The sequence below is a fragment of the Lolium rigidum genome, chromosome 1, assembly GCF_022539505.1.
Source record: "Lolium rigidum isolate FL_2022 chromosome 1, APGP_CSIRO_Lrig_0.1, whole genome shotgun sequence".
Taxonomy (NCBI): Eukaryota; Viridiplantae; Streptophyta; class Magnoliopsida; order Poales; family Poaceae; genus Lolium; species Lolium rigidum.
The window spans coordinates 338,635,411-338,705,487 of record NC_061508.1 but is presented as its reverse complement, the minus strand read 5'-3'; the positions used below and the strand labels follow the sequence as shown (position 1 = coordinate 338,705,487).

Genomic DNA, 70,077 nt, shown 5'->3' with positions numbered 1-70,077 from the left:
TCTTCGGGGAGGGACTCCAAGATCATGATGATAAGGAGGTTGTCACCGAGCTCACACTTTAGGTGCTTCAGTTTATTTGAAGCATTTATCATTCTCGATATGTGTCCCCTAACATCACCATCATTTTTATACTTGCCAAGTAGCTTGTGAAAAAGCTCATGAGCATAAACCTTTTCGAGCCTTTGAATTGCTCCTCCAAGGCTTCCATAAATTCCTTAGCAGTATCTTTCTTGGGGAGAGCCCCAATAATCTCAGGTGAAATGGAAGAATTCATCACGAGCATTGCAACGTGATTGGATTTGTCCCACTTCTCCATCTTGGAGTCATAAGTTTTCTTTAGTTCATCATACCCCGTAGCACCAAGCAATCGGCGCCACGGGCTTATCCTCCCTTAAGGCATAATCAAACTCGTTGAAAGCCAAACATAGCTCAATGGAGTTCTTCCAACGAGGAAAGTTGCTGCCGGTCAACTGCTCGACAGCATCATAACGCATCGCAGCGGAAGCTGAAATTTGACATGGACATTCATTAGTAAAATTGCATGCATATAGAATAAACATGCCATAAAATTCTTATTCTATGTCAAACACCGTTGGGCAGAAATGACATGAATTAGAACAACATTAGGGGTTTGACTTGCAGAAATAACACAACGTTGGTCAGAATTATTTTTGCAGTCATGACATTCTCAAAATTAAACATCAACATTAAGCATTTAAGGAACAACATATTTAATGTTTAATTTGATTATTCAACATTAAAACATACTAAATACTCTAAACAAAAAATCCCGTTGGTTCATTTCTGTCCAGAATAAGTAGCATGTTTTCTGATCATATTTTAGGCAATTTTTTTTCAGTATAATAAGCAGTGCAAAAACATAAAATATAACATCAATTATGCACTGAAATATACTGAAAACGAAAACAGAAAATTCGAGCAGCCCAAAAAAGATCGGGCTGACGAAAACCTGGGCCGCAGCCCATCCTCAGATTTGGCCCAGTAATCCCGCCGGCCCGAGCACCCTCCCCGCAGCGAGCTGGACCGTCCGATCGATCGGACGGCAGAGATGCCCCGCGGCCAGAACAAAAACGCCCTAGGGCGACAGAAAACCCTAACCCTAAAAACAGTTCCCCCATTTTTCCTCTCCCCCGAAAATTTCGCGTCACGGCCCGGCGGCGCGGGCGCGCGAGGCGGCCACGGCCACGGCGGGCGGGAGCGCGCGAGGCGGCCACGGTCAGGGCCACGGCCCGGCGGCGCGCAGCCGCGGGAGGCGGCCACGGCCCCGGCGGGCGGGACCGCGCGAGGCGACCACGGCCCTGGCGGCCCGAGCGCGCGAGGCGCCCACGGCCTCGGCGGCGCGTTCCTGCCCTGCATCATGCCGGCGCGGTGGCGGCGCTCGCCGGAGCAGCGTGCTATGGACCATGTCCGGCGCGCTGCTTCGTCGAGCGTGGCTACTGGCGCCGTTTTTCTTGCGGGTCGGCGAGGGGGTGGTGCTCACCGGCGAGGCCGGCAGCCGTTAGGCGACGACAGAGGCCGGCGGCACGACGGCCACTGGCGGGTTCGTCCATTCCGCGCGTTACCGCGCGTCAACCCGCGCACTCCTCCGTCGGGAGAGAGTGGCGGCGCGGGATCTCTGCCCTCGCCGGAGCAGCAGCTGCTCCGACGGTCCCCGGAGGGTGAAGGCAGACACCCGGCGGCGTTAGGTGAGATTTTATTCTCCGAATCTTGCAATTTCTTTCTCAGAAATTGGGGAACAACAATTAGGGTTCGAGTTCATTGCATAATGTTGGGCAATTCGGCATCTGACTAACAGGAACATTAAATCTGAGGGGTAAACATTACCGTACTTGCCTAAGAACATGATCTAGATCAAAAATAGGGTTCTACTGCTAGCAGTACTAGGCCTCTGATACCATTGTTAGGTCTAAAACATAAGGGGTGGCACTAGGTCGTGATAAGCAGCATATAGAACACCTAATGGACATGAACAGAGAGGTTCGGGGATGCATTACGGGGCATTGAAGATCCCATCGTCGCCTGCTCGTTGCAGGCGTGAAGCAGAGATGTTGTGGGCGAGGTAGATGATCTGGGGATCCTCCTGATCCCCTCAGGCCTCCAGCGGCACTGCCCTGGCACCGCCGGGGTGTAGGCTGGTCTTCCCGTCGTTCTGCGCTTCCCTAGATCGGTAGGGCTTTAGGAGTTGTGGGGAAAGCAGCGAGCTGATCGTAAAACTAGATCATCGATAGCAGCCGGACTTCCCCCTTTATATGGCGCAGGCGACAGGGGACCAAACCATCGAGTTGGTTTTGGTGCCCCCGATCAGGGCGCGTGAGATGCGAACGAGGTGCTCACGAACGTTGGTTCGTGGGCCTCCTCCTTAACGTTATTTGACCAGAACGTTTTGTCAATGTTTATCTCTTAAACCTGACGTTTATTTGACTGAACGTTTTGTCAATGTTTATCTCTTAAACCTGACAGGTCAACCAACACCAGTCACTAAAACAGTTGAACTTTAGAAGCAAAAAACTTGCAATCTGTCTATCTGAGTCACAGCTTGTGTTTTGGTTCTCATAATTGGAGTTGCTCTGAAAATAGCATAAAAGGACGTTCAAAAAATGAAAGGCATACCCATCGTTCATCAAGGATTCTCCTTCAATAATTGTGCTGAGCTTTTTACTTGTCCCAAGCTCTTTTAGATGTGCAACCACGGCAACAGGATCGGTGGCACTAAGCAGGCCACCAAGCAACAATGATATTTCCCAGTTCCAATCATATGGAAAAGTAAACTGCGATAATGAATTAGCTAGTATGAGATAATCAAAGTATCAAAGGCCATGTTATCTATCCATCTTAAATTAAGGATACACACCTTGAGAGCAGTGCCAAGTAAGAATGTTGACATTAGCACGCCAGGGCCAGCAAGTAAGATCATTTGTACCATGCATTTCTACAAAAATAGACATTTTTCAACTTTAATACACATCACATAAAGAGCATACTTCTTAACTGCGACTCAACTTTTAATTAACCCAGTCAGATTTCATCAAATAGACAAACTTGAAAGCCTACCTTTATTTGGTGTGCATCCATCGAAAAGGCCCTTTCAAACAAAAGGGCTGGAAGGAAAGCAGCCAGGAGAAGATCAGGGTTTATGTTAGCCCCTGCAATTTTTGAATCACAATTAGCAAGTGATTAATCAGAAACATAATTAATTATCAAACGCAATGTTGAAATACATATATCCATGGTGAACTCACATATACGAATGCCAGCTCCAAGTTTTCCTAGACCTCCTTCTGTCCCGTATTCTGCATGGAAGAAAATAATATTCAAAGACTGACTCCATTGTGAGGCGAGGGAATCCCAAATTATTACCGTTTAAAGGAGAATCAGTGCTATCTTAGTATATTTTCTAGAGGAGGGAGTGACGCAGTAGGAGCGGAGGGGGGAGAAGGGGACAGGGGGACAGACCTAGCGATCCTAGGGCGACGCCGAGGATGAGGAGGGCGATGGTGTAGGGGACGCGGGTGCCGCGGAGGAGGTGGCGGCAGACGGCGCCCAGCACGAGGGACACGCCGGCGAAGAGCACGGCATCGTCGGGCTTGCCGGCGGTCGCCATCGTCGGAGAGAAAGAGACAGACTCAAGATCCGAATGGAGAAGAAGAAACAACTAGTAGTAGTGTAGTGTAGCTCAAGAGAGAATATACAGTCCAGATAAAATAAAGTAGGTTCAGCTATGAATAGTAGCCAAAAATATTATTCGAAACAGAAATTTAAATTTGGTGCTATTCATGCCTATATTGTATTTTCCCACGGAAAATGTATGGTAAATGTTTGTTTCTCACTGTATTAATTGGATTTAGAATTAAAATTCACGTGATTGTATACATGCCTTATCTTTTTTTTTTTTGAAACATATATATTATATATAACTGGCTAGCAAGCCGCCTCATTAAAAACCTTCCAGCCCCCTTAGGTACCCTGGAAGGAAAAGAGTGCGTCTGAAACTTGCCGCCCCAAATTACAGTATTGTTACATCGTCAAGCAAAAAAGGTAAAAGGAAACTAGGGGGCTCATCGTCCCAATTACAAGAATTTGCATTAGTAAAAGAGGCCCTAGCCAGTTCATGAGCAACCTTATTTGCTTATCTCGGGCAATAGTGGAAGCTAACATCTCCAATAGTTGTGACAAGGTCCACACAGTCTGCAAAAATGGCTGTAGCTTCACTCCACCATCTATCCCCTCCAGAACAAGCATCTATAATCTCCAATGAATCAGATTCAGCTTGAATTCTATTACATCCCATTCTAGTAGCTAATAAAAGTCCATTCTTCATGGCAATAGCCTCAGCCATCGCCGCTGATGCGACATGCGGTATGAGTGTATTTGATGTTGCAACAAATCTTCCTTCATAATCCCTCAGGACAGCTCCAGTAGCCCCAGCCCGCTGGTCATCATGATAAGCGGCGTCTACATTTAGTTTGATGTATCTAGGATCTGGCTTAAGCCACTTCATAGTTTCAGAATTACCTTGTATCTTCATAGCCCTAGCTGAATTGGCTACAATAGCTAGGATTGACATCTTGCATCTAAACATTGGTGGAACCGATTCATTGTGTGTGCGCCTTCTTCTTATCCACCATAAATACCAACAAGTAGCCATAATAGTTTCCTTCAACCCCACATTTTCAAAGCCTTGTAGTGAACTATCCTGTCTTCTTAGCAAAGTCTCAAGGACCACTGAGCCACTACATCAGTAATAATATCTTAAATTCCAAAGGCTTCCCAAAGCTGAGTAGCTGCTGGGCAAAGAAATAATAGGTGCAATACATCCTCCGGGCCAACTCCACAAATCGGACAGCTAGCCGATGTACCAATGTGGCGATTTGCAAGAATACACTTAAGGGGTATGATGCCGTGTAATGCTCTCCATATGAAGATTTTAATCTTGCTTGGCACCTTGATCTTCCAAAGGATTTTCCAAACCGGATTTGTAGCCGAGGATCCAGGTATACATGCCTTATCTTAAATCCACTATTTTCAACGAATATAGTAACAGTAAAATGCAACCATCAGGGCCTTTGCACAGCGATTTAACACATGTAGCCGTCCGATCGGACATCTAAGGGTCTAAAACACGGCTCCTGCCCTGACCTGGCATTGCTACCGATTTGTCCCGTTAAAAAGGCCCTTATAGGCCCGTTTCGTTCTAGGGCTACTCCTAGGATTGTGTTAGGCCACACCACGTTACTCGGGCCTTGAAATTGTTTAACCGGGCTATGTATTTTGGGCTGGAAACAAAAAGCCTCACGTACAGGTGGTAGAAAAAAAAATCCATCTTCTTCCTCCTGGTTCGTACGCTGTGCCGCCTATGGTCCTCCGCCCGTCAATCCTCCTCACCCGCGCCGCCACTCTTCCTCCGCCTTCGCTTCCTACTCCCACTCCCTGGTCAGCGGTGATGGTATGTTATGGATTCCCCCATCTTTTCGTTTTTTCGTTCTGTTTTAGCTGGATTTTAGAGTAACGTTGACCGATTTTGTATCTTCTCCGGCTACGGCGCCAGCCAAGTTTGATTTCCTTGCAGGCCGTCGAGTGGGTTCCCTCAACACGAGTCTATCATCGGAATCGGAAGGATGGTTACCAGGCCCATCATCGGAATCAGAAGAACGATTCTCCTTCCCGTTCGAGTACAGGCCCATGACCGGAATCGGAAGAACGGTTCTCCTTCAAGACGTGTTAACTGTCTCTGACGGCGTCGTAATGATGGCTTCATGGTGGTAATTTCGACCCATTCATCATTTCTCTAATTATTGTCCGTCCTGTGATTATGAAAATTAATCGGCGCGTTACTGTTAGTTCTCCCTTCTCGTTGATATAAATATGTGGACACAACACCTTGTCTTTCCTCACTACTGCCATCTCATTATTCATTGGAGATGCTCGTTGCTTAGGTTTATATTCTGCTTGGCTGCAATCTTGTTTTTCATCTCTGATTACATTGGTGAAAATTGGGTAGCCAAATGACATATTCTTGTTCCAGGGATTGTCATCTTCGTTTCTTCCAGATTATTATTCACGGATTTCTCAGAGCAACTGTGTGACCTTCATTATTTGACAATGGCTGTTGGACAGGTACACTTGTACCACTGTTTTTACATTATTTATTATTTATCAAAAAGTTCTTTTGGATCATGGGCACCAGTGATCTCAGTGTATTAAAAAATTCGAAAATTATATTTATATATTTCAAAAAATTATGTAGCAAAATTCTAGAAGTAGCCAATGATGTATTCCACTAACGTATAAAATCTCAATTACAAATGTTTTGTTTTCTGAGCTACACAAAATTGACAAATTCTGATTTTTTTTGGAGATTTGAATCACTATATTCAGATCCACATATTTTTATTTTTGTGCAGCCCAAAATACACATTATTTTCAGTTGAAAATTTACACGTTTGTGGGATACAATACTGACTACATCATGATTTATTTTCAGATTTTTCTAAAACTTAAAAATATGATTTTTAATTACTTTTCTAAAAAGGGATCACTGGAGCTCATGTGCACCAAATCTCTGTCCATTATTTATTTCTCAAATTAAATTAGCTTCATACTATTTAGTTTTTTAGTATTAGCAAATATTTACATCTACTGGATCTTTATATGTACCCGACCTACCTTTTCCTCTATGTGATTCATAACCATGTATATCATGTTTAAAAGAACATCAGCGATTTGTATTTAGAAACTGCTCAGAGGGATTGTATAACCTATTGACCTTCATCTGCAAACATGGTTAATGGACAGGTACATCCGTTTATGCAATTGTGGCCTTCTAACTCATATGTTGCTTAATCTGTTGTTTCCTTCAAATTTGTTCTGCAGTGGGTGGAACTTGTTCAATTTCTTATCATTTTCCCGCTGCCTTTCCTTTTCCCATGACATGTATTAATCTGCTGCCTTTCCTGTTCAGTATTTCATAACCATTGTATATCACGGGATATACGTCAGTAGTACTAATGTTTGTTGCACGTTCCATGCTGATATTACTAAAAATTAACACATGCTAATTACAGGCTGATTTTGTTTATCTGTCAGATCTGAATCCAAGCAAAAGGTGTGTGGCACAGTATGTAGACGCATGGCTCATGTATGGAAATTTAATAAAGACAGCTTGCTGCTCATCTGGACATTGTATTACTTGATGAACAGGTACTTTTTAGCTTAAGTTTCATAAAGTTTGTGATGGAGCCTATATTAACCTTTGTGTCAGCCTATTTTATGTTTTCCCACGGTTTATCTTTCAGTTATGTCAAGTATTTCTCAACTAATTGCTTATAGTGACACCCCATTAGTACAGAAGGTATCCTGATGTCTTTCCTGAATGAGCCACGTACACCTTCTGTAGAAAAGAACAATTTGGATTAATATCTCTCAAATTGAGAAAATCGTATGGTTGGAGGATTTCAATCATTACAGGTTTAGTACATGGGGCTGCATAGGGACAATCATCTTAGAAAATTGGATAACTGCAAACCCATCAGTCCAGTCCGTATAATGTATTTTATTTCACACTACAAATGATCTAAACCCCAAGTTAATAAAAAGAGTTCAATCATTCATCCAGTATATATCCTTGCCTTGAGCATTAAAGTAAGTTAATCCAGTGTTATCCTTGCCTTCAACACTAAAGTTAGTATATATAATTAAAGTAAATACGAACTGTCTTCTCTTACCTCTGGAATAATATGCACTATTGATTCTGATACTATGCAAAGTATGTGTGTTGCTGGTAAAGCCTGTCGTAAAACTGTGTGCACTTCACTTTTTTTGGCCAGACTTAAATTTTCTTCTAAAAGATATCTGTTATTCTTCACATACATCTATGCATGTGCTTACATACTCAAATCAATAGAGCTATGTGTTCATTACTAAAACTTTATGCAGGGGAACAAAATGTATGCAGAGGTATGAATGGATCATGCAGACAAGTTCAGATCCCAGCTTCAGGGAGGAAGGTTATGCCTTGTTCGAGATTTCTTTGTGCAATCAGCAAAAAACATATTTAGTGTTGTGTATGTAAGGTTTATGCTGATCAGGTCCAGCCTAAGGTACTGGAATATTTCCCAAGATATACTTATTCTTAACTGGATTTCAGCAGGAAGAGTGTTTGGTTGCGAGTCGCAGTACGAGTGAGATTCAAATTTACTTTCCTATGACTTTCTCAGCTATATTTGCAAAGAAGATAATTTTTTTAGTGTTAACGAAAAAGGAGTACATTATGATGGCCTATATTTCTAGGTGCAATTTCTTATACTGGTGTGATATTGATTTCATGAGTCTTAATCTCGTTAAATTTGACATCTCCATTCTCCAATAAGATTTCTTAGTCAAACTAAGCAGCTCATGTTAGAAGGACGTCCACCGGGTGTTACTAGCAACAACAATTTGGTCAGTATATGTCTATGCCTTAGTTCTCCCTTTAGTTTCTCATATTTCTTATCCTGAAATGTCTACTTCTGAAACAGACTGGATCTAACTAAAGAAATGAAATTGCACTCCCTTCCTACCACAGCAGAGGTGCCTCCTCCTCTATCCATGGTAAGTCAATTATATCGTAAGACCCTGTCGTTATGTACTTGATCTCCTTTGTCTCCTATAGTTAATGGTGCTGTTCTCTCGTGATGATTCACTCCTGCCACAGCAATGTCCCTGGTTGAACAGTCCCCAAAAGTCTGTGAAGACGTTGTGTCTCCAAAGAAAGAAGAATGGAACGACAAGTTCAATTGCTACCACCTTTTGAGTGGCATTATTCTGTTTAAGTTCGCATATGTTTTCATGTACCAATTTGGCAATTTACATTGTTACTATAGTGCAGCAACAGACCCCAAAAGACCATCTAGCCAAAAGAAACTGCTCATGAGTGCCTCAGGAGACATTGCTTCATGAAGTTCTTGTTTTACGAGGATGGGAAGAACATATCATGCGCCTTCATCTACCAATAATTACGTTTTCCCTAGATTAGCAAATTTATATTGTCATGTATCGTGCAGTTATGCATGCCTAATGCCTACATACACTGTACACAAACTGTATATTTGAGAGTTTGATTAAATATCACGATGCTTCCTCAGCATACATATTTTTTTTCCACTAAGATGGAAACGCCAATACTTTTATACACCATGTATATCATTTTCTTTAATCTGAACGGGCGCCGCAACGCGCGCTTTCATGGTCTAGTGTTCTCAACTACTCGAGCAGATGCTCCCGATCCCATGATCCCGGTATTCTAAAAAACTTAAAATGGTATTTTGAAGTTTCAATTTTTTTTAAAAAAATACATTATATATGCACAAGTTTTCTACATATGTGCGGAGCTTTACTAGTCAGTATGTTGTATTAGTGTAGTCTTCCAAAACTCACAAAATCATGGCTAAAAGGTATAAAATTAAAATAATGTATTTATCCTTACAACATTTGTCTTTGTGTGGAAATCACGTATGAAAAGATATTTCGATGCAGATTTAGTCGTGCATATAGACATGTATATATAGTTGTATGAGTTTATTAGAATTTTTTTAGACATAAAAGTTAATTTTTTCAAAAAAAAAGAAATAACTGGAGCTCGGAGCTACAAGTGTTTTTTCTAATATTATTAAGAACTAAAATTGTATCCCTACTAATCTTTCACAATTTGTTTTAATTCTATCTGCCAAACATTTCCCATTTCCAATTCAAAAACCACTAGGCATAGACGGAAATTGTAGTTTTAACAATCCGCGTCGTCGTCACCCTTCTCTATCCTCACTTCACCACTAAAAGATCAAGATATGAAGACTATAGCATGGTGAACATGAGGTTATGAATATTACTTCAAACTATAACATAGGAACATATTTTTCAAGTAAATTACGAAATAAAATCTAAGGCAGTAGCGCATGAATCAACCGACAAAAACTGAGATAGCTAATGCTTCAAACTAGATAAGCAAGAACAACAGGAAAATACAGCAAATGGATATATATGCAAGCATGCACCAAATCCTCGGACCCTCCATAGAACTTGGGCTCAATCTCTTGGGGTTGATATTGAGATGACCACCAAACCTCCAAAATTTTGTTGCGGCCAATTAAAAAATTGGATGCTCAACAACAATAACAAGTACATCTCTTCGCGTCTAGAATGTTCTCTTGGTTGATGCTCGACTACGATAAGCCTTTTCCTCTCAGACGACTGCTCAAAACACAAGAGAGAGGGTAATTTGCAAGACAATGAAAGTATACCTCAAATTTAGAATCACCTCTCAAGTCACCAACCCTACCCCATGGGTGCCGGGTCCTATTTATAGGCGAACCCATAATGTGTGGTTGGTGAAAATATGCCATTCACATGAAGCATCACAATGTGCGCTAGTGTGGTTCTTCACAAAGTTCCACATGTGGAAGCAAGTGACACCTAGAGCTTCGCTCAAGGACATGAAACTCTAATTCTTTAGGATATCAATTTCCACAAACCGAAGCACTAGGATCATCACTAGTTCTACTAAAGCCTTATCTAGTTCTAGCATGTGTTCAACCTAGTTCTTCATGTCTTTTTGCACGCTAATTTCTTTGAAATTTCCAAACAAATTGTTGTAGAAAGAATGAATCTTGCTAAGCATGCAATCAAGTTCCACTTTGTTCCTAAGAGACATCACTCCTTTTAGTATGACTTTTTCTACGCCTCTAAATAAATTAGAGGTATTGAAGAACTAGCCACGTCTTCAGTTTTCGCTCTATAGTCTACATGGACGCAATATGCACTTTCAACCACTCTGAATTCTCGTTCCTAGACCCCACAGCATGTGAATTCTAGTCTCACTTCATCTTCGATTGAAAAGATAGCAACTCCTTGTACCTCGTTCATTGTGTAACAACATTATTAACTCTCTAGCCATCTAGCAATGGCATACGAGATGTTTTTGTGCTTTGTCTTTGAGTTGTGATCATCATCAACAAATGACGCCACCACTGATCATGAAGTCCTAGGAAGCGCTATGAAGGTTCTAGGAAGATTATTTTTCCACCTTCTGTTGTATTGAACATGAAAGGGTGGAGATCTGAATGGAGAAGATTTATTTCTTACCTAGGGGTGAGATCGAAAATAAGTACGAAATGAGTGAAGTGGGGTTCTTAGGATTTTGTTGTAACTAGTGGTTAAGGGTAGCGTGGCATTACTCTATGATTCTACATGCGTCTTCTAAAAGCATCACTTCTTCTGGTGCCCTTGAGTTATAACTCTACTTGTCCACTTACTCGTACACATTATTCGCATGACCATGTGAAGTATTAAGGCCGTAAAGACCGAAACAATGCATTAAGTTGCACGGATATATGCACCCTAAGAAAAACCTCACGAAACATTGTTACATTTCAAATACATGCATGCAACATAAAAAGTCTACATATGCACTTAAGAAATAGTTGAGAATTGGTAGCAACATAATGAATGCAACATGTGGAACATCACACAATCACACTTTTAACATGTGCAAAATCCATGCGATATACACCTATAATGAGTGCAACATGTCACATGCATGTATGCAACAAAATTTATAATGTCCTGCAACATACTAAGACAACCAAGAACGTCAGAAAATCTCGAAATCAGTAACTTCACATCATGAGGACTTACGCGCCGATCTTAACACATCAGGTTCACCGCGCGATGAATCTGACCTACAGAAACCCTGTTGCCATCGATTTTCCGAGCCGAAAACCATTGAACTACTTGCCATCTTCCCTAAACTCAACAGCATGGTTACATGGAGAACGAACATTCCGAGCTGTACCATCATCTCGTGATGATGATGTCATTGGTTTTCTCATTCACTACTCCCTTCATACCGGTTTATTAGGCTGGCACGTAATTCAAGAAAAAAATCTCTATAAATTTGATCAATAAAATATAAAATACACATCAAAATACTACACTGTTAAAACCTGTAGTTAATTATTAAATGGTACAGTATAATTTTTACTACATATAACTCATATTTTGTTGACCAAATTTAGCCGGGCTGTATTCCTTCCAATCTCGCGTGGTTTGACAGCCCAGAAGGCCCAGGCCCGTTTCTCCCCTTTCCACCTTCCTCCAATCTCTTCCCTAACCTCCTCCGATCGCCATCAACCACCGTGCTTCCTCCTTTCACCCGGCCACGCCGCCGCGCGCTGCCCCCTCGATCCCGGCGTCCGGTCCAGTCGGGGCGCGTCCGCTACCCTCCTCGCCCTTCCTTCCTCTGCTCAGGTGAGCCCTTCGCAGTTCCCCGGCCCAAGGTTTCGCGCAGTAGACAGCGTTTCCTGTTAGCTCCCCGCTCCCCGCTCGCCCTCTTGCCCCCTTCGTGGCCAGACCCTAGTGGGCTAGTGGCTGAGGAGGGAGCAGACCGAGGGGAACCTGAAGTGCAGGATGCTAGACTCCGTTTTAGGCGTTCCAGTATACATTTCGACAGATTTCATGAACTGTGCTCTGGAACTTCACAATCAGCACATGTGGTTTCGTTTATAGTGGCAGTCTTTTTTTTTTCTTGCGGCCACTCACAGTAGCTTCTGAAGAGGCTGGCAAAATACTGAACCGTTTGCATCTACGAGTCAGTGTAATTTCACGTCAACGCGTTACCATTTTCATCTAGCTATGTTCATCTGTGGATCAAACTTAACATTGTTTAGTTGAAGATCAACCTTGCATGATGCACACATCTACCTGTCCATCACATGTTTCTAGCCACACTCGTAGTTGCAAACCAAGATGGTTGCGGTTAATCTAGTACACCGTTCTGTTACTGCCTGATACTGATTCTAAATGCATCTCTAGCAGAGGGAGCCTTCGTTGGAACAATGGAGGAAGGACCATCCGACGGTCACACTGTTTTGGGCCCTGGAGATGCTTACACCAACAGCTCAGCCGCACCTGCGGATACCACTAGCAGAGGCTCGCCGCATGTTTCAAAGCTCCAGAAGCTTCTTTATCGGAGAATGCTCGTTGGGGTGATCGACGGGCGCTATTTCCTCGGCTTGTTTCACTGCATCGACAAGCAAGGGAACATAATCCTTCAGGACGCGGTGGAGTACCGCAGCGCGCGCCATTCTTCTTCGTCCCCAATGGAACAGCGGTGCCTCGGGCTCATCCTGATTCCAGCGGCCTGCCGTTCGTCCTGCCATGTTGATTGCTTTATTGAAGAGCAGATGTCCCTGTTGTCCTTGGACAAGTGAATGATGCTTTTGTTTTTTTATTAGTGCTTTTTTTTCATGCTCTACAGCATAGATGAATCTGTGTCTGGAAGACTTCATGCTGCGACTTTATTTGTAATCAATTCTGTCAACTGGAGATCCCTGTTCATATTTTGTTATTTTAACTGGAATCATTTAGGTAACCTGGTAGTCACATTTCAGTTCCATATGAATCCTCTCTCGGAGTCACTTGCTGTGTGATCTTCAATCAACAAGACTTTGTACATTAATTTTGGTGTGTGATTGTAACTGATGCTTATCTATGGAACCGTAAGTGGATTCAATCATGGTCGAGGCATACATCATTGCAGTGTTAGTCTACAGTTTATGCAGAATTAGTTTTGGGTTGATTCTTCAGTCTTGCAAACTTCTACTGTGAAGGTTTCAGCCTTCGAGGTAACTGAAAATTTCTTTGGTTGAATCATAGTAGCAACTGAAGAGGTTCATGACATGTTTCTAGCCACGCTTGATTTTTTCCCTGTATGTCATCCATCAAGATGGCTGTGGTGACTCTAGTATAACTTCCTGTTTTAGTATTTGCAGTGAGTTGATGTATTAAGAGACTTCATATTGCTGTACCTCTTGTTTCCCGTTGGTGTAGACCACAACATATTGTTTTATTATCTGTTACCTGATGCTGATTCTGAATGCATCTCGAGAAGAGGGAGTCACTATTTGCATAATGGAAGGATCATCTGATGGTCAAATTCTTTTGGGTCCTGGAGATACTACATCAACAGCTCAAGTGCTCAACTGCACCGGCGGATACTACTAGCAGCAGCTCACAGCATGTTGCAAAGCTCCAGAAACTATTTTTTTTTTCTTTTCAGAATGCTCATCTGGGTGAACAACGACCGCTATTTTCTTGGGTTGTTTTCACTGCATCGACAAGAAGGGAACATAATCCTTCAGGACACGATGGAGTACCAGCCAGACTGAGCGCCATTCTTCTTCGTCTCTAAGGGCACGTACAATGGGCTGATGCCAGCCTTCCCTTAGAGATGCCACGTCAGATTTTTGTTTAGTTGGAGGAGAGAGAATGAAGAGAGAGAATGCTGTCTTCCCTTAGTTAAGGGATCATCTCTTACGAAATAAGGGAAGACTATTTTCTCCATTGTATCACATATGTCTTTCCTTAGCAACAAATTTCCTACCAAAATTTAATTATTAATATTAATTGCTAGAGATGGCAGTAAGAGATAACGCGTTGTATGACTTATACCTAATGTCTTCTCTAGCTGATGTGGCGGAGTAAGAGAAGGCATGTCTTCTCTACCATTGTACATGCCCTTATGGAACAGTGGTGCTTCGGCTCATCCTGATTCCAACGGCTTGCTATTCATCCTCAGCTGTCCTTGGACCAATGAATGAATGATGCTTCTGAGTTTTCTTCTGTTTTCTCAACCCATATAGATGAATCTTTGTTCAAACCTTCTTACTGTGAACTTTATATGCGATCATATTAGAGTTCCCTTCATTTGTTAGTTCAGGTGGAATCCTTTAGGTACGCTGGTAGTCATATTTCCGTTACATATAGTGCTGCCCTGCTACTTTTTACTGGCTGTGAGATTGTAGCTAACGTATTTATGAAATTATCAGCCGAATTTAAAACCCTGGTGGGAGGCATACATGATCACAGTGTTAGTTTACTTTGCTGATGTTTTTTTGGTTGATTTTTCATTACCGAACTTCTTGTGTGAAGGTTGAGGCCTTGAGGGTAACTGCGAAATGCCCCGCAACTGCAAGTCTAGAAGTAGTCATACAGTAGTACAGACTACAGAGGGGAGTAGTAGCAAAAAAAGAATCACTGCAAACAAACAAGAAATCTCTGCAATATCAGGTTCCGGTCTCAGATTTGCATAACAATGTACATATGAAACAAGTCGACAGCTGCTAGCCTGCTAGCTAAAAAAAAAAGCGTACAACGTTTGCTTTGACATCCTATTCAAGTAAGTATTTTCTCTGATGATAACCATTCAGCTAATGAACACATGTGCCATCGAGCCATTTCAGAGAAGGACTGAGTGTCGTCACGACAGTCCTGAAGTCATCCTTGTCGGCAACTGCATTTCCTTTGATGTCAAGCTGTACCAACTTAACGGATTTGAAGAACAGTATGGCGTCCCAGAATTCCTCCACGACAATGCTTTTCTTTCGGCACGCTTCAAAGGCTTCCTCACATGGTTCGCCTTTGTGTGAAAACGGGGAGGAGCAGATATACCGTGTCGTGTCAATAGGGTGAGCTCCAATTTGATTAAAAGACAGATCCAGTGCTTTCAGAGAAACTATCTTAGTGAGGGGTTCAAGTGATGTGAAGCTACTGATCTGGTTGTTGCTTATGTTCAGGCACGCAAGCTGCTGCAAAGCCTCCAAACCTGAAAACATAAAGAATTCAGTTTCCTGTAGGCATTGCACTGTGAGGCTAATCCATCAGGTAATAGAGCTTGAGAAATTTATCTATGAAGATAGCAATTATTTTGAATCAACTGGCAATTTAATTTCCTTAGCAAGTACCCAACTTCCATTACACTGATCAGTATCAAAATGCTTCTAAAGTAGAGACAAGAGTTGCAAGATTTTAAGATCTAACCTTCAACTGATCTGAGACTGTTATGGCTTAGGTCCAGCATTTGAACCCACAACATGCGTTCAGTAAATCCAATGCAGGTTAAGGACAATCTGCAGAGTTGCATGTGGTTTAATGGAGCTGAATTCGATTTCACTTGGACTGAACAGTACTTCATGAAAGTCCTCATATCGCATGTCAACTGCAGGAAAACGACAAGTTAGATAGCAGCACATACTATGCTACAAAATAAGACCCATTCAATGACGATCTAACATGAAAGAAACATCTTTTACATAAAATTTGCAAAATGCTAACAAATCATACTCCACCCTTTTCATTAACATCATTAACCTTCTAACTTGAGTGATCGTAGTTCCAGAAGGTGTTAAAATACCCACATCATTGGTCACATTCAGATAAGCTCAGTATCAAGCTGTCAAAGTATGAACACATTTACCTGGATTACTAGACAGTCCGAAGGATTATAAAGGTGGTTAGCATACACTGATTAATTGGCTTCAAAAAGTACAGTTACAACAGCAAGCATAGAGCTGTCAAACTTTCTAATGAACTAACCAAATCTACATAGGTCTAGTCCATGGGACAAAACAATGGGAAGTATACGGTGAAATTTGCACTTACTTCACCTTAGTAACATAAGTGGGGAAAAGGTAGGTGTTAACTATAGGGTTAATTGGATTCATGCCATTGCAACTTTCACAGGTTGGAAAAATGCCATTACAAAAACCAGATTTGGGAATATGCCACTCTTACTTCTTCATACCTCTATCTATGCCATTTTAGTTATTACAAAACCATATACGGGCAGTTATACTTTCATAGTACCCTTATACTCATGTACGGACGCGTCTAAAAGAATGAAGAAAAAAAGTGACGACCAATGCCTCGTTGACTCGGTAGCTTGAATCGCATCTAGAAAACGATGTGCGAGGTCTCGGTCTCGCCGCATGAACCCAGCGCGCCGGCCAGCCCCGCCTGCCTAGCCGCCGGCCAACCCCACCTCCCTCCAGCTCCCCTGAGTCATGCGCCTCTCACTAGGGCGCCGGCCGGGTGCCTCGCTGCTCTCCAGCCCGTCGGCCTGGTGCCCCGCCTCCGTTACGAGTTCCAGCCGCCTCTTTTGCCAGGAAGCGCGCGCGGGACTCCTTCCGCGCCGCCGTGCGCGTCCGGCCCGGATCCCCCGCCAAGCCTGAGTATCTCAGGCTGCAGACCCGGTTTCCGCCGCCGATGCACTGGTCCCGCGCGGCCTCCAGTTTCCTCTCATCGATTTGGTCCCCCACCGTCGGCGGACAGGTCCCATGCTGTCGTCGCCCTGCTTTAAGAACGCAGCAGGATGGCTTGCTATTGCTTCCTCCTCTGACGGAGCCGGCGGCCACGCCCCCAGCATCAACCTGCTTGCCTCCTCTGACGGAGCCGGCGGCCGGCCACAAGTACGCATGGCCGCCGCTTGGTCCTAGGATCGCTGCGATCCTCTGCAAACCACCCAACAGCGAGTCGGCGACGCTCGTGCCAGAACTATCGAAAGACCAAAGTGCTGCCGAAAGTTGGACATGTGGGTAGTATGGTAAATATCGTAGTACACACCCAAATACATGTATATTTTGAAAAGTTATTCTCTTAAGTGCAGGAAATGGCATAGATAGAAGTATGGTAAAGTTGGAGTGGCATATCTCCAAGTCTAACTTTTGTAATGGCATTTCTCCAAACTGTGAAAGTTGCAATGGAATGAATCCAATTAACCCTTAACTATATGTGGGATAGGAGAAATATCTTGTAAACAAATTTAAAATGCCAAAATGGTGGAATACATGTTCTTGGGTGGGCGGTTCTGCAACATTTTTCATAACAACCAAGTTGAACAATACTAAATTTTTTACGTCTTACATTGAACAAAGCGCTCAAACATTTTCCAAGTTACCTGATCCATTATGACTAAGCTTCGCTCGTCTTCATAATACCTTTTATGTGATGGATCCAAGTTAATCAAGTCACTGAACAGCCCTAGTGCCTCTTCACAGTACCCCTTTCTTTCTATCAGAGAATTTCCGCGGGACTTTATTGCAGCACAAGCAAGTAGTAGACGTGCTAACGTCAACTTGGCAAATTTGCTGCAAAAGAGGTAATGATGTGAAAACGGGGGTCAAGTTGATTAAGCAGCTGTTGCAAAAGTAAGGTAGAGCCTAACCTATTCTCATCAGGTAATTCTCTGAAGAGGTCGATTTGATCAGATAGTCCTTCCAAATGCCATTTTGAGTTCTCTTGAACCACAGTATTCAAGATATTTAGCTGATCAAAAGCTACAAAACTAGGGTTTCCATCAGACCGAAATGATTCTGAGCAATTCCAGGAGATTGGTTCATGAAACAAATCAATATCCTGTGGTTTATCATTGCTGTTGCTTAGTTCAATGGTAAATGTGAAATGCACAGGAGAACTGCAAGGGGAGCCACTTCTAGACACCATGTCATCTGAGCAGGGTATGCTTACTTCAACAGAAAATTGTTGTGGACTGCTACATTCTTTATTTGAAATTTCAAGATATGTAACCCAACAATTGGAATGCCCAGAGTCTGTTACTGAGAGGGGCCTCCACTGAATATCCTTTCCAATCACCAAATCAGAATTCAATTTCACATTTGATGAATTTAATCCTTTGACAGGCTCATCGAAATAGAGAACAATGGGTACAATCCTGTCCTTCAATGAGTAACAACAAATGGAGCTCGAGGAAGACACCATAGTTAGGTCGTCACTTTTGCTGAAAGGAAATAAGCTGAGCTTTGCATCATTGCATGGCCATGATGCAATCAGCTGCGGGTTCTCTGGACTAGATGTCTGAGCTAAAAGCCAGAGGTGATAAAACCATCCGCTCTGATCACTTGGATCTGTAAAAAGTGCCTGGGTAACGAGGTCAAACTCTTCCTTAAAAATCTTTTGCTTTGACTCAAAACCTTTGCTCTGTTGGACTAGCAGATTGGACAGAAGTATACTGCAATACACAGAGCGAGATATTGCAGCATGTAACACAAGAAGAAGATATGATAAACAGTAGGCTCAAAATCATCAGTAGGTAAAGGTAATACTATCTCGGGAAAAATAACTAAAAACAAGATAATACAACGTACTCAGGAAATGTTGCATCAAATAAACAGAGTAAGCATCTTCAGGATACAAATATTCGGTCTGAATCTTAAAATACAAAATCATCAAGTTTGTTTGCTAGACATGCACCAAATTTCTAGGGGTCAAATACATGTGTTGCATCTTCATTACAGGCAGAACACAATTTTGGAGTAGCTTAAGTTGTCATTCAGTCAGTAACTGGAAATGTAGGAAGAGCATTTAGAACTGACGTCCATTAACAATTACGTACCTGCGATTATGCCATGCTGAGTAATTACTGAAGTTGTCACAGATCTTAACCATTGTGTACTTAAGCTCATCCTCTTCTGGCACCCCCATAAATTTTGCAAGGAACCTGCGCAGGGTGGAAATCAGTCCAAACACCATCTCGATCCTCTAGTTTCCAATAAAGACAAATCTTTCCTTTTGAGATGCAATAAATACAAATCCTACCTGCGGTAGTTCCATCCGTGAAAATTCCTCGCATCCACCTTCAATAGCTTATCCAGGAGGCCAAATTCACGCTTGGAATCCACCGGGGTAAGCCTCTGATTCAGCAGCCACTTACGGTGATACCACGCTCCGTAGGACTTTGGGTTCGCCCTCAACGCAGCCTCCACCTTCATCAAAATTCCAAATTGAGGATCAATCAAGCAATCGACCACCACGTGCGAAATTGATTTCTTGCAAAAAAGGAAGAGCATAGAGCAATCCTCCAATGCATGCATGATGGATCGAACCTACCACTCTTAGCTCGCCATCGACAACGGACTTGATAGCCTCCGGTTCCGAGAGCTCCTTGAGGTTGTGCCGCAGCGCGAGCTTCCGGTAGTTCCACGCCGTGTAGGCCTCCGGGTTGATCTCGAGGAGCTTGAAGCTCAGCCCGAGCGCCTCCTCGGTGTACCTGCAGAAGACCCAGATTCACTGCGTTAGTAAGCACGACTGCGGGAAAGACTGAATTTTTAGTATCTTCTGCTGCATTTTGATGAGGGAACGAGGGCGAGATGTACAAGAGCTGCCACGAGGATCCGATCGAAGCTACAGCGGCGTAGAAGAGGATCTAATCGGCCCTAGCTGCTGGTTAGAGTTCGATCTCGGGAGGTCGCGAGGCGGGGGGCGTAGAGGAAGGAACAGGACGAGGCTTACGTGGAGGTGTGGTGGTTGTGGAGGACCTGGGCCTGGAGGTCCCGGAGCTTGGCGGCCTTCGCCGCCGCCGCCGCGCCGTCCTCCGGCTTCTTGGGCCGCCGAGGCTGGCCGTGCATCTCGTTGTCCCTTCTCCGGTGACGGCTGAGGTCGCGGGGAGTTAGATCTCGAGCAGAGAAGGGCTGCCCCACCTGTCAAAATCACCTGCTCCACTCGAGGTCGCCTCGTCCGTGCGAGCTCCAAATTGGCCGAAATTTCCCCGAAAACTGGAGCGGCAGCGGCGGCAGCGGCGGCGGCGGTCGGATGGTCGGAATCGAACTCGGACGGTGGCGGTGGCTGGAGGACGGGAGACTTCAGAGCTGAAAGTTCCCCGCGCCAAGGTTCAGATGGGTTCAGTTCAGGATACTCCCTCCATCCTAAAGCTCAGAGTTCAATATAAATCAACATTGACTTTTTTGCTGAGAAAAGGATTTTAGCATGCCAAAAATCTGGTCGTGTTTTGTCTTATAGGACCAAATACACCTATTATGAAAAGTTTATTTTTTTGTATTTCAAAATGTTAAAACATTGTGGAAATAAAATCTAGATGTATATCCGGACATGCTATGCTCGCACACAAAATTTTGTGGAAAAATATATTTTTATGTCGTGTGTAGAGCACCGTTTTTTTACAATAGTCACAGAAGATATCATTTTTCGCGAGATTTGGTGTGCAGATATAGAATGTCCAAATGTACACCTGCGGTTTTTAAAATATACTTTTTGGGCAATGGTTGCATTCTACACCTATGAGCCAGAATAGAATTCCAGCCAAATCTGTCTTATTTCACTAATGTTTGACATGGGGTTTTGTATACCATGTCCCTTTAATAAACTGCTTTTGAAGTCGAGATAAAAGGGTTATGTCCATTTGTTACTGGAATTTCTACCACTACATTAGTATAAGTAGTTTGTTGTTACACGTGGTGAGCAACTAAACAATTGTTAAAAAAGTAGTTTGTTGTTAAAGTCAAATCTTTTAAAATTTGGCCAAGTATAAAGAAAATGCAATGCCAAATGCACACAAAATAAAAGTATAATTCATGATGGTTCTAGCATTGGTCTTCTTAAAACTCTCCAACATGCGTAGATGTCGATTTGGTGAGCTTCTTTGAGATTATAAATTTTGATAGTACTTTTTTCTATATATACATATTTGGTCAAATTTAAAAAGTTTAACTTTGACATATGCATTCTATTTCGGGACCAATAATTCTAGATTTACATGCAAACTGCTACGTAATTCATACGAGCACAATGCGGGCTCAAGTAATTCGAAGTGATTCCTGTGACAGTTTCGGAAAGATCTCATGTAACCATTGCATGATTGACACCTCAGGTCGTAAGTAATTGACGTATCAATTTGCCCATAAGTATAGCATTGTTGTTTTGGAACGAAGGGAGTATTGTCCCAAAAACAAAAAATATGAGATATGAGGGGTGTTTTAACATGGACACTGAATTCATTTTTCAGGTTTGAGGGATTGATTTGGATATTTTGGTTGACCTAAACGTAAAAGTTGGTTATTATTTAAATTTTGGGTGTTTTTCGGGAGTTGTTGGAGGTACTCTTAGGTCAGCTTTTGCGTACACACAATTCTCGTTCTCCATGATTACTATGAGATGACGTAATTGAACAGTAGCTGGTTTAACAAATTAAATTAATATATTTTGTACTTTTATGAAGTCCTGAAAAATTACAACTAGGTAAATACGTATAAATTTCATGAAGAATATGTTTATTTGCATGACACAATAATATACAAATAATTTGGCCAGTCTATTACGCTTTAGTGCTTCTCTGGGGCTGTCGATGGTTTTCTTCCAGAACGTCTATTTTGGTGTGTTTTGATGGTGCATTTTTCTATGGTTATTACCGCCTGTTCGTCGACCGGTAGGGCTCCATGCCCTATGTTACTATGTACATGGTTAGTTCAGTTTTCACTAATTAACCGTAAAACTCTATGTCTTCTAACTGAAAGGCAGTACTTGTGCCAATTCCTTGTAAGAAAGGAAAAGAAATGTGGATGTGGAGGAGGAAGTACAAGGGCGAGGATGACATGAGATAGCTACTTTCGAGGGTTCACCAACACCAAACGGGTAACACCGGCACTTATTATGGATGGGCATCCCAATGAGACATGGCGGTAAAGGATGAAGGGGCGGTGAGCCAAGAGAAAGACATTTGCGCCCGGAGAGGTAGTGGGGCGCGCACGATCACCAAGCAGAGTCGTGAAAAAGACACAAATCTAACCCTCATCGGAAATTTCAGCCAAAAATAAACAGTACTAGAAAATAAATTCAAAACCGCCCCTTTCCCTCAGCGCTCTACACCGGCACGTTGAGGTTGCACAGCTCAACGCCACAGTTCAATGCGTCGAGGATCAAAGATGATTTGGTACGATGTGAAGACCCTGAATCGGGACGTCGAGATGCCTAAGCTCAACATCGCCAAGCATGTTGTTGATCCTTGCGACCTCAGTTTGTGGCGTTGAGCATCTCACCGCCCCGGTTCAGGGTGTTGATCCTGCCCGCGTCAAATTTCGACTACCAAAATCATCTCGGGAGCTCAATGCCTACTCGTGGGGCTGTGTTGTGCAATCTCAACTCCCCGGTGTAGGGCATGGAGCAAAAAGGGCTTGATCCGAAAATATTTTCTAGGACATTTTTTATTCATGTTAAACTTTCAGCTAGCTAAAGGCCATATTTACCGTATTTCACGTTAAACTTTCAGCTATTTGTTTTTGCAGTTCTTTTTGCTGTTTCAAGTAGTGAACAAAAGAACAATGTACCGCAAAATCCTACCTATAGTTTCATCTTTTCGCAAAGTGTGTGTGAACTTTATGAACACAGAATTCCAAGCAGACAGAAACGGAGCAAGAAATGCAGTCCGGTACCAATTTATTGCGAAAACAGAGAAGGTTCTGCAAACTGGTCGCCCAGAAGCAAACCCAACTAACTACACTGTACACCCAGGGGAGTCCAGCCTTGCCTGCTCACTGTTTAGCACTTTTAGTTCAATCAATTTAAGAACATTATTATCGTTTTATTTCATCAGGTGACAAGCTGGCTGGCATAACTGCAAGATCACTTTTCATCCTTTCCGGTGTAGTAGTGGCGGAATGCGCATGAGAAGTCTTTGGCATCGCAGCCCTCCTCACATAGCTTCCGGTAACTGCAGAGAGTAGTGCTTAGCCATGCAAGAGGGAACTGTGAGGTTCTCTGAATTTTTTGGTAATGTTTTTTGTCAATAGTCTTACATATCAAGTGCTTCAGAGCCCATGGGACATTTGTAGCCAACACCAGATGCAGAGGCCATTGCCAGATCCAGATCTTTAGCCTGCAGAGGGATGTAAATGATGAAGTACGAGTCATGTTCAATATGATAGTTCAGATAGCTAACTTTTTTTTTGTTCTTCTTTTGTAAAGAACAAACTATAGAACACATTGATGTGAATGCCTTCTTACGAATCAACCCACTTACAAACAGAATTCGACAAGCAGAACATTTTCGAATCATACCATTAGTTTGGAGGTGAAACCACCATCATAATTCCTCGATGAAGGCACACCTTCCATTACTCCAGGAACTGGGTTATATGTGTCACTGTTGAAATTATCCGTAAAAAGAGAGTACACAGTTATAAACTTCAGATAATGCACCTTATAAGTCATGAGCTGAGGATGAGAAAACTACTTTCTACGGTTCATTACACCTCAACATGATATTATAGTCCATCACCACAATATAATCTTTGAAGAAGCAGAGGTCACATTACTGCGTCTCATACTACAATAGAATAGGTGAGAAGGACAATACCTACTCCAGCAGCGAGCGCTAGAGCAATTAAATATGTCTGTGAGAGTACTTGCTTTGATCCCAAGATTTTGACCAAGAGCAAAAGCCTCAGAGACCCCAAGCATGCTGATAGCCATAGCCATGTTGTTACAGATCTTTGCAGCCTTAAAAATCCATATATCAAAGTGAGTTAGAATCATCTGTGCATGAAGAATTGAATAAATAAAACTCAGTGAAGAGCTGGACTAAATCAAACTCACCGAGCCGTTTCCAGCCCCACCACAGTAGATAAGCTTTTTCCCCATTGCGAGAAGTAACGGCTTCGCTGCTACATATGCTTCCTCTAAACCACCCACCTATATATCATTCCTTTGGACCAAAGTAAGACTCGAGCCCTTCTATCTAATATAATTGTTTGATCCAACAAAGTCTCAGTATTTTCCTGGTAGTAAGAATAAGTTGTGAGAGGTAAGGAATTATACCATGAAAGTCAGTGTCCCGGCTTCTGCTGCAGGAACACCTCCGGACACAGGAGCATCCAGCATCATCGGCTTTTCAGCATAGCCTGAAGACACAGAAAAGGCACACATGAATATAACTCCAATGTTTAGAGATATTTGAAATACTAATTGTTGCCAGGGGAAAAAAATAAAGAAAGGAAGCTAGCAGTTGGTTTCATCTTCTCCGCATGTAGAGAAAAGTATTCAAGTTTATATAAACTCATTGTAGATTGTAGTTTTCTGTGATGGCAGGTCATAACCTTTCTTTTCTTTTAAACCGCATCTTGAAATGTCCATGGATATCTTTCTTGATGTATGTGGATCAACCGTAGATGAATCTATGTATAGCCATGGTCCAAGGCGTCCCCCGTTACCGAGCAAGCCATTCCCTCCACTGTATACTTCTAATACCTGAAAAGAACCGATGAACAATAAACATTTGATTTGTCAAAGGAGTTCAATTTGATTTGAGACTTTTGAGTTGCAGTAATTGTGCATCAGTGCATTCCCTTGAATACTAATCAATTTATAGTTCTGCTTAAAAAGGATATACTTTTTTCATATCCTGATTCAGGATGGTGACCTCATCGTGTAACCAACTTACATGAGCAGATGAAGGAAGCATGGTAATTACGACATCGCTTGACTCAGAAACTTCAAGTGGAGACCGTTTTGTGGGTATTCCATCGTCTGAGAATTTCTTCATGGCATTCTTGTTGCTGAATATCAAAAGGTTCAGTGTTTGTTGGATGGTCTAATAATATTTTGAACTTCGAATGCAAGCATAGGGCAATGCATTAGACTAAACAAGAGGAATTTTGATCAAGGACTAAACAGAGGGATTCTTCGTTCACAAAATTGAGAAAGTAGGTACGCAGGGGCTTACACATCATGAACAGACACCCTGTATCCAGCATTTATCAGGTTCCTTGCCATATGGGAGCCCATATTTCCGAGCCCGATGAACCCAACACTCTGCAATGTTGGCGCCTATCTTAAATCAGAAAGATGCATTTATTAATAAAGAAGATCACAGCTCCTTCTTCCATTTTAAGTAAGCTCTGCTCAGATTTTCAGTCGACAGTTTGACACAGCCAGAGATACCGCAAGAAAGAAGGCACGCAGGATGCGTATGATAAAACAGAGGAAGAACCTCCATGTGAGACGGAAGCGCAGCAGAAGAGAAGCCCCGGAGCCGGAGGCAGTTCTCCCAGCCCCATCTCTGCTGCACCTTGGAACCAACTCTCCTCCAGCCAACACCGCCCAATCCCATCCTCGCTGCTGCTCTCAAGCACTAGTTAGTCGACCCTGGACTGTTCGCTGCACAAAACACAAGCGAAGTGTCAGAACTAAAGTCATCAGCAAGTGGGAAAAGGGATCGAGATTCGCCAAAAATCCAACACCTAACCCCCAATTTTTCCGTTGCCCATCTCGCGGAACGCAGGAATTAAGTGATCGGAACAGGGCAGAGAAGAAGCTGGAGCTTACCGGTGGGAGAGGAGCAGGTAGAGTGGCCAAGCACGCTGCAGGTGGGATTCCGGCGTGGCGTGGCGTCATGTGCATATCGCTTCGCCGGCGCCGAGTCATCACGCCACGCCAAGAGCTAGCCGAGATCGGCTGCAACATCTGCCTCCCTAGATTACGCCTTCTCGGTTCGCACACGGAGACCAGAATACGTACTCTTCAGTTTTTTTTTTTTTTTTTTTTTTTTACAATCAATACCACATATATTCATAATAATAAATAGTACATGGTAGAGATACACAAGCTGTCTCCAGCGATTACAAAATAAAGTCTAAAAGATACTAGCAAATCTTCGAGGTCTTCAAACTCTTTCTTCTTCCAAGACATAATCTTGTACTTTCCTGAAGGCAGCCAAATATTGATAACAAACCATAAACCTGTAAATACCAACGAAGGTTCTCCCATAATTTTAATTTGAGCCACAATGCCAAGGCTGCGTGCACGCACACAACCATTAAAGTAGTCAATCAACATCGGCAAGAGTACCAACACCAGTATGTCAGGAAATAAAAACCGATCTGCCTTGATGGAGAGCCCGAATCACCATTGTCGAGGACGTAGCAATCGGGACAAAAACTGCGAGGATAATCCTCCTCGCGGCAACCATGAGAAAAGATCCAAGATCGATCTGGCGAAGCAAGATCTGAACACCCATACCTAGATAATTGTAATCTTTCAACACCACCATTGACGCCAGGAAGAAGATCTCGTCGTCGAACGAAAGGCCAAAGATCACTTATTGCAGACGATGCCATCTCCATTGCGGGGAAACCAACAAGAAAACGGCGACCAAAACCCTAACATAGACTACTGTAAAGACTACTTTTATTAAAAACTCTACGCATAGATCGGGTTCCCCATTCCTCCTGACGCCGGCGAAGCCGGCCGGAGGAGGGGGAACCGATCTATGGAGGAGGCGAAGTGGAGGCGGCTAGGGCTTTTTCTCTGGAGGCGGCGGCTGAAGCCGTTCCGTCCCCTTTGGTCAATGTTTTTTAACGTACTCTTCAGTTCTTTACATATCAGGGTAATTTATTTATCCTTTGACATGAAACCCTACCATTCTATTTGGCCTTGCTCGGCAGGATTGCTAAACAACAGTCTAGGAGCAAAAGACAATCGGGCTCGACTCCTAACTTTATACAGCCCGTGCTGCAAAGGAGTTGAGTTCAAGTGAGTTATATATGTTCAACTTAGCTTAATTTATATAAAATTTGAGCAAGTTTAGACAGAGTCAATTTAAAGATTGTGCTATAAAATTGGCCCATGTCCAGATTGTAACGATCTCGGGTCCACCTCGAGCAGTGCGGAGCTTGCCCAAGATCCATGGAGGATGGGGAGGGCGGGCAAAAAGACACCAGTTTTTCCATCTTAGTCTCTACAAAAAAATTCTTTCGATAATCTTCGAAACCTGGGTGGGGTGGGGGGGGGGGGTGCCCCCTCCCTCACCTACACATAGCTACACCAGTGACCTGGAGCAAGTTTTGAGCTAAGCAAGAACAACGAAATTACTATATTCCAAGGTAATTCTTTCATACATTTTAAACCACAACAACGTCGTCTCAAATCATAATAAAATATTTTTTCGATAACAAACGTGTGGCTGTAAAGGTAGAAAATGGGCAATCTGCAATCAAAATTTGGCCGAGGGTTAGCCTATTCATAGAAACGGACCATATGCAATTAGTGTCCAAATTTCCTCTCATAATCAACTTTTCGAATTTGGTTGCACGTAGAAAGAAAAAAATGCGTTCACAACATATAAGGTAAGAAAACCCTATTTTCTTTTGATATATAACAGAATTGTTGTACATAGTTATATTATTTCGAGCTACACCTAGTAATTTCTCGTTGTTCTACCTAAAGAAGACAACCGCCTCCTCTAAGAAAACCTAGTGATCTCCACTTCAGCTTCCTCTATAGATTTGTACCCCCCCCCCCCCTCCGGTTAGCTTCACCGGCATCAGGAGGAGTGGAGAATCTGATCTACATGTGGAGTTTTTTTTTTAATGAAAGTACCATTTTTAATAGGTTTAATTATGGTTTTGGTAGGATATTCTTTTTTATCTCTACCTTAATGGAGATGGCATCGTCTATAACAATTGATCTTTGGCCATTCCTTCAATGGCGAGATCTCCTTTCTAACGTCAATGGTGGTGTTGAAAGATTACAATTTTCTAGGTATGCATGGGTATTTAGATCTTGTTTCGTCAGATCAATTTTGGATATTTTCTCATGGTTGCAACGATCTAGCCATTTTTGTCCCCGCCGCCACGTCCTCGAAAATAGTGATTCATGCTCTCAACTCCCCAGTGACTTTGACTAGGCTATTCGTTTGTTACTTGCTAGCATATTGATGTTGATATTCTTGCCGATGTTGACTGACTACTTTAATGGCCGCACGCGTGCACATAACCTTGGCATTGCGGCTCAAACTAAAATTATGGAAAGTTTCGTTAATATTTACACGTCTATGCTCCATTCAAGAATGTATAAGATTATGCCATGAAAGAATAAAGAGTTTAAAGACATCAAAGATATTATTTGTTTCTTTTAGATTTTATTTTGTAATCACTCATATATCTCTACCATGTACTATTTGCTAGTACTATGAAAAAAAAATGTATAGTATTGATTGTAAAATAAATATTATTTCGAGCTATGAGCTAAAATTAAGCTCAAGAACAACTCATTTTCTAATCAAGCTATAGAAAAATGCTCATACTCATCTTATTTTTTGTGGAATCAATCTTTAGTTGAGCTAAAAAAAATGATTCGATCTCTAGCAGCTCACATACCTAGATCATTTTTTACAGTTCTATATACAACACACAAGAGAATTGCACGGATCGTCGGCTCAATATAATTTCCTTTATAATTATAAATAGTCTGGATCGCTACAGACTGGGTCACTTGTGGGGGCCTGAATGGATGTTTGGACTGGCTGGGGTTAGTCTGGATGGATCAAACGGGTGAAACCGGAGGCGGAACGGGCTAAGAACATCTCCAACCGTCTCCCGGGAAGGCCCCAGGACCCTCGTTTTTGCCCGGATTTAGATTTTCATCCATCCTGGGAGACCAGGTCATCCCGGCCCCCTCAGGAAGCGCTCGGGGAGTCCGGAAGAAACAAAAGAGCGGGAAACGTCGAGAAAACTTCCCGCGCGGCTGGTGGCCCCGACTTATCGGCGAGAAACGCCAAGTCCCGCTTGTACAATATCAAAAAAGTGTCTAGTTCCTCCTAAACATGGTTTCATTGATTGCACATTCTTTCGGATATTCTTTATTGCTACTTGTTTTATTGTGTATAGTTTTAGATGTAAAGACTATTGTTTTTTTAGAGAAACCACATATTTTATTAATAGAAAAACATGTTACATGAACACACAAATGTGTAAACTAAAAGACAGACGAGGAGAAAACATATTTCCTGGAAACTTTGCACGTAGAACTCTAAAGGATAGAAAAATATAGAACCATCCTTAGGGGTTCATGCACTCGCCGAAACTAGCGGTCGCAGTCAAACTCCAACGCCGCATGGACGCACGTTGGAAAAGACGTCGAGCCTCCACAATTGCCAGATCTAAATAAGTACCATCGCCAACGAGGCATTCTGAAGTCGATGAATAAGCCCACTGCAAGCAGCGAGGCTTTGTGAGTCGATGAACAGGCCCACTGCAAGCAGCGAGGCACGCCCACCGGGGACGTCCCAGTGCTTTCTTGGACCAAGATCCACCGCATCTCGTCGATGAAGTCGGGGAACAATGCGAGATCCACCACCTCCGGACCAACATCTTCGCACCAGAGAATCCACCTCGCCTCCATCCGCAGCGTCGCCGTAGATAACGTCGAACGCCAGCAACACGTCGAGAAACAGATCTCGCCAGATCTAAAGAAAGGCGAGAAGACCTTGCTGCCGATCTGAAGGATCGCCAAGCACACGCTGCCATCAATTCCGAGACGCCGCTGTGAAGGTCGCCGCCGGTGTGGGAGTGGAGTTGAGACAAAATTATTCGCCCGGGCGCCGCTCCCACCACCCCAACAACGCACCACAACAGACAAATCCTAACAATAGAACGGAGGAACGAGGCCCCCCTCCCTCCTGCCGTCGGAGCAGCAAGTGGAGGGAGAAGGGACCGGGGCTCTCACCGATGGAGATCGGATGGAAATAGCTGCCGTCTGTCGCCCGGGAGAAGACGAAGCGAAAACAACTATTGTTGAGTTAATAGTATTGTATATCGCTCTTCATTTTACTATATGTTATTATTGTTGATCTATATGCAAATCAAAACGAATATGTGGTACAGTGCGAGCTTGGGGCGGCATTGATTTCCTAAATTCGTACCGTAGAAGATGTAAGGTAAGAGTTTAGGGATCAGTTCCGCTAAATCCTGCGCTGTACCAAAAACCATTTTCAAGCCTCGTTTCAAAAAAAAAACATTTTCGAGGTTACCTCAAAAACGTTTTTTGCTACGGCTTTTTAAGGGGATATGCTATAGAGATGCTCTTAAGGGAAGGTTTATCCCAAACATGGTAGTTTGTGCGATTACACAAGCTTCTCTTTTTCATTTGGTCCTTTTTTTTTAAAACTGGTTTGGTGTTTTTCTGAGATCAACTCATTTTCCTAGAAATTTCTCCAAATCGGATATCCCTTATTCCGAGCATAACTGAACTCGTAGGCAAAGGGATCAAACGTTTTGAGGCCCAACGGGTACGAGTAGGACAGGATGGAGTCTCGGGATCAAACCGGTTGAGGCCTACATAATTCACTATCCCTGGTGCCCCCCTTCCACGCGGAAACGAAGACGGGACAGGAGGACAGGTTGCGCCGTAGCCCTAGCTTGGATCCGGCAAATTCGACCGCAGCCGTCGTCACAGGTGAGCAAATTCGTTCCCGCCGCGGGCCTCGGTTCCCGCCGGAGCTGCCGCGGTCTCCCACCACCTTAGGACCTACGATTCACTAGTGTCGGAACTCGGAAGCTGAAACAAGGTTTATCGGATTTGCAGGAGGGGTTTCCTAATGCTGGAGCGGAGGCTCGCCGGCTCGGCCCTCCTAACAGGTGAGCAAACCTTTTTGTTGATCGACTGAACTGGATCGGGGATGATCGATCCCTATATATGCGCGATCTGTCTTCCTGTGTACTGATCTGGTTTGGGAATCGTTGCTAACTTACGTTTATTTGTGAAGGAGAGGAGAGATTGAACAACATATTGCGGAAAACCAGCTCAACTACTCCTTCGTATTTTTCCGAATGGTAGGCAGCATCATTTGATCTTTGATGAAATTCCTCAGGTTCATTGGAACCCTATTTTCGTCGCGAAAATGGTTCCTGTAAAGCAAACTAAGAGCGGGGAAGGCTCTAGAAAAGCAAACTTGTTATCCAGCAGAAGCAAACATGCCTAACATGTGCAACATGCCAACATATCTTGAATTTGCTACGATAACTTCCTTAACATGTGCAACATGCCAACATATCTTGAGAAACTTCAACACTTCAATTGATGACTACGCGTTTATGTATTATTTTTAACTCATGCAGTTTCGACACAAGGTTGGAGACTTGGGATGATCCCACTCCTAGGGAATCGGAATTTACTGTGCATAATCTTCGTGAGGCTTGTATTAAGGCTTGCAGGCGCGGTACCATCCTTCAGGCTGCTAGGTCATTAGTTAGGCCTAGTGAGGAGCAGCTTAGGCAGAGAGAAGAGCAGGATCGCAAGTTCGCCATGATAGCACTGGGAGTCTATACCAAGAAATACAACATGCAGGTCATATACATATCAATCAATAATTACTGTTCTGGTTATTTTTCAGTGACAGTTCTTGCTGTGTTAGTCAATATTGTTACTTCCATTCTGTTTTTAAAATGGACATGCAGTTTACTACTTGTCTAAACCAACTCATATTAGTTAGGCATTGAGCGAGGCCTTTATTGACGCATTAATTAATATTACTCTTAATAAGTTAATCCATGTTTTTTAATCTGTTATAGGTTAGATAACTCACAATTGAATCTTGCTGCAGGATTGAAATGCAATTTACTACTATATAAATTGGGCCTGTTATACTGACATACATTTATATTGTAGCCTAGTGAACTTGAGTTTCTGGAAGTGAAAGAAAGAAACCTTATTGATGAAAGCGGGGCAGGATATTTGCATTATAACTTCTCAGTGAAAGAATTAGATGGTAAACATACAATGTTTTTTGCTGAGGTGCATCATGATCTGGAAGATGAGGATGAAGTCTATCTTTGCATGCCTTTGGAAGAGGATGACTTCAATCCATCAAAAGAGAATGACCAAGGTAGATCTTCACATTTGTCTTCAGTTTGTTATATGCTAATACACTGGTGCTCTAACTTTGAAGGTCATTTTTCACATTATTTTTATTTATTTGTGTTGGTCATTAACTAAAGCACTTCTCTTTCTCTTTAAGCTCTCTGTAAAGCGTGTCAACATGAGGCAAAAGGTCTTATACATCCCAGTTGTGGTACCTTTCTAGGTGGGCACAAAAGAATATGTCCGAGAGTGCAGTGGGACAGCATTGATGACGAGACTGATTACGAATTCGTTTAGTGGGAAGTTTCTATTAGTCAGTTGTCTTAAGAGAGGAGTGGTATTAATTCACATGGCATGTAAGGAAGAATGTAGCAACATGACATGATCTATCAGGCAAGACATTTTGTGCTGTGGTTTTCTTTTCTTTTTTGTACTCAGCATATTTCAGTCAACTCTTAATGTTGTAGGATGTTGTTTGTGTCCTTCAATTATGTGCATGAGGGGTCTTAATTTATTTCCGTGCATGCTATAAAGTACTAAACTCCCTCTCCAAAATATATCTCATACTAATTCTGGTCAAAGTTTGAAAAATATATATAATTTTTTTACAATATTAGATGCATTCAATATGAAAATATGTTGTATAATGGTTCCAATAATATTGATTCGATATTGTAGATGTTGATATTTTTCTGTATACTCATCAAATTTCGGTATGCAGTTTATTCTCTATACCTCTTTATTTTAGACAACTTATTATTGTGCTTGCTTGGCTCTCCCATGTCTTTCACTCTGCTGGTTTGAGGTGTATGGGAGATGGGCCATGTTTCCGTAAGTACACATTTTCTGGAAGGTAAATGTGGTGTTGCCACCCGGTGGCAATGCCCCCCCTCTAGCCGTCGTTCGATCCATCATATAGATTCGATCTGGATGCAGTTTGCTATCGCCTCTCAAGCCCTTATTAGCTACACTATCTGCAAAACCACCTGCACGGTCTGCAGCCTAGGTCAGTGTCAATGCTTGTGAGACCCAGAAAAGGTCAGATTGATGGCAGGCTTTCTCGATGTGAATTGCTTAGTCAAAGTCGCATGCAGAGACAAGAGACAGAGTGCATGGCAGCCATCAATGTATACTGTATGCATGCACCGTATTGCTAGTTTCGGCCAAGTCTAGTTAGCACTAGCATGCTACATGCATGGATCAGTTTGGCCCAGTCGTGTGTGGGCAGACGTTGTGCTAGTGCTAGTAGACTACTACTAGGGAACGTTGTGCATGCAGCTTAGCTAGTGAAGAGTTCAGTGTTTTTTTTTTTTTTTTTGAACGGGAAGAGTTCAGTGATCCATCATTTTATTTTTTGGAATCAACCGGCAGCCGATGATCAACATTTTTTTTTATCTATTTTACTGAAGTGGATGAATACAGGACCCGCGCGCAGCTTTTGCCCTACAGGCCTACAGCAAACAGCGAACTGACCACCTTTTTTCAGAAGACCTCATGGAAGCATTAAATGTAAAATGCATGCACAACTTTGAGAAGACCAGCAGCGCTTCATGCATGCATTTTTCTCAGCACCAGTCCGCAAGCACCTACACTCCGGCGGGAGCCTCTCCTCTCCGGCGAGAGGGCAAACGCGGCGAGTTCTACATTTTGCACGTCAGCGGAGGCCGGCTTCGACGAGATGGCCATCACTGACGTTAGCATATGTATATACTCCTCTCAGTGTCTCCATCGGTCATGGCATAAATAGCGACATCTCTGCCCGCTTTGGTGTTGACCGCCACCAGCTCGCCGCCATGAGTGCCGGACACCGCTGCCAACCTTTGTGTCCTGGTGCACTCCGGACAGATGAGTGTCGGACACCGCCGCTAGCCCTCCAGTCCTAGCGCGCTCCGGCTGCCGCCGAGGGAGCCCTGGTCTCTCTCTCTCAGCCTCTCCCGCTTTGGTCGCGCTCAAGCCACCGGCGAGGAAGCTCACCCTCCCTCCCGTTCGGGCCGTGTTCTGGCCTCCGCCCACAATTGTGCGCGCCGCATGCATGCTTGAGGACGATGAGAGCCGCTGCAACGCGGAGGGCTACAGCAAGATCTCCGACGAACTCGCGAAGGGCGACGTAGTGCAGCTCGCCCGCGTGTCTGGCGGTGGTTTCGTGCTCGAGTTCTTCAATTTCGGCGGTCAGCACCCTGCTCGATAAAGTACCAGCAGCTGGAGCTCCTCGCGCTGCACAAGCCAAGATGCATGCATGCAGAGCTGCTGCAATGATGCATGCTGCAACACTGACTATTACACTGCGCGAGCAATGGAAATTAAGAGAGACGTTTGGCTCATTTATTCTTTCACTATACACAAGCCAGCGCCGGGTCTTACGCTGCATGGCTCTGCTAGCTATTCTCTGCCACATGAACGTATAATTAGGTTCTAATTCAATTTTCAACGTGATTCATTAAGTTTTAGCTGCAACGTGTTGGTCTGCTAGCAGTGCAGAACGAATCTCCAGCTAGTCATCGGACGGCAGCCACACGGGGGGCAGTGCCACCGGGTGGTAACAAATCCACTCTCTTTTCTGGAAACCGTTCATCCACCTCAATCTGACAATGGTAAATAAGTGCAACCAAACTTATAGGACTGAACGGAACTAAAAATGTGCCACCGGAACCAAAATTATGTGTGACCGATACCTGTAATATATTTTACGAAAATTGTAAAAAAGAAAACCACCATTCGATTGGCTGGACCATCGGATGAGCCTGTACACGCATCTTAAAGCTTGTGTTTTCCCCACTTCTCTCACCCATCTCTCTCCCGATCAACTCATCCCCACTCCTCTCTCCTCCCTCTCTCTCGCTGCCCGTCTCTCTTCTCACCGGTCCAGAGTGGCAAGGTGGCACGGCACAGCCCGCTAGGGGAGATGGGGCCGGGACGGAGAGGACGTGGCCAACACAAGCAGGAGCGGCTGGGGGAGATAGGGTTGCGACGGAGGGGACATGGCCGGCGCGTGGAGTATCATCTGGGGAGACCTCGTAGAACCCCTTGCCGCTCTCCAAATATGTTGGCACAGTTGTGATCTCCCCCGCGGCATCCAGATCGCTTGCAAGTACGTTTCTATTTGAGGTCATTTCGGTTTACATTCAAAGCTAGATATATCTAGATGGTAATTACTGTCAAAATTTGGATATATCTAAATGGTAATTACTGTCTAGATACATTCAAAGCTAGATAAATCTCACATAAATTAGATGGAGGGAGTACTTAGAATCTTACCCTCGTCTCTTAGAAACGAATTTTACCCTCCATGGTGCAATACATTTAGTGGGCACACTTTTTTAACGGGTGCGGGTTATTTCCGCCAATGGCAGGATAAAGCCAAGATGGCCGCCTAGATTTTTGGTACCGTGGATTCATTCACGGTTGTTGGCAGGAGGGAGGTTCCAACTCTTTCTTTCCCACTCAAGTGTCGCTGCTGCCTCTTAGAGCATCTCCACCGGCGCCTCCCATAGCGGCTCTGATAGCGATTTGGAGGCCGGCGTGGTTTTTGAGATTGCATCGGTGCACCCCAAACGGCGGCGGCTAATTTTCGAGCCCAATAGAATCGCCGGCAACTCCGTGTCGGTCCCTTCGCGTAGGGCGCGAATCGGGCGCGCCGGCGCCTCGCGGCACGACGGTTTTCGCGGGTGGGGGCGCCTTGTCAGCGCAAGGACGCGAAGGTTCGCATCGGTCGCGAGGCGGAAAGGTTGATCGTCGACATTTAATGGTCTCCCGCGCGAAACCGTGGCAACTGGCCACGCGGCGTCCAGTCGCCTACGTCGGCTAAATGCGGGTAGTTGGCACCACTATTAGTACGTACGCCGTCCACCACCGTGGTGCTATCCTCTCATCTCCACCACCGCCGCCGCGCCATTCTCTCCTCTCCACCTCAAAAATGCCGCGCCGTCTTAAGACGACGTACTCCATGCTTGGCCTCAACGACCACACGTTGCCTGCGGCGCCTCAACCACCACCGCAGCCGGAGCCGGAGCCCGACGCAGACTATAGCAACGATGATTCCGCAGACCCAAGGTTCGCGGCATGGCACGAGGCCTATGTCGCAGATGCGGAAGCTGAGGCGGCGCAGTGGGGCGAGCAGCCGCAACCCTCCCCCCGCCCCCCCACCCGGAGCAGGCGGCGATCCTGACGTCGTTGAACGCGCAGCGATCCCGGAGGTTGAAGGAGGAGCAGCGGGAGTTCATCAACGACGCTAACCTCGAGCACGCCCTCGAGATCTCGCGCCAGCGAGCGGCCACGGAAGAGGCAGGACGCCTCCTCATGGAGGCGGAGCGACAGAAGCTCAACGCTCATCGCCACTACGAGGCGTTCACCCGTGAGCAAGCGAGGCACACCGAGAACGAGGCTTCTCACCAAAGGCTGGCAGCGTGGGCACAATGCCGCCGGCAAGCTCCTGCGACCCTAGCCACCATGCTCCACCGCCAGATGCGAGAAGCAAGGGCCGAGAGGCGAGCACAGACGCAGGCGGCAAAGGCAAAGAACGACGACGAGGCAGGCCCATCGTGCGCCCCAACCGAAGGCCAGTAGATTAGGATTAAGTTTAAGTTTTATTTAGGTTTAAATTTGAATTACTTTTGTATAAATTTCGTATGAATTTCGATTTTAAAATGTTATTTTAAATTTAAATTTCTATTGGGGCTACACTATGGAGGGCGCCGGTGTGGGAGCAGCATCCCCAAATATAGGATGCTCTGCCGGCGACCCCTATACGACAGTGCTGACGCCCCTGCCGATGACTATTTGGGAGCACCGGTGGAGATGCTCTTATCTCCCCACCCCGCGCCTTCTAGGCTTCTAGCCCAGTTGTGCCTCCTGGTGGTTGTGAAGATGGTGCTAGATATGGTCTTGGCTACAATGGTATTGCTTGATTTGATCATTGACTATAATTATGTTTGATTGCGCATTCCTTTGGACATGCTTGATTGCTAATTATTCTGCTGCGACCATTGGCAACACAACTTGAACGTGCCTTCCCAAACCGCAATATATAAACACCAATGCAAACTCTAGCATGCACGAGACATATACGCGGCCACCTCCTTCTAGAACCTTGCGGAACCACCCTTGTCTTTTTCATCCCGTCCTTTGGTGTGCACCGATAGATGGGACAATAGGCCTCTGGAACCCCGCCTCTTCTATACATGTACGGGTAAGGACGACCAGAATTTTAGAGAGCGCTTGCGCGCGACTGTTGGCTACACGATGTCGTCTGACGAACAGTTCCCGAACAATGACTTCTTCCCAGACGCCAGCGACCTCTTCGGCAACCTCCACATGGGCAACAACACCGACGCGACTTCCGACGTGATTTTTGTTGCAGCCGCAACCAACGCTGCGCCAGTGTGATCCCGTCTTTCATGTTCTATTTTTTGCTAGAATTTCTAGCTCTGGTGTTTGTGGTAGATGTGATCGGTTTATCTTGTCTAGATGCGATTTGGTCTATGTGATTAGTTTACTTGATGTTCGTGTAGTTATAATTATTTATTCAAATTAAATCATATACTCCATCCCATTCATATTAGTTGCCACTAATATAAATGTATTAGACATATTTTAGTTCTAGGTAGGCAAGTAATATGAATAGGAGGGAGCAGTAATTTTTTTATATATTCAAACATCCAATAACCTTTCTTGAGCATCAAATAGCATCAAATACAGGTATGGAAATACTGCAATAAAAAGGGCATGTAGTACTGAAAAACTTAAGGTTGACGAGCGAATGGAAATAGCTCATATGAACCTAGAGCGCGAGCGGTCAAGCCGACCTCGCCTGCCGCTCCGTTGAAGTGGAGGCGGTTAATCGTCGATCTAGATGGTAGGACACAGTCACACAGCGACAGCTCGGCAGGGTGTTCCTCTGAGCAGCCCGAGTCCGAGCGGAAGGCGGTCTTTGGGGCGTCTATGAGCCGGTCCAGGTGGGATACGCGGAGACCGAGTACGATACGGGTAATCTCGGGATGGCTGGGCCGCTCTGGCCTGCCTACGTATATATCCGTGAGGTTCCTCTTCCTCGCGGAAACGCAGACGGGAGTGGAGGACAGAAGGTGCCCTAACCCTACTTCTTGGCCCTCGCCACAGGTGAGCAAAGGCGGCGAACTTTTGCACCTTTGTTAGTCATCCATCGCCGTAGTGCCTCTATTTGTACCTTACGCGCACGCACCCGATGGGCCGATCCACTTCCTCGCCACAGGTGAGCAAATTAACATGGGGAATTGCTCTTTTTCTTGATCGGCTGGTGGGGGATGATTCCCGCTAGCAATCTCTCCTCTACTGTACTGATCTGCTTTAAGAATCATCGCCAATTTACTTTATTTTTGATTGAAGGAGAGATCAGCAGACATGTCGGGGACAACCACGCCAACTACTCCTTCGTATTTTGTCGAGCGTATGGTTGGTGGCGAATTGTGTCGGTACCTATGCAGCATTCTTTGATCTTCGAAGCTAGAAACTTGGTTTAGAACTGAATATACTTCCTTATTGGCCAAGAGCGAGCACATATTTCTAGGATGGCTCCACTCTAGTTCATTATCTTTGAAGTTTGAACTACTCGGTTCTGCAGGGAAACACACGTATTTTTCTCTTGTGCGGACGCTTTAGATAACTTCTAATTTGTTGGTCACCAGTAGCAACAATACCAAGATGACCATATCCTCTAATCGCTTACAATATCTATTGCACGCGTCTGAAGTCAGAAGGCGAAGATAAATATAGTACGCACTAGATGCACATGTCATTTTACTTATTTGCTGCTAATGCTGATTTAGATAAGACATGCAACATGTCCTCTATTTCTAATTTGCCGAGATAACTTCCTTTTCCATGTGCAACATGTCTTCACAACTTCAACACTTAAACTGATGATTATGCGTTTATATTTTTTCTCACTAATGCAGTTTCGACACAAGGTTAGAGACTTGGCATGATCCCACTCCTAGGGAATCAGAATTTACTCTTAAGGATCTTCGTGAGGCTTTTATTAAGGCTGCCAGACGCAGTCTCAGCCTTGTGGACAGGTCAACATTTAGGCCTAGCGAGGAGCAGCTTAGGCAAAGAGAAGAGCAGGATCGCAAGTTCTTGATTGTAGCACTGAAAGTCTATACCAAGAAAAATAACATGCAGGTCATACCCATACCAATCACGAATTGCTGTTATGGTTATTCTTCCATGACTATATTGATTTTTTTGTTATTATTGCTACTTCTATTCTGTTTTTAGAATGGACATGTAGTTTACTGCATGTCTAAACCAACTCATATTAGTTAGTTATTGTATGAAATCTTTACTGGTGTATCAGTTAATTACTACTCTTATTCAGCTTTCAGAATTGACACGCAGCTTAATAAGTTAATCCACCCATAGTAATGGAGTATGTCTGATTTAGCTCATTGTTGAAGCTAGCTAACAGAGTTGAAACGAAATTGTCTATTTATCTGAAATGGGCCTGTTATATTGACATTATATTATATACTGCAGGCTGCTGACCTTGAATGGACATGAAGTTTACTACTTGTCTAAACCAACTCACATTAGTTAGCTATTGTACGAAATCTTTACTCTTCTTACTCAGTTTTCAGAACTAACATGTAGCTTAATAAGTTAATTCACCAAAAAAACGAGTGCCTTTTATTCTCTTATAGGTTAGTCTACTGATTTAACTCGTTGCTGCAATTTACTATTTATCTGAAGTGGGCATGTTATATTGACGTGCATTTATATTATACTGCAGCCTATTGAACTGGAATTTGTGGAAGTGAAACGAAGAAACCTTATTGATGAAAGCGGGATAGGATATTTGCATTTCAACTTTTTAGTCAAAGGATTAGATGATAAACATATAATGTTTTTTGCTGAAGTGCATCATGATCTTGAAGATGAGAATGATGTCTATGCTTGCATGCCTTTGAGCGAAGATGACTTCAAGCCATCAGAAGGGAATGACCAAGGTATTATCACATTTTTATCCATTTGTTACGCTAATACACTAGTGCTCTAACTTTGAAGGCCATTTTTCATATTTTAGTTGTGTTGACCATTAACTAATGCACTTCTCTCTCTTTAAGCTCTCTGCAAAGGGTGTCAATATCGGGCTGAAGATCTTGTACATCCCAGTTGTGGTGGCTTCTTAGGTGGGCACAAGTATGGTTTTGTGCCGCACTGGGATAGTGATGATGAAGAGCGTGATGATGAATTCTGTTAGTGGGAAAGTTTGTGTTATTCAGTTGTGTGAGAGGAGAGGTATTAATTTAGCAACGTGACATGATCTGTTTGATGCGGTTTCGTTCTCTTTTGTACTCAAGAATCCTATCCTCCATGGATCCTTGTTCTATGACAGAAGCGGTCTTAATTTAATTTTGTGCATACTAGAAAGTATTCCCTCTTTCCTAAATTACAAGCTGCTATCTGTACAATTTCTATCCGACTCCTCATAACAAACCATCTACATGGATGGCCAGAGAAAGCGATACCATCAGATTGTGCGTCCTATTGTTACCATATAGAAAACTGCCGTATGCACAACAATTTCGTATCAGTTTGGTTAATAAAGTTCAAAAAAAAAAAAAAACCGTGTCTAGGAGGAACTAGACACTTTTTGATATAGTAGAAGCGGGACATGGCGTGACAATTCCGAAATTCGTCCCTGACAGGAATCGCCACTGCGACCCCAACCACTGGGCTAAGCCCAAACTATATAAATAGTGCATGGTATAGTAGATTTTCTTGGATCTCTGAACTTAGAGGAATGTTAACTTCGAATGAATAACTAGCAAAGCATGGTAGTAGCCCCAGCTAGAATCTTTCTGTTTATCGGTACTCTAGGGGTTTGTCTATATAGTTCTATAGTTGCAGACTGTTTCACCTTAGCAGGCTTGATAGGGAAGGTTGATTTTAGTCATTGGTTTGCTGTGACCCCTTCAGGTGCTCTCGATGCCTCGAAAACGGTCATCGGGCGCGTGTCTGCCGCAACGCTTGGCGTCCTCTCAGTTGGTTGGCACGTCATGTCTCATCGTCGCCCCGCCAGGCGAATGCTCCTTGTCGGGCCCAAGTTGAGGTCTCGCTCCCGTCCGCCATGCCTCGTCGTCGATCCTGTGCGTCAGTTGTTGCTGCTCCTGTTAGCTCTTTGGCCTCAGCGGATACGAAATCCGCTTTGGAGGTGCAAGCTGAGTTGTTTCAGGAGGCCGTCCGTCCTATTCACGAGGCTGTTGACTCCTTGCACGGTTGGATGCTTGCGATTGGGGGCTTTCTGGAGCGGGTGGAAGCTGTGTTGGGTAGGCTCTCCCAGACGCCTACCGATCCTTTGGATCTGCCTGTTGTTGGCAAAGTGGGCGCGAGTGGAGCGGGCCTTCATGGTTGTTTCTCTCCTCGAGCTAGGGCGAGCTCCGCGATCACGACCCCGGTCATGCAGATCTTGCCTGAGCTCATGGAGTTATGTGGTGGTGTGGTTACGCCTCTTTCTGTCGAGGAAGTGAGGCCCGGCTCACACGAGTCCTCGGATGTGGCTTCTCCGCCATGTCTTGCCTTTGAGAAGTGTGATGTTGTTGACACTGCAGTCTCTCTCTCGCCGAAGTTCGACAGGCAGGTGGTTCCTAATGGTGATGGGGTTCCGAAGTCTGGGTTGTTGTCAGCGGTGCCTGGAGCGGTCGTCGCTAGAGAAGTTTGCGATTTTCTCGCCACCTTGGCTATTGCCTACCTTGAATCCGCAGTCGGCTGACGGGTGCCCCTATGTCGTAGCCTGTCCTTTACGGCTCGATGTTGGAGTGTCATGCTCGAGTGTTTGTTAGTGTCGTGGTGTTGGAGTGTCTTGATTGTGTGTGGGTATGTTGTTTGTGTGGGCTTGGTCCTGTTGTTATAGGTTTTCGCTCGGTTTTTCCTAAAAACTGAGCACTCTCTTCTTAGTTAATAGACGAGGCAAAGCTTTTGCCTCCGTTTAAAAAAAAGAGAGTGATATTAATATTGCAGCGCATAAAATAGGTAGAAATTGATTTGAGTCAAAAACTTCTTGTAATTGGGTTGATGAACGCCTAGCTTTCTTTTATAAACCCTCGTGAACAATGTAAAAAAGAATTTGATACACCTCAGCCGGAAGGAAGAAAATTGGTGAACTGAAGGCTCTATCGTCTTGTTTTCGGCAGCCGCTATTTGCCGCTCAACGCGTGCCCAAGCATTGACTGCTTCTGCTATGTTCTTCCTCATCTGGTCATCCCCTTCCAGATATGAGAGAGGGAAGATTGAGTTTTCGGTCTTCCTTTTCCCCTTTCGTACTTCCCATTCTTCTCTCTAGGATTTCTGGAGCCACGATTTTTGCATAATCAACGTGTTGGTTTGTCGCCGTCGATAATTTTTGAAGGTTGGTGCACCCATTGTTGTTCCCCGTCTCCCCATCCTTCTTTTCTCCATGATTCTTTTTTGCAGTTAAGGTTGCAGTAGTCCGTGGTGTTAGTGTTTCAGAAACCCCTCATATATGTTAGCTTATGATTTAGTGTGTGGTGGTCGGTGGGCTCCTAGTAGCGCGCCGACCATTAGGAGCCTGGTCGGTAAACAATCTCTATTTGTTTATTTTAAATGTGTTTTTAATCAAATAAATTAAGCTCTATATGGAGTGATGTTTTGGCTCTTGGATGCATATGTTCCCTTTATTCTGATATGCATAATTTATTTTGAAATGTTAAAAAAATCTAAACCAAAAATAAACTTTTACATCTTCACATGCTGTGTGCACAAAGTCTTTCATGAAAAACTAACTTGTCATTTGGGTTGTGCAAAAAGACAAACATTGGTGTTAAAAATAAAGCTTTTTATGAGACATGTTTTGTCTTTTTACATTGACCATAAAATATATCAGTCGGGAAACTGCACGAACTCACATAGATTATTGAGGTGTACATGCGAATTTTTTTGTTGAATTTTGTTGACGATCAATAATATGTATTTTGCATAGAGAGATCATATGCACCTTGGAGCCAAATTAAATGTTCTCTATATTATTAAAATAAAATAGTGGTGCGTAAAGAAACCTATGCCATGGATAAAAAATAGCTGCGTTGCAATAAAATTCCACGCCACTAAATTTTTGGCAATAGGTGGGTAGGTGGGGCCACATACTGGTGGCATGTCATCTATCCTGACACGCCCAGTGGCACAGCGAATGTCGCTACGCCACCGATATTACATATAGTGTGTAGAAGAGTTACCACAACACCGACCTAATTGTAAGATGTTCGTAGTAGCAAAAAAAAACTAGGGCTTCCTGATTGCGTAGATCTATTTAAGAGTAAAGCAGGTTTAGTGGGACACTTTTGCAATAATAAACTCACGGTGATTCAGTGACCTAGATAAATAATGTGTCGTATTTACTGACCATACATGTTGTATTTGTAAGTTCGGTAACCGTAATTATTTGGCCATCCAAGTTTCGGTACCACCTATGCAATTTGCTCGAGCTGCTTTTTTAGCTAGAACTCCTTCCCCTCTCCGGTGCTCCTAATTGACAGTTCACGCGTCTTAGAGCGCGTTGACACCTAAACAATATCATGACCGGGCCGCGGCCCACGATTTCCACACAGGAAGTCGTCTTCTTCCTCCATAGCTCCATGCCTTCGTCTTCCCCCGCGAGAACCCGACCAGCTGTTGATCCCCTGCCCCTGCCGGACGTAACCGCCTGCCTCCACTGCTCGCGCCTGGCACCGCTCCTGCGCCTCCTCGGCACCCCGCCTTCTCGATATGCGGCCTCCGCCGGTCCGCCGACGCCCCACCTTCCGTTTAAACCTCCCACATGCACCTTCTTCTTCGGCGTCGGCCACCCACCCGCACCCGATCCTAAGCCCCTAGCCACCCCCCACACCCGACCCCGAAACCCTAAGTTTTATGCCTCACCTCCACCTGGGCCGCCGCGGCGAGCTGCGTCGTCGCTGGCTATGGTGAGGTCTATTCCTCGCCTGGCCAGAGATGTCGCAGCCAACCGTGCCGCCCCCATCGGCGGCGAGATCAGCTGCTTTTCCAGTGGTCGCTCGCTTCTCTTTCTCATCCAACCAACGAAACGGTCAAGGCCCAAAAATCGCAAGAAGAAGGAAAAGTTGCACGCCAACAGGATAACCGACGCATTAATAAGGGTGAAATAGGACGGATTTGCCTCCCCTCTCCCCCTTCCTTCAATCCTTCCTACCTCACGTGGTTCGATAGCCCAGAAGGCCCAGGCCAGTGTCGTCCCTTTTCACTTTCCCCAAAACTTCCTCCGATCACCATCAACCCCTCGTGCTTCTTACTTTCATCCGATCTCGCCGCCCCAACACTCCCCCTGTTCCCCTCCTCTCCGCCGCTGTCGCCGACGCCGGCCGCGGAGGTGGCGGCCCCTGGTAGCGAATACATGCTAGGGGAGGTGGATGTGGCGGCCATCTCCTTGATACGGCTGGGGCTGGGTCGTCGGGGACGAACGCGGGCGGTGGTCGGTGTGGCGTTCCCCGGCCAGGCGTCGACAGTCTTCACCGGGCCTTCGTGGTTGCAAGTGGAGGAGATCTGCCGTGGGTCTAGGCTGCCCGCCTAGATCAGTCGTCTTCCCAGTGGCACGAGCGGGCGCGTTGGGCGTCGTGGCCAAGTTGCTGGCCGGTCTGGCCGGCGCAAACGGGCAGAGCGGCCTTGTGTAGGCGGACTTCGATCCGATTGGTGGGGATCTGAGCATCCGGTCAAGATGGGCTTTTGGTCTAAGATCTAGGCCGGAGTGGTCCATCCAAGGAGATGTGGGTTTTAATGTTGGCTTCGCCACGCCGACGAAACATCACTTTGGATTGCCATCTCTTAGATAAGATCTGCTCGAATAAAGGTGGTGGTCCTCGGATCTCTCGCGCGCCAGGATGAAGATCTTCCTTTTGCATGTCTGTCTCAATTTGGCTGCTGGATGTTGAGTTACGAAAAGCTCCGCTGGCAAATGTAACGGTGCTCGTTCCTGGAGTTTGCTGGCTTGGGAGGTATTCAGCCGTGCGCACCTATTCTCTTATTCCGACATTTTGGCTCCGGAGGGAGCGACGCGAAACTCTGTTCTGTGTTGCCAACAGTTGACATTCTGGTCCATGGCGTATCAGAGAAGGAGAATTTCGTGAAGGCCGGGTTGGAGGACCAAGTTGTGGTGTTGTTGAGGGATTTTCTTGGGTCTTCTGGGTCTTGTAACAATAGTATGTAAGTGGAGGCAGAGCACATGTGAGGTACAGAGTTCTACCTTTCAGGGTGAAAATCCAAGGTCCGGCCTTAATTGGTTGTGCCTGACAACGATTTTTTTTGAAAACATTGTTTTGAGAGAGAGCGAGGACTATCTCCAGGGTGAAAGCCTAAGATCTTTTGATCGGGCGATAACGTGCTTGTGCACCGTTTCCTTGTTGGAGGTGCCGCTGGTGGAGAGCCTGGATTTGTGTTGTCTTGGTGGTGGTTATATTGTTGTTGCTAGGACTAGAGTTCCGTAGTAGGATTTTTTCTTAGTTTTTTTTTGCATGTGTGCATCCGTGCTACCATTAGGGTATTGCGTTGTTGCAGAATCTGTGTGTAATTGGTATCTATGGATACTAGTAAGCGTGCACGTGCAATGCACGTCTTTTTATAGTGCACAACATGAATACACACAAATATGTGTCGAGATCAAATCCATTGAGCATCCAATAATCAAGCATGTCAATAAACACCCATTAGATTTCTCCCATGCAGCCATGCTGATCTAATGAAATACATATTTAATTCCAAACCCTACTATTGGGGATACCTATTTCATTCCGAGCCCTATATGAACTCTCAAACTTCCTCATTTCAATGACATCCAATAGATCACAATATTTTTCCATTCAACGTTTCTCCTAAAAACATATAAATTCCATACTACCCATTAACTCTGTAGAGCTAAATTCTATGCTCATTGATTACCCACCGTTCTAAGACGGTGATATTCGATTGAATTCCCTATGCAATATTTCTACTTGAAGAAATCTAGGAAGCAATCCTATAGTGGCGAGAGAAAATAAAAATACTAAAAAATAAGTGTACGAATGTGGGGATCAAACATATCATGGTATATTTCTCACAATATAAAGAGACAAATATGATAAATGTGATAAAATTCATAAGAACGCAAGTAATTAGCAAGGTTAATGGAAAATTTCATACTACAGTTCAAAGAACTGACCAAGATAGTCTCCGGCTTTATACAACAGATTAGATTAATCATGATAGCTAGATTTAATTAATTCAGCGGGCTAATCCCGTGATACTAATTAGGATGAGTACACTTAACAGGTGACTTTAAGAAATAATTTTTCTTGCTACTTCAGAAGTAGTATAGATCAGATTCTCTATATTATTTATGAGTAAAAATATATCATTGATGGTTTAAGTCATCAGGTTTATAATTAGAAGACGTGACCGGTATAACTGTGAATACATTATGCTTAGCCGAACCTCTGTTGTGAATTCCTAGTTAGTGAAAAGGGGTTTGCACAATGGTGAGGATATCTCCCTACTTGTCTAATAGGATACCATGGCTCAGATTCATTTTGTTACGACAGCATTCAGTTTTACAATATCCAGAATGCATATTTTATACTCCCTCCGTCTCATAAAAGATGTCTCATATTTATCTAAGTTTGAATGTATGCAGGCACACTATTTAGTATCTTGATACATCCAAATTTAGACAAATTTGAGACATCTTTCGAGGGACGGAGGGAGTAATGTTGTCACGTCGGACTAGAGAACATATTTCCTACCATAACTACTATATTAAAGGGCAACAGACATCTTTTTTCTCAGAATTTTGAGACCTTCTCTGAATTACTGTGGTGGTTCTTCTGTGTGCAGTTCTGTGTTGTGTAGCAATTTCGGCTAAAGTGTTTCTTTGATGGTCGGCTGTCCTGGTGTATCACTTGGGTGGCTGTAGCTGAAAGATAGGTTGAGCGGTGGTGGGACATCCTTGTTTTGTGGGAACTGGTCAAAGCGGTCTCGCATCTTCTGTCGTACAATCCAGACAGATCGTCACCATCTTCCTTCTCCTAAATCCCCCACCATATCTTCCATCGCCCAATGAAATCTCCACGCGTGTGACCCTCGGCAGCCTAGATGTCCACAGTCGTGCAATTTCTAAGATTTGAGTGGATGTCGCCGGTGATGAGTTGTCTGGCCATGCTCATCTCCGACCTGCCCGCGCCTCCCGCTCCATGCTCGAGTTCCCTCCTCGATAGATCAACTCAGCCTTCCGACGAACGGCCGCCTCCATGAGAAAGCAGGGGAGATGTAGGAGCCAGGAGCATCCCCAGCGGCACCAAGATGTCAGCGGCGGAGCGGCCAATCGCCACCAGTGGCGGATATGCATCTCCACCGGCCTCTCCCACCCCCACATGATCTCCTCCCTACTCGATTCCCCTGCCCGAGCTCCCATCGGCCGAGCCCTCCTGGCCGCGAGCTCCTCTCTCCGAGCTGCCCACGGACGCGGCGGCGGCTGTGCTGGATGCGCGCGAGGGCGGCGGCGAGGAGCGCGCCGGGGACACTAGCAGGACGTACTGCACGAACTCAGCGTCCAACGAGGAAGCGTACCGCGGAGGCGGAAGACCGCGCGCCGGTCGTGCTAGGGCTCCCGTGAGAGATCCTAGCCGGTGCAGAGCATCTCCACCCAGGCGTTGGGAAGTGAGGTTGTGCAATTGGAAGATCTGCATAAGGTAGCTAAGCTCATCCCATTTATTACTTGAACTCTTAGATCAAGTTTCTGATGATCTTTTACATTAATTTTGCAAATTCACATCAACCTCAGTTCTTGATAGTAAAAAGTTGTGGTCAGTTCCTTCATTTAAATCAGGTGCAATTTTTTCAGGTTGTGGTCTTCATCCCGATTGATGGTCAAATCCGAGACATTATTATATAGCCAAAGATCACAGCGGCATGTACAATTATACCATGTTCAGGTTTGTACAGCCAAAAATCACAGCTACATGTCAAATTATACAATGTTCAGAGAGTCGGGAGCAGTGAGCAGTTCGACGTGATGACATGAAGCTTACAAACCAATAGTCTAATTGAAATATTTCAATTACCCCTAAGTTTGAATCAGATTCGGTGTCAGTTCCTTTATTCAAATCAGGTGCAATTTTTTTAGGTTGTGGTCTTCATCCTGATTGATGGCACAAACTTGACATACGCTGAGATGTATGAGCTGCAGTTGCTCTTAGTACGACACTCCACGCTTGCTGGGATGTGCTTGCAGTCCCTCTTAGCACAACAATACAACTTGCTCTTTTAGCATTTTTTTTTTCTCTAGAAGGACTGGTATAGTGCATGTCTGAAATTATTATTTGCAAATACCAGCGATTTTTGCAGCGTGAGGATAGAACTGTTTTTATATTTAGTGATGATTGGTATTTGGCAGGGATTTCCTGCTTGCTCAATCAATTATTAACATAGGGGATTCAGATATATATCAGGTTTTACTTCCTTTTAATACCTATCTGTGGGGAATCCTGCAGTGTTAATTGTTTGTCAAGAGAAGTACGTAATTTCAAGTCCAATGGTTGGTCATTTCGATACAAAATATTTGAGCAATGTGTGTCCGGGTTAAATTGTGCTAAGTCGTCATATTGGCACTTATAGGGTTGGCGTCTGGTATTTCTTTTTGGTCATCACACTAGCTCTTGGGGCCATTGGGGCATTACATATGTTGGTACTGCATGCAGATAAATTATGAAATCCCGTCTTGATTGTGCCAAACTTATTTTCTGAACGTATGATAATATACATGTCAGAACTGTCAAGACCGAACATTTTTTTCTCCAGTAAGGTTCATTTGTGTTTTAATGGCATGACAAGGCAAGGTAAAAAATTATAAATTTACACTGGCTTTTAGACATGCACGGATTGACTAACATGACTTTTCACCAGGTTGTTTCCCACTGACGCTTTATACTTCTCTATCTCACTAATTAGTTACATCATGAGGAGATAAGTTGTTGGTCGATAGAACCATAGTGTGCTCAGCCATTTTCCTGGCAAATAAGGGCTGAAGTGTTTCTTCTTCTGAAAGTTGGGTATGCAATGCTCTTATATTCATGTTAACGCACTCAGGTTTCTATGTACTTTGTTATTTACTCAATTTTTTTAATATAACCAAGTTTTCATGTGCGATAGCTCCTCTTATATCCATTTGTCTGCAAGCGTTGTATATATTTCCAACGGCTATGCATTAGATTTTCTCTTGGTGTAACATTTAATCACTATAACGATTCTGAGTTATTCGATGTGAACGCACATATTGTTTTTATGCCTAGCTGAACACCGCCTCCTTTAATTTTTTTTGTGTAGCTTCTGGGAATTTGTGTCAGAAAATCGTCAATATCTTCAAACTGAGCTCAGCCTCAGTTGGTACATCTGCAATAGTTAATTATTTGCAGTCACATTGTGATGGACTGATACACTAGAAGTGTGACCAACCTTAGCAATTGTGCGCAATGGGTGCAATTTTTTATGTTAAAATTGGCTGATTGCGCAAGGGAAATTTTTTCTCTTGCGGCATATGCTAATCCAATGAGTTTGGTAATTTAAGAGAACCTGATGTATACGATTTTTAAAACTGTTCTTCGCCATTGTTCTGTGTTCAAAATCTGTTGGTATAGCCATGGGGAATATCCTGAACAGTCCTATCAGTTGTTGAATTTTTCATGATGTGCTTGCACTCTTTCCTGGGTGACAACCTAGATTTATCTTCTCAAACTCCAATACCGTTATGGTTGCTACTGAGGTAGGCGCTTTCATGATTCCTGTTGTGATTGACGATGCTACTGGTGTGTATGCTTATATGTGGTTTCAATATAAAATCCTGAGTTGTGGTGAATCCAGAAATGATTCCCACTGATTACGGTTGCCGCTCCGCTCCTTCCTCCGTGCGGCGCATGGTTTTGAGAGAGCTGACAGGTAGACAAAACAACAAATACAAAAATTAATAGTTCCATGTTTCTTCATTAATCATTTTGTGGAAAGGACACTTGCTCAGATGAAACATTTCCATGGGAGCTTGATTATTAGCTAGCTGAGCTGAAATGATCTGAGTGAACTGCAGGAATGAACAAGAAAGAAGAAATGTGGAGAGCACCAGGACTAGGCCTGCAGCCATGGTGACCTTCAACGCCTGGGAGTGGCAAGCTGAAGCATGTCCAATGCTCTACAGGACAAAACAACACATCGTTGTGCACGCCACATGCATATGTTGGCCTTAGACATCACTTGCCCAAATTCAAGAGAGGAGCCAAGGTATTTTTGTATACATTGTGCTGTTATTCAGCAAGCAACCTACATCTTTTATCGCTTCACTACAATGATGCTAAATCACTTTTTCTTAATATGTAACCCGTGTCTTTCATCATTTTTACTCTATTCTTAATTGTACTCAGCGCATGTACATACTACTTTGATTTCCTTCACACCCTCATAAGAACAATTGTTCCTTTATACTTTTTAAATGTTTGTCATATGCCTAGATTATTATTTTTACTACTTTGATGTCCCTGCCCTGAAATTATTTGTGCCAGAGTTTTTTCTTTAGTGCTTATTCAATTCTTCGAATTCCACTACCTTTTTCCATTTCACACACAATCTAAATTTTCATATGGAGTATTATATTTTTTGTGTTTGTACAGGCCAAGTATGATGCTATGAGTCAGGAATGCTATGTGGGCGACTCCCCCTCTCAATTTATACAGTAATTCAATCTATTCCAGTGATATGACCATTCATTTGTCTACTGATGAAAATATCATAAAGGCACTAGGAGCCGAGAAGGAACTTTTTTGCATCAATTGGTCTGTTTATTGATCTCAATATGACACATACTGGTCTACCAAAGAAGTGCTTATCACATTACTAAAGAAGAAGACGGTGCACCAAGTGAAAGAGCTCACCATCCCCTCCTCCAACCATGAAGCTAACGGCGCTGAGCACTAACGACCCAAAGACATGGGAACACACATACTGGTCTACCTAAGAAGTGCCTATCACATTACTAAAGAAGAAGACGGTGCACCAAGTGAAAGAGCTCACCATCCCCTCCTCCAACCATGAAGCTAACGGCGCTGAGCACTAACGACCCAAAGACATGGGAACACTGACAAGACCCACCATAGGTGCCACTTTAGCATCTCTGCTTAGCTTTTCTCGCTAGAAAAGTGTTGTCATGTATACTAAATAGAATTTACGGTCTATACAGGACAATTTCATGAACTATGTAATGAAGTTCCAAGTATATATTAATACGGCTGGCTAACTTCTATTTTATAAGTGGGATTTCCCTCCTATGTGTCACCCCTCACCAATGTTGTGACAAACTTCTCATAACCACCAATGTTGCCTCATGGGTGTGGCGTGCTTATGTACAGTACACGTGCTTATATACAGTACGATGATCAATATACAAGAGACTTATTATTACCAGAATTAATTTATGTGTCTTTCTGATGCTCGCTTATTTTTTTGATTCTCGGAATCATTAACTTTTCATGCATATTATTTCGATGGATGTTCTATCAAATTTTGTTTCAACCACCTTAAAACCCATTGTTTAAAAACAAGTATTAATTACTTTTATCAATTCAAGCGTGGTATTAAATTTATTAACACCATCACATTACACGGTCGGCGCGGCGTGCCGCCGTGCCCATTCCTGCTAGTTATTATTATAAGAGTTCGTGTTCAACGGTTTGCAGTTGCTCAAATTATCGGAACTGTAGTACGTTCCTAAAGTATAGAAGTTGTCGCCTGAATATCAGTATCTAGAATTATGCAATCACTTTGTGTTTAGTTTGTGAAAATCTGTCTTTTCTTTACCATATAACTTCCTGTTTCAGTGTCCAGCAATTGTGAGTTGAGAAGTTCACTTAGTTTTGGTAAATTGCCAAACTGTTGATCTCTAAGATTCTTTCCAGAAGTTACTGTCGATATTCTTTTGCAGGGAACTAGATTTATTGTACCGGCATCATGCATGTTCCAATCTTTTGTCATGCCTCGCCACCTTGGAGTCTCTTTCCAGCTTGGTACATCCGAAGTTCCCAGTGAGATATACACGTTATTCCTCATACAGCTATACATTAATGTTGTTTCTGTTGGTAGGTCCAATCTCTCCCAAGAATGATTGTTATGGATGAAATTGGGCGGCAGGTTTGTTCCTCTACCACTTGCTAGATACATATATCCCATGGTCCTGTTTAGCAGTGTTTCATTTTTAGCAACAGGGCATTCGGATAAACTCCACATGCTTTATAACCCTGAACATTCGTGGTGCCCGATGTTACCTTTTATATCTTCTTGTGCACATTTACACACTTGTTAAAACCACTTAATAAGTTCATAGCGAGGGCAAGTTTGTTCTGACATCTTACATGCAGTTTTTTTCCAGGTTGAGCTTTCTCTTGATGATGCAAGATTAGCTCAAAGAAATGACACTCTTGGAATAAGCGATTCTTCAGCGGGCAGGTTGAGGACACATTTTATGTTGCCCAAGTTAATCATAGATTCGAAAGATTTTGTTGACATTGTGATGTTGTGCAGAGCAAGAGCATTAGCTGAGGATGCATTTTTCCATCCGTCCATTAGTTCAATCAGCTATGTTTCAGTGGAGCACTACTTTGCGATTTACATGGTTAGTATTTCACTGAATCATAAACCTCTGGCAGTTTTTCTCTATCAACGAATCATAAGCAAGAGAGTTATTGCTCTATTCTTCAACCGTGGATTTTAAACCAAGGTTATAGCATCGTAGTCTGCAAAGCAGCAGAAACCTCCTGCTATCCGAGATGTGTAATGTTGACATATAAGTTGTTTAGATAGACTAACAACTCTGGTGGTTCATGCCCCTTCCATGCTGCATTACCCATTGAACATTCCCACCTTTGAGGTGCTTGATATCGCCCAGGTGCTTGATATCACTATAACAAGGGGCACCCAGTGAGTAGGGTGCGCCATGGTCTCCTTAGACTGATTACAGAGTGGGCATGTGGTAAGCCGCGCTGCGCCAGCCTCTCACCCGTTCAACACCTGTCAAGGCAGGCTAGCCAGATAAAGAACTTCACCCTTGGTGGCGGCCAGTTCAGCTCCCAGAATGCTGATGTGAACTTCACCCTGACACAATTTTTTTCAGTAATTACAGGTCCATTTGTCATTATGACGTGATATCCTGCACAAAATCTAAAAATAAAAGAGATTGCATATTTTTGCATTGATTAGTCATTAGTGACAAGTTGAGAGGTAAACTTAGTCAATTTCTTGACTCAGGTAGGGGTTTAAACGCGAGCAAATATGACGTATTTCACATCAACAGGGAATGACTATTGTGTGCCAATCTCCACAAAAAATGGTGAACTATCGATGGGCATTGCACCTTCCAGATTGTCCTAAAAACCTTTTATGTTTTATTGGATCTGAAATAGATCCTTGACCCTCCTGCCTAACTGCAGGTTTGCACTCCATCTCAACGTGAACCTTATAAGCTGATTTAATAGAGAATTATCTTTTACCATTAAAATGTCATGCTAAGAAATCATCTCAATCTGCTCTTATAGGATGCTTAAAATGATTGGTATGTCATTGGCATAGGGTTTTCCAATGGAAAATGTTTGGTTTCCTCTGGAGGTTGCCTCGTTCGCAACCTCTGGGCGCGGCGTTTGTTCAATTTGCTTTCATCGGAGACCGTACTGGCAACGTGGGGTGGGCCCCTATGGTTTCTGGTCCACTCCTTTTACTTCATTCTCATCCACACTTTCCTGGCTACATGATGACTCACGTCGCCGCTCCTCTCTCGCGCTGAAGGCCGCCGCGCCGCTCCTTTCTCCTCGACGGATGCCGCCACCACCCTTCTCTCAGCGACGACTGCCGCCTCCACCGCTCCTTTTTCAGCGACAACCGCCACCGCTGCTCTATTGTGTCAAACACCGCCGACAATTTCTGCACGCCTCCGGCATGGGGCATCCGCCTCCGCCCTACCAGCACCTCACCAGCCGTCGGACGCCGCCCACGCACCCGAGCGTGCGCTAGGTCGTCTCCCTGGAAAGCCACGCCACCACACGCCGGTCCTGCCCCACGGGAAAGCCTAGCTAGCTGCTCCACGGGGAACCGTCGAGGATGATGGAGCTCGCCGTCGCCGGACATGGGGCACACCCTCCTCAACCTCCATGGTAACCAGCCGCCTCCAATCTCTTCTATCAGTGGGGGAAAGACGGCAGGAAACAGTCGATGCTACCAGCGTTGAGACGGTTTGCTGCCGGCGATGAGGCCTGGTGGTATGATAGCACGGCTGCATCGCTTCAAGCGATGTGTTGGAGAAGATAGATGAACTGCAAAGGTCCGCCACACCGGATGCTACCAAAGGAGTGACGAGATGCTACCAGTGGCTATGGAAAAATGCTTCTAGTGTTGTCGAGCGGTGCTTCAAATCGTCACGGCGGTTGCTGCAAACGATCGACAGCGGTGCTGCAAACGGTCAGTGGAGGTGCTGCAAGAAGCAAGTGGCGGTGCTGCCAATATTCAACGAAGGTGCTGTAAGAAGCAAGTGGCAGTGCTGCCAGCCGGAGTGAGGTTGTTGTCGGCGTGCACCGGCAAGTAGTAGTTGATAATGCTATAATAGCGTGATACCCTTGCTACAAATAGTCTACTGTTTTGCTACTTTAGTGTCTTTTGCTACAAGGTCTTCGACGAGGTCCTTCCGGTGAGGGCTGCGTCCGACTGATCTTTTGTATTCTACTAGTAGAAGTGCCCGTGCGTTGCTACGGCTTTTGTTGAATATTTTTAGGCAAAAAATAATTTATCTATTTAAAGTGTTCAAACTTCACGAGCTAACCTCATGAAAAGTTAATAATTACTAATAGGGACAGTTTGGCAAAGCAGCTTTGTACAAGTATGATAACAGAAGTATCACATTTTAAAAATGGTGAGGTATCATATTGAATACTTAAAAAGATATACACTTTGATAGATAAATCGTAAAAAATAACTAATTTTTGTAATTATACAACATGGCTTTAAATCAATTTTGATTTTAAGATCTAGAAAAGAAAAAAGGCATTAAGAGTGTAAAAATACCTCAAGTAAATGATCCAAAATATTATTTATGTATTCTTCTCCAGCAACATACTTCTTTCTTCATATTGTCAATAGAGATACCAAACCTACGTTGGCATCAATCAATCAATAGTATCATAACGTCAATGTGTTATTAGACACATCATGTATCGATTTGTCTTAACGAAAATTCCGCACTTCTGTACATAGTAAGACATGCAGGAAAGAGGATTAACCTGCAATAGTTTTAGATGTTGGATCAGAACTTCTACTTTTCATATATAAATAAAGAGGACATGTTGATGATCGACTTGTCACGTACTCACGCATACGATCGTCGGTCTCCCTGAAAATCTCCGCCTCAGCTTACTTGATACACAATTTCTTATGGTGACGACCCTGCCATCACATGCATGCTAAACATTTGGTGGCGAGAAGAAAAGAGGACTCCTGGAGCGTATTTTCCGTCGAGGCCATCCCCCTTGACTACCATGGCCTGACCAGGAAAGCAGTCGATAAGTAATGGTAGCGAACGGTGGCAGAGGCGTGCTTGGTCTGAGACATGCTCGGCAAGATGCAGACCGTTTGGGAGATGATATCGTCATAGATCATGGCCCGGACGCCGACGCAGCTCGTGCGGAAGCCGCCTCGCCGCGCTGCCCAATGAGTCGTTGGGTAGAAGAAGCGGTTCTGGCTAGTACTCGTCGGAACAAATGACATCGTATAATCGATCTAGTTTGCCGCACGGGAAATAGGATCACGGACCAGATTCTAGAGCAGTCGTCCCCGATGAAGACCGGCGTTGACGCCGGCACCATTGACCGCGGCCATTAGTCCCGTCTCCGCGCACACCTTGATGTGGCTGACGTAGTTCGAGATGGCCAGAGACGACCAACTCGATCGCAACGGCACTCGGTCAGACGCGGGGAAGATGAGGGGCGTCCTAAACATCTGGCCCAATTGCTTCAACGGGGTTGTGCTGCTCGACGAGGTGGAGATGGCCCGACGGTCAGTTTGAGGTGGATACGGCTGTAACAGCCGCACGACGAAGCTACCAACGGCCGGCACTGGCGACCATCAGTCCCATCATGGACGTGGCTCCAGGCCTCGAGCACGCAGTGATGCTTCTCCAGGAAAACTCCCGCTTTGCCCGAGCCTCACGCCCGTAGTTGATCTGTGTTAAACCTAAATCAGTTGATCGATCTTCCCCACCCTGCCCTAGGTCCGTCCGAATAAATTGATCGAGCTTCATCTACCCTTTGTGGTGCAGGCACCCCGCCGATGCATTGTCGTCCGCCGCTGGCGAGAGCGACTCCTACGCCGTCCCCTGTTTTTCCATCGCTGATGAAGTGATGAGGGACCAGTTTTTTTTCTTTCATGAAGTAAAAGCGGGTCTTTTTTAATCCAGGATTTTTAGGAAAAATTGGACACTTATCATACCGACCCTTTTCCGACTAAAGTCTGCCCGTTATCGGATCGACTAAAGACGGATGTGCCCTTTGGGGTGTCTGGGCCGCTTCGGCCTGCCTACTTATCCCAGGGATTGGTTCCTCTTCCCCTAGGGACTAGGAAAAAGGACGCATACGGGAGCAGCCTACCTCTAGGCGGCGGCGGATCCGGCGAATTTCACGCCAGACCTCGTCACAGGTGAGTGCAATCGCGGCAAATTGCCTTTTGCGCCTTCGTTAATCTTGCCTCTCGTTCTAAGCCACGCGAAAGCACCCGTATTCCCCTTTCTCGTACAGTAGCTGTTACCATTCCGACGCCATATCCCTTCTGGTTCAGGCGATCGCCGCCGGCAGCTGCTGCCGCTGACATCCGCTTCCTGCTCCCCCTCGTTCGGTATCCTATTGTACGCTTCTGCGCCGCCTCACTCTCGGGCCCGCGTTCCTCAGCGGAACCCTAGACGTCGCCGCCCTCGCTATCTTGGCCTCGATTCCTGCCGGGGCCACCACCTGCCACGGTGTCCCACCGCCTCCGGATATACGATTCACCACCTCCGCTTCAACGAGGCCGGCTCTACCGCTCGTGCTCTAGGTTCATGAGCTCCTTCCAAGTTCTTCAGTTACCCGCAAAAAAAAAAAAAACCCTCTTTTTCAGTAGATGCCCTTTTGCAGCATTGCCATACCTGAGGGGGTTCCTAAGGCAGGAGTGAAGGACAGGGTGGGCTGCGTGTATTCGATTCATCACAGGTGAGCGAGCATGGAGAATTGCTCAGTTTCTTGCTGGGGATGCGCCATCTCTCTTTTTGTGTACTGATCTGGTTTGGGAATCGTTACTAATTTACCTTAATATATCTATAAAGGAGGAGCAGAGAGATTGGCAGACATGTTTCCGACAACCACCTCAACTGCTCCTGAGTATTTTGTTGGACGGTATGCAGCATCCTTTGATCTTCGATGAAACTCAGTTAGAAACTGAAAAGATTTCCACTTATTGTTGTTGGTATCATTCACCTTAATGGGGAAAGTACTGTGTAGTAGAAAATCTATTAATTTTCATATTCCATTTATGGTAGATGTTTATCTAGGAAGAAAAGCCCTCAATATCTCTAGGTAAGCAGACTTGTGGCCAGTAACAACAGCACAAGTTATAACCAAAAAAAGAGGAAGCGCAGCTTTTAGGTTGTGTCTTCTGCTAGTCCATTATTTTTGAACTGATTTGCAGGGAAGCATGCATTTTCTTGGCTTGCTACCGCTGAATATAATTTCCTATTTGTTGCCCACCAACCAAAATAATAGCGAGAGCAGCAAAGTTGGCAAAAAAAAAAAAAAGATGACCATATATCTTCTAATTGCTATAATATTCATTTGCATGAATAGTTGGAGGTCGTAGATAATATGTGCGCTACATGCACATGTTGTTTTACCTTTTGTGGCTAATGCTGATTTATACAAAACATTTCTACTAATCAGTGTGTCCTCTATTTTGAATTTGCTGATAACTTCCTTCCCATGTGCAACATATCTTTAGAACTTCAACATTTCCAACAAATGTTATGCATTTGTATATATATATTTTCCACTCATGCAGTTTTGACACAAGGCTGGAGACTTGGCAAGATCCCACTCCTAGGAAATCAGAAACTACTTTCGAGGAATTTCGCGAGGCTTGTATTAAGGCTGCCAGGCGCAATCACAGCCTTATGGATGCTAGGTCATCAGTTAGGCTTAGTGAGGAGCAGCTTAGACAAAGAGAAGAGCAGGATCACAAGTTCTTGATGATAGCACTGGAAGTCTATACCAAGAAAAATAACATGCAGGTCAATCAATAATTACTGTTCTGGATATTCTTTCATGACAATACTTGCTGTGTTAGTTAATAATATTGCTACTTCTATTCTGTTTTTAAAATGGACATCTAGTTTACTACTTGTCCAAACCAACTCATATTAGTTAGGCACTGAACAAAATATTCTTCCATGAAGTATATTAATTAATACTACTACTCTTACTCAGTTTTTAGAATGTACATGCAGCTTATAATAAGTTACTTCAGCCACTATAGTGAGTGCTTTTTATTCTTTGATGATAGGTTAGCCAACTGATTTAAGCCATTATTGAAGCTAGCTGCAGAATTGAAAAGCAATTTACTATTTTTTTTTTGAAGTGGGCCTATTATATTGACATACATTTATATTATATATTGCAGCCTACTGAACTTGAATTTGTGGAAGTGAAAGGAAGAAACCTTATTGATGAATTTGGGCTGGGATATTTACATTTCAACTTTTTAGTGAAAGGATTAGATGGTAAAAATACAATGTTTTTTGCTGAGGTGCATCATGATCTTGAAGATGAGAATGATATTTATCTTTGCAAGCCTTTGGAAGAGGAAGATATGAAGCCATCAAAAAAGAATGACGAAGGTATTTTCACACTTTTATTCTATTTGTTATACTATTACACTCGTGCTCCAACTTTGAAGGTCATTTACTTTTTCATATTCCTATTTTTATTTGGGTTGGCCATTGACTAATGCACTTTTCTTTCTTTTTAAGCTCTCTGTAAAGGGTGTGAATATGGTGCTAAAGATCTTATACATCCCAGTTGTGGTAGCTTCCGTGGTGGGCACAAGGATGTTTGTCCGATGCAGTCGGACAGTGATGACGATGAGTGTGATTATGAATGGCCCCTCTTGGATTGGATGTAAAATAGTGTGTTCACTGTACTCAGTTCAACTTTGAGCTATATCGGTGCCTCCCCTAATTTTACATCCATTCCAAGTGGGAAGTTTGTGTTATCCAATTGTGTAATTTTATCTACATCTATGGAAGAATGTAGCAAAGTGGCATGACCTGCCAGGCAAGACATGGTCTGCAGTTTCTTTTTCTTTTGACTCAGAACCTTAGTGTCCGTGCTGCAATTTAATATATTAGGAAGTTTGTGTCCATCATTTCTGTGCCATGACCGGTATTATTTCCGTTCGTGCTATAATTATTTCTGTGCATAGCAGATATTTTTTTGTAAAGGCGGCCCTAGCTTTGAAAATCGGATGCACTTTCTTGTGTCAGAATCGTCTGGTCACCCTCCCAGACGCAACAAATCAATTATTTGTGAATCTTTTTGTTGATTTTATTTTAGCAATTCGAAATACTCCGTATGTTTTGTGAGTGGAGGGATACACCCGGGGAGATGAATTTAATTTAAGAATCTTCTCCTTGAATCTGGAATGGTTCTATTTGGTCTCATATTATAGAATTCAGGCGGATTGAATGCTCCGAATAGGGGAAGGGTTGTGAGAACATCAGTGGAAGCGGCGGCAACTTAGAGCATCTCCTGTAATTGGTGTTCTATCGAAAAAAACGACTAGTTTAAGATGTGAGAGGCGTAAATAGATGTTGTAATTGGGCTGTAAGATAGAGGGTGGAGCAAAAACGCTATCTCGCGCACTATATCTACATCGCTGGAAAGAGTGCACAGCACAAATCGTGTGCAGAAATAACTACCTATTTTTACAGTTCTAAAATTTAGAGCTTCTATTGAAGGTGAATATGGCCTCACACACGACACACGGATGCTTTTACAGCGTCAAAATTTAGCGCGATTGTTGGAGATACTCTTATGTCGTACACATAACGGAGTCCAAGCTCATCACGGTGGAGCTCTTTCTCATCCATAAGATCTTTTTTAGAAGGTTTATAAGATTTTTTTTGAGAACATGCACTTTATTGATTATCTCACAAAAGTACAAAAAGTGGAAAACACAAGTAGAATCAGCTAACAAATTTGACTTAGCTAATATATGCCCCGCCTCATTCAAATTTCTCTTCACATGGCACAAAGATGCTGACGAGAAGTGCTGCACCAAAACCTTGATATCAACCACCAAAATACCAACACCGGACCTCTCTTTTGTAGAGGTGGATAGACATTGCACCAACGTTAAATAGTCGGACGCAAAACCACTCGATCAAACCCTTCCTTTTTAGCCAAAATAACATCACGATGAAGGGCCAACGCCTCGGTGTACTCAAGCTCAGAGATCCAATTCAGATGATCCCAACGAGGCAACAAAAAAACACCATGATGATTTCGCATTACCACACCTGACCCCATACAACCTGTAGCCATGGAGATAGCAGCATCTGAGTTAATCTCGAGAACCTTACCTTGCGGTGGTGAATCCAACGATCTGAACTTGGCTCACACCTTGAGTTCTGATCAAATCAACATAGTCTACAACTTTACCTCCAGTGACGGAGTTTGTTTGACGCCTTCATTCCGTGACGCATTGCATGCTTCCCGTGTGTACCAAAAACCAACAGCCAAAGCCGTAGCTTGGATATCGAAGCGCGGCCAGGGAAATCAAACAGCCATTATTTGCAAGTAGCGAAGCTTTTCCTATCAAGATGCATAGGTACCTGCTGTTTGATTTCCCACCAAGTAGCTTGCGCAAACTGACAGAAGAGCATCACATGTTCAATGCTTTCCTCTCTGCCACAAAAATAACATGAGCCATCTGCCGGTATGTGTCGCCGAACAAGCCAAACACCGCTTGGTAAACAATCATGTACGAAGCGCTAGAGATGAGTCTTCATCTTCCTCGGCGCCTGGATGTTCCAAATTGCTTTCCAATACTTCTCATTCTCTGCGCAATTCGATCTGAGACCCTTGCCAGTTGCACTCTGAGTTTTAAAGAACTTAGACGAGCGAGCAAAATTATAATTAAGTCGATTGTAAACAGTGTATATTCCATGACGCGCGAAGATCGCCCCTAACATGACGTGCAATTGGAACCCTAAGAATACATTCAACCACAACCTCAGGGAAGAAAGCAGGGACCGACTCTTGGTTCCAAGTGTTAGTCGTTTCGTCGATCAAGCACTGAACCGTGGCAGATTCAGGAATGGGTGATGTCGGTTTTAACAAACCAGGTGGGAATTTAGGCACCCAATTATCACCCGTGATCTTCACGATCTTGCCATCACCGATACCGATGCCCCACTTGATCCCATGCTTAAGAAGGTCTCGGCCATGCATAATACTTCTCCATGTAAACGACGAAGATTGAGGTTTAGTGGCATCCCAAAAGTCTCTGTTGGGAAAATATCTCCCCTTCAAGACACGGGCACAAAGAGAACCTGACTCGGTTATGAGGTGCCATCCTTGATTAGCTAACATCGCTTGATTAAAGAGGACAAGATCGTGAAAACCCATACCCCCAAAGCTTTAGGAGTACACAACCAGTCCCATGAGATCCAGTGCATCTTCTTCATTCCATCCTCCAACCCTCACCATTTATTTGAAATGATGGATTCAATTCTATCACAGGTAGAAATTGTAAGTTCGAAAGAACTCATAACAAACGTTGGAATAGCCTGGATCACTGCCTTCAACAAAGTTTCACTGTCCGCTCGTGACATCGGTGATCAGACAATCCAATTAGTTATTTTCGAATCTTGTTATAGAAAAAGCTGAAGGTTGCAGCCAGAGAACGCTTCACTGAGGTTGGCATACCTAGGTAAAAATCATTAAGAGCTTCGCTCTGAACTCCCAACCGTTGTTTCACGTCATTCTTTATTTGGTCCTCACAATGATTCCCCAAAAAGACCGAATACTTCTCAAGATTAATCTTCTGGCCAGAGCCTTCACACTAAACCTTGAGAATATCCTTTAGAGCATCCACACTCCTACTATCACTCCTCGCAAAGAAGATGTTGTCATCCGCAAAGTAAATGGGAGATAGGGGGACCAAGTCAGACCATTGAGAATACCATAGAGCTCACGTCGATCCTCCCTTTGTTGCAGTAAACATGACAAACCCTCTGTACACGGGAGAAATAGGTATGGAGTGGTTGGATCTCCTTGCCGAATACCTCTAGATGGGACAACTGGTGTCGTTAGTTCTCCATTAACACGAACAACATAGCGAACACAAGTCACAAATCGCATGACCGATTGAATCCATGTAGTGTCGAAACCAAGCTTTCTCAAACAACCATGCGAGATAATCCCACTCCACTCTGTCATACGCCTTCATCATATCAACTTTTAAGGCAAAGAATGGTCGCTTCCACCGCTGGTTGCGAATTGTTTGCAAGCACTCGTAGGCAATCAAGGCATTATCTCGTGATCAATCTTCCAGGAACAAAAGCACTCTCCCGCTCGGAAATTATCTCGGGAAGGAACACTTTCAACCTATTTGCGAGAACCTTAGAGGCGATCTTGTAAAGGACGTTGCATAAACTAATAGGACGAATATTCTTCAAGTGATTTGGTTTTGCAACCTTGGGAATTAGCACAACCACCGAATCACATAGTGCTTCGGGAATATCACATCCACATAAAAAACTTCTCACCACATTAAAAATTTCATCTTTGATAAATTCCCCGATGGGTTTGATAGAATAATGCATGAAATATATCCGGGCCAGGCCCCTTAGTAGGCCCCATTTGGAACAGAGCCACTTCTATTATATGGTTTACAAAGATCGGCATTCATCTCCATAGTCACTTTGACATGAATATAATCTAGCACTGCATCAGTTGAAGCACACGGTTCGGATGTAAAAATGTTTTCATAAAACTCATTGAAAGGACGAGATGTCGCCAGAGGGGGGTTAATAGGCGTTTTAAAAACTCTTACGGATTTGGCTTGTAAGAATGAGGAATTAAACTAACGTTTACTTTACAAGCACAAATCCTAAATATGCTAGGCTCACCTAAGTGCAACGACAACAACTAGAGCTAAGAATGATAGGCACAAGATATATATATGTAGCACGTACAAGTGATAGCAAGATATATGTACTTCAAGCACGATGACTATCACAACGAAAGTAAGCTCGGGTATAGAAATAACCGAGGCACGCGGAGACGAAGATGCATTCCCGTGTTCCCTTCCTTTGCAAGAAGGTACGTCACGTTTGGAGAGGTGGGGATCCCACTAAGGATTTCCCAACGCTACGAAGGCTCACCTTCTTCTCCGAGCCAAACCCACGAAGGATAATGGCCCTTTCCTTATGGCTAGCTTTTCCTCCTCTCCAGAGATGGCAAGCTCCAAGACCACTTCACAAGCTCCACGAAGGAGAAGCTCGGGCCTCTTCACAATCTTCCATGAAGAGATCACCGGAGCACCAACCGCCAAGCCAACTAGGAGGTCTCCCTCCAAGAGTAACAAGCTCACGGTCTCTCACTCGAACTAATCGTGGTGGAGAACTCAACACTATGCAATGATGCAAAACAAGAACACCAAGGTGTTCAAATACCTCACACTCAAATCCCACCAAAGCAACAAATGCTAAGATGGAATTAGAGAGGAAGAACAATGGAGGAAATCGACAAATGACTCCAAGATCTAGATCCCAAGAGTTCTCGATGAGGTTGTAGATCTAGATCTCTTTCAAATCCCCCAATAATATGCAAGAATCATAGGAGGGAATGGAGAGGAAGCAAGCTCAAGAAGGTCAACAATGGTGGTAAAAAACGTGCCTAAGAACCATAAGAACAATGGGGAAGAAGGCCCCATTTATAGCCCATCAAAATATGACCGTTTGGGGGCAGAATCGAGCCACCCGGTAGTGGACCCGGTCCTGCCGAGCTGGCTACCGACCTACCCGGTAACAACATTCGGTGGACCGGGCCGTGTACCGAAACTGCGATAACTTTTGCATCCGGACTCCGATTTCGATGATCTTGGGCTCGTTGAAATCACGACAACGAGCCCTACAACATTATGCATAGAAATATCATAGTCCAACCATTGAGTAAGAAACATAATATAAAAGGTTTTTCCTATCTATGAAAACATCAAACCAAGTAAAACCTCCAACCATGAAAACACAATAAAAGATGCATACGAATTCCGTTTTTGATGAACTTGGGCTTGTTGTAAAGCTAGCAAAAAGCTCAAGAACCTCACACAGAAAAACACCAAGAAGCAACAAGATTTATGGAATGCAAAGCATGCAAAGGGTTGAGCTCCCTAAGACGATGTGATCAAGTTACCCAACCGAAAGCCCCTCTTGGTAGTGCGGCTATCTATCCTATAACCCGGTCTCTCAACAACCACCTTCAGACCGATAAAAGGAAAACCTATCATGGTCATACCCATACAAATCAATAGTTACTGTTCTGGATATTCTTTCATGACAATGCTTGCTCTGTTAGTTAATAATATTGCCACTTCTATTCTATTTTTTAAATGGACATGTAGTTTACTACTTGTCCAAACCAACTCATATTAGTTAGGCACTGAACAAAATATTCTTCCATGAAGTATATATTAATTAATAATACTACTCTTACTCAGTTTTTAGAATGAACATGCAGCTTATAATAAGTTACTCCAGCCACTATAGTGAGTGCTTTTTATTCTTTGATGATAGGTTAGCCAACTGATTTAGGCCATTATTGAATTGAAAAGCAATTTACTTGGTTTTTTTGAAGTGGGCCTATTATATTGACATACATTTATATTATATATTGCAGCCTACTGAACTTGAATTTGTGGAAGTGAAAGGAAGAAACCTTATTGATGAATTCGGGCTGGAATATTTACATTTCAACTTTTTAGTGAAAGGATTAGATGGTAAAAATTCAATGTTTTTTGCTGAGGTGCATCATGATCTCGAAGATGAGAATGATGTTTATCTTTGCAAGCCTTTGGAAGAGGAAGATATGAAGCCATCAAAAAAGAACGACGAAGGTATTTTCACACTTTTATTCTATTTGTTATACTATTACCCTCGTGCTCCAACTTTGAAAGTCATTTTTTCATATTCCTATTTTTGTTTGGGTTGGCCATTGACTAATGCACTTCTCTTTCTTTTTAAGCTCTCTGTAAAGGGTGTCAATATGGTGCTAAAGATCTTATACATCCCGGTTGTGGTAGCTTCCGTGGTGGGCACAAGGATGTTTGTCCGCTGCTGTCGGACAGCGATGACGATGAGTGTGATTATGAATTTGTTTAGGCCCCCCTGGTGTAAAATAGTGTGTTCACTGGTATTTAGTTCAACTTTGAGCTATATCGGTGCCTCCGCTAATTTTACATCCATTCTAAGTGGGAAGTTCATGTTATTCAGTTGTGCAATTTGATGTACATGCAAGGAAGAATGTACAAAGTGACATGATCCTACCAGTTAATTAAGAATGACCTTGGCATATATCTTCACCTTTTCTTCCATTTCTTATGCTAAACACTGGTGCTCTAACTTTGAAGGTCGTTTTCAAATTATTTTAATTTGTGTTGGGCATTAACTAATGCGTTTTTCTTTCCTTTTCTAAGATCTCTGTAAAGCGTGTCCACATCAGGCTAAAGGATCTTATATATCTTAGTTGTGGTGGCTTCTTAGGTGGGCATAAGAATATTTATCCGGTGCAGCTGGGGGATGACATTGATGACGAATCTGATTATGAATTCATTTAGTGGTAAAATCTATTATTCAGTTGTGTTAGAGAAGAGGTGCTAATTTTGGTGCATGTAAGGAAGAATGTAGCAAAGAGTCATGAACTGTCAAGCAAGACATTGTGTGCTGCGGTTTCTTCTTCTTATTATTCAGAATCTTACCCTCTCCATTGTGCAAGACATTTAGTGGGCACACAAAAAAATTGGGGGGGGGGGGGGGGATTGGCCGCAAAAAAGATATAGCCGGGACGGCCACCCAGATTTTCGGTACCTAGGATCAATTTGCGGTCATTGGCAGGATGGACATTTCAGCTCCTTTCCCGCTCAAGCGCTGCCACTGCCTTCAGTCTACCTGCTCCTGCGCCATCTAACCCCGTTGTGCCGCCAATCAATGCGATGGAGTTCCCGTAGCAGCCGCCGAATAGAATCCCTGTCACGCTGCCAATCCTTTCGCTTCCGTGACGAAAAGGAAGCGGTAGGGAAACCATTAGGGATGGCAATGGGTACCCATGATCCGCGTACCCGCCAGGTAAAAACCCAATAGGAGTACGGGTATGAAAAAAAAAATACCCATGGGTTCGTAAATGAGAAAATATTATACCCACCAGGTAGAGTGAGTACGGGTATGGGATCGTAGAACCCATACCCATACCTGCATACTCATTTACCCATCTAATTTGATAAGTGGGCCGCCCTAATATTCTAAACTACTCAATTTTCCCCTAATCACAACCTTCACGTTGCTAGGCTGAACCTCACGCTTTCCAATCTCACAATCGCTGGTAGGTTAGTGAGGATTAGACCAATATTTATGATTGCTTCACCTCCTGTCATATTTTGTAGATCAATTTGATGTGTTCAAATTTTGGTATATGTACCTTTGCTCAAATATACGACCATCTAAAGCCAAAGCCATTTTGGTATATGTACCTTTGCTCTCTCTCTCTCTCTCTCTCTCTCACTCTCACGCCAAGTTGTCGAAGACGACGACTAACTCACCGGCGGTCGTTTAATTAATGAGTTCACTAGCGTGCACGTGTCCCGTCAACACCACCATGCTGGCCGGTGAAGAGGGATAAGCGCGCCGAGGTCTAGTGGCATTTTCTCAACCTCATTAGTGTAGTATGTATAGCTCATCGACATCGGCTTTCGAGTCTCCCTTGTCTTCATCAAGGAAGTGGCATGCATGTCCGGTGTTGGGCAGTCGCTCATGCTAGCTCGCATGGTGCTAAACACATGCACCAATGGAAGTCCATTTGGCGGCCATCACCCGTCGTTGTCTCACACCCTCGGGGGCCGCTACCTCAACAAATAAAGAAGGAAACTATCTTACGATGTCGATATCCTACTTGTCACCTTGACGAGAAGTGTTACATCAGCGTTGGAGGACGTCGCGAAAGTTGTTCTCGTCTCGAAGAATAGTTGGACATAGAATAAAGATCGTGAGAAGTTGGCCTCCGACCAGCCCAACTCTTGTAATATGTTGGCCTCTTATTGGTGTATATGTGTGGTGTAAAGATGAAAATCAAAGCGTGAAGTCACATGAAATAACCTCTTTTAAAGAAAAACTAGACCCACTAGACACATATTCCCCTATATACACATATATAGGTGTGGTGTAAAGATTAAAATCAAATACAAGTTTAAAGTGACCTTTATACTTCATAAAAGAAGATAGATTGCACCCACTTAGAGTCCGCCGACCCAACTCTTCTAATAACTTGGCATGTTTTTTGTTTTTGTTTTGTGAGGTTCCTATGATCTTTCTAACATAGACAAAGAGTAAAGTGACATGGAATCACCACTTCGATGAAAAGCTAGGGTTGTACGACATGAAGCCCATGTAACATGATATCGCATGAAATCGTGCGAGGAAGGGTAAAAAGCACTTCCCTTTTTTCATGGGGTCCTAATAAGGGTATATGATGTTGTTTAAAGATTAAAAGTCAATACACAACTTTACAATACTATCTTGTAGGAAGTTTCTCGACTTATAGTAAAAAAGTCCCACTTTGAAGGAAAGGTTTTATGTTTTCATGCCTGTTTTTTTTTTGGGTCAACTCTATCTTGGGTGAAAAGCTAGGGTTTTTTTTGTTCCGGGGCCATAAAATAGGGGTGGCACTCATGAAATCGTGCCAAAAACCATCGTAGTCCCCAACTCCTTAGCATGTAGTAGGGGCAGACCCAAAAATTTGAGTGCTTATAATAAAATAACATTTATAAAAGAATTATATATGAATTAATGATCACACATATATTATATGTGCTTGAGAAATCCACATTGAAGGATATTTATGCTTCAAACATACGAATTTACGAAAATTACAAGTAAAATAAATAATATTTGAATTTTCAATAACAAAAAGACATGAAAAAAGATTATTTTGAAAAATAAGAAAGCGAGCTACATTATCCTTTATAACATCATAGGAAGGTTTATTTATTAGTATGTATCACTATCACATAGAAAATTCACATACGTGTATTTTTTAAAATGTTTGGGTGTTTAGTTGGGTATTCATTTGAATACTACTAAATTAAAGTACCCCCCCCCCCTCGAGTGGTAATAATTTTGGTATACAAGGTTAGGAAAATATACAAATCACTTTCGCATGGAAACCTAGCACTACAAGAAAAGTTGCCATGGCCGACGAAGTTGAAGTCGCGCCGTGGTTGCTGGTGTACCATGGCCGACGATTTTGGTCCCTCCGTGGTGCATGTCAAAACTTTTTTTTTCTCGTTTTTGAGGCCACCTAGCCCGACGAAAGCGGCCAAAACGTGGCGTATGGTGGCCCGGGACGTGGTGCATCTCGAAATCTCGGGTTCGCCGGCCGAGTCAACGCAAATCCGCACCGCCGAGGGATGTAGGGCCCGGATGGCAGCCTCTCCGGCATTGTTTTTTTCTACATCGCGCCATCTCGTTCAACGAGCCGTTTACGATGCGGGATCATGGGTCCCGCATGTCATCCTCTATGAACCAAAATTCTTTCTATTCTTGGATTTTTTTGACCCCCGATTTACGGCTACTTCCTTTTTCTTTTGATCCCTTGCCGCCTTGGAAACGTTGAGACCGCTGTTGCTAAATGGGACCCGCATGTCATCCTCTATGTGCAATCAACTTTCTTTTCTTGGAGTTTTTTTTGGCACCTCAAATTTGGTCACTTGCCTTTTTCTTTCGATCCCCTGCCGCCTCTCAAACGGTGATACCGCTGCTGCTAACTCGGGACCCGCATGTCATCCTCTATGTACTATAAAACTTTCTTTTCTTGGAGTTTTTTTGGCACCTCAAATTTGGTCACTTGCCTTTTTCTTTCGATCCCTGCCGCCTCTCAAACGGTGATACCGCTGCTGCTAACTCGGGACCCGCATGTCATCCTCTATGTACTATAAAACTTTCTTTTCATGGATTATTTTTGGCACCTCAAATTTGGTCACTTGCCTTTTTCTTTCGATCCCCGCCGCCTCTCAAACGGTGATACCGCTGCCGCTAATCGGGACCCGCATGTCATCCTCTATGTACTATAAAACTTTCTTTTCTTGAATTATTTTTGGCTCCTCATATTTTTTCACTTGCCTTTTTCTTTCGATCCCCTGCCGCCTCTCAAACGGTGATACCGCTGCTGCTAAATGGGACCCGCATGTCATCCTCTATGTACTATAAAACTTTCTTTTCTTGAATTATTTTTGGCACCTCAAATTTGGTCACTTGCCTTTTTCTTTCGATCCCTGCCGCCTCTCAAACGGTGATACCGCTGCTGCTAACTGGGACCCGCATGTCATCCTCTATGTACTATAAAACTTTCTTTTCTTGAATTATTTTTGGCACCTCATATTTGGTCACTTACCTTTTTCTTTCGATCACCTGCCGCC

General features: G+C 43.8%; 6 protein-coding genes and 1 long non-coding RNA gene across 10 annotated transcripts in view; 4 read left to right on the top strand and 3 right to left on the bottom strand.

Moving 5' to 3' along the window:
* The window catches only part of LOC124700706 (sodium/hydrogen exchanger 8-like), an 18,606-nt gene extending 14,950 nt beyond the window's left edge, over nt 1-3,656 (bottom strand). For 2 of the 3 annotated variants that reach the window (XM_047232803.1, XM_047232797.1), the window contains exons 1-5: nt 3,475-3,654; nt 3,261-3,311; nt 3,073-3,164; nt 2,873-2,950; nt 2,632-2,789 (exon numbers count right to left, since the gene is read on the bottom strand). In XM_047232803.1, coding sequence (XP_047088759.1) covers nt 2,632-2,789; nt 2,873-2,950; nt 3,073-3,164; nt 3,261-3,311; nt 3,475-3,622 — 527 coding nt within the window. In that variant the 5' untranslated portion in view covers nt 3,623-3,654. Of the gene's footprint in view, nt 1-2,631; nt 2,790-2,872; nt 2,951-3,072; nt 3,165-3,260; nt 3,312-3,474 lie in introns of all 3 variants that reach the window. The other variant, XM_047232808.1, reaches the window with a different exon arrangement.
* A 9,189-nt stretch (nt 3,657-12,845) lies between these two features.
* LOC124684458 lies at nt 12,846-13,294 on the top strand. The gene has a single exon (XM_047218767.1). It carries the CDS (start codon nt 12,885-12,887, stop codon nt 13,257-13,259), a length of 375 nt encoding a protein of 124 aa, XP_047074723.1. The 5' UTR covers nt 12,846-12,884; the 3' UTR covers nt 13,260-13,294.
* Nucleotides 13,295-15,081: 1,787 nt separating this feature from the next.
* LOC124700696 (geranylgeranyl transferase type-2 subunit alpha 1) lies at nt 15,082-20,278 on the bottom strand. The gene is made up of 8 exons (XM_047232784.1): nt 20,134-20,278; nt 19,732-19,891; nt 19,441-19,607; nt 19,238-19,342; nt 18,050-18,853; nt 17,783-17,972; nt 15,868-16,045; nt 15,082-15,652 (listed from the first exon to the last, which is right to left on the bottom strand). The coding sequence occupies exons 1-8, from the start codon at nt 20,247-20,249 to the stop codon at nt 15,258-15,260; spliced, it is 2,115 nt and encodes a 704-aa protein (XP_047088740.1). The 5' UTR covers nt 20,250-20,278; the 3' UTR covers nt 15,082-15,257.
* A 2,761-nt stretch (nt 20,279-23,039) lies between these two features.
* Nucleotides 23,040-25,771, bottom strand: LOC124684457 (probable 3-hydroxyisobutyrate dehydrogenase, mitochondrial). 2 transcript variants are annotated; one of them, XM_047218766.1, is made up of 10 exons: nt 25,622-25,771; nt 25,355-25,443; nt 25,073-25,187; nt 24,729-24,879; nt 24,451-24,533; nt 24,229-24,324; nt 23,990-24,132; nt 23,692-23,776; nt 23,430-23,509; nt 23,040-23,344 (listed from the first exon to the last, which is right to left on the bottom strand). In XM_047218766.1, the coding sequence occupies exons 1-10, from the start codon at nt 25,739-25,741 to the stop codon at nt 23,257-23,259; spliced, it is 1,050 nt and encodes a 349-aa protein (XP_047074722.1). In that variant the 5' UTR covers nt 25,742-25,771; the 3' UTR covers nt 23,040-23,256. The 2 variants fall into 2 exon arrangements, with proteins under 2 accessions (XP_047074722.1, XP_047074721.1); XM_047218765.1 differs by having other exon boundaries at nt 25,355-25,458; nt 25,622-25,769.
* Nucleotides 25,772-31,720: 5,949 nt separating this feature from the next.
* On the top strand, nt 31,721-32,625 carry LOC124684456. The gene is made up of 3 exons (XM_047218764.1): nt 31,721-31,755; nt 32,077-32,293; nt 32,426-32,625. The coding sequence occupies exons 1-3, from the start codon at nt 31,750-31,752 to the stop codon at nt 32,563-32,565; spliced, it is 363 nt and encodes a 120-aa protein (XP_047074720.1). The 5' UTR covers nt 31,721-31,749; the 3' UTR covers nt 32,566-32,625.
* A 15,154-nt stretch (nt 32,626-47,779) lies between these two features.
* Nucleotides 47,780-50,624, top strand: LOC124700689. Its single transcript, XR_007001800.1, has 5 exons — nt 47,780-47,987; nt 48,140-48,230; nt 48,422-49,346; nt 50,155-50,229; nt 50,375-50,624. It is a non-coding gene; the product is annotated as an uncharacterized LOC124700689 (long non-coding RNA).
* A 7,044-nt stretch (nt 50,625-57,668) lies between these two features.
* On the top strand, nt 57,669-59,754 carry LOC124684455. The gene is made up of 4 exons (XM_047218763.1): nt 57,669-57,734; nt 58,393-58,621; nt 59,011-59,227; nt 59,360-59,754. The coding sequence occupies exons 1-4, from the start codon at nt 57,688-57,690 to the stop codon at nt 59,509-59,511; spliced, it is 645 nt and encodes a 214-aa protein (XP_047074719.1). The 5' UTR covers nt 57,669-57,687; the 3' UTR covers nt 59,512-59,754.
* Nucleotides 59,755-70,077: the final 10,323 nt, after the last annotated feature.

Excerpts from the sequence above, each read along its gene's own strand:
- LOC124684458 (XM_047218767.1), top strand. The coding sequence starts at position 12,885 with ATGGAGGAAGGACCATCCGACGGTCACACTGTTTTGGGCCCTGGAGAT.
- LOC124700696 (XM_047232784.1), bottom strand. The coding sequence starts at position 20,249 with ATGCACGGCCAGCCTCGGCGGCCCAAGAAGCCGGAGGACGGCGCGGCG. Across the intron at positions 19,608-19,731 it reads TCGATGGCGAGCTAAGAGTG|GTGGAGGCTGCGTTGAGGGC; the intron begins GTAGGTTCGATC and ends ATTTTGATGAAG. Across the intron at positions 16,046-17,782 it reads GCTTAGTCATAATGGATCAG|TTGACATGCGATATGAGGAC; the intron begins GTAACTTGGAAA and ends GTTTTCCTGCAG.
- LOC124684457 (XM_047218765.1), bottom strand. The coding sequence starts at position 25,741 with ATGGGATTGGGCGGTGTTGGCTGGAGGAGAGTTGGTTCCAAGGTGCAG. Across the intron at positions 25,188-25,354 it reads AGGGTGTCTGTTCATGATGT|CAACAAGAATGCCATGAAGA; the intron begins GTAAGCCCCTGC and ends TTTGATATTCAG. Across the intron at positions 23,777-23,989 it reads AGCGCTCGCTGCTGGAGTAG|TGACACATATAACCCAGTTC; the intron begins GTATTGTCCTTC and ends TAATTTCAACAG.
- LOC124684456 (XM_047218764.1), top strand. Across the intron at positions 32,294-32,425 it reads ATCAAAAGAGAATGACCAAG|CTCTCTGTAAAGCGTGTCAA; the intron begins GTAGATCTTCAC and ends TTTCTCTTTAAG.
- LOC124684455 (XM_047218763.1), top strand. The coding sequence starts at position 57,688 with ATGTTTCCGACAACCACCTCAACTGCTCCTGAGTATTTTGTTGGACG. Across the intron at positions 58,622-59,010 it reads CCAAGAAAAATAACATGCAG|CCTACTGAACTTGAATTTGT; the intron begins GTCAATCAATAA and ends TATATATTGCAG. Across the intron at positions 59,228-59,359 it reads ATCAAAAAAGAATGACGAAG|CTCTCTGTAAAGGGTGTGAA; the intron begins GTATTTTCACAC and ends TTTCTTTTTAAG.